The sequence below is a fragment of the Oncorhynchus gorbuscha genome, linkage group LG03 (assembly GCF_021184085.1).
Source record: "Oncorhynchus gorbuscha isolate QuinsamMale2020 ecotype Even-year linkage group LG03, OgorEven_v1.0, whole genome shotgun sequence".
NCBI classification, from domain to species: Eukaryota; Metazoa; Chordata; class Actinopteri; order Salmoniformes; family Salmonidae; genus Oncorhynchus; species Oncorhynchus gorbuscha.
The window spans coordinates 18,004,692-18,076,780 of NC_060175.1; the positions used below are offsets into that span (position 1 = coordinate 18,004,692).

The following is a 72,089-nucleotide window of genomic DNA, read 5'->3' on the forward strand; positions in this document are numbered from 1 at the left end:
AATTATTTGTTACATATTTTTTGCATTGCTGGTTAAGGTCTTGTAAGTAAGCATTTCACTGTTGTATTCAGCATGTGACAAATACATTTTGATTTAAAAAAATAATTTCCTAGCTACTTCCCAAAACACTGTCAAACACCGCCACAAAACAAGGCCTCCTTTATTGATCAGCTATTTTTCTTTTGTTTAGTTAGTGACGACATTCACCTCCCCGTGCTCTACAGTACTCAATTACAACGGCAAACTCTGCCTTCACTTACGTAGTTCAGTGTCCGCCAGCAGGGCAAAATAAGCCCCCCCCCCCCATTGAGGACAATGTCATTATGAGTATTGGCTGGACCAATCGGCGAGAATATATACTTTTATCCTACTTAGCCAGCTGTCAGGTAAATAAAACACTGCCTTTTTAACTGCACATGAGATTTAATAGGTCAGGCTGACAAGCAAGCATCCAGTAACCAACGTCATCCTTTTCCACTGGGGAGAAGGATGGAGCCCAACGCATACCATCACAAATGTAAACAATTTGTTTTTAACCCCACTTTTTTATTTATTACAATTAATTCAATATTCCATATTTTCTTGTGTCGACTATTCCTTTCCCTTTCCATTTAAAACAAGTCAGTATATGACTATTCTTTTTAGAAACTGAAAAGTCCTGAAAAGGGGAGGGGAGGGAGGGTTACGAGTAAGGAAAGTAGGTAGGAGTGACGACCTCCCAGGTGCCTCTACACCAGGTGAGGAGACTTTCATATTTAATGTGAGATTCTTTCATTGACTGGATCTTCTTTTCACTCCCCCGCTCTCGCTTTATTCTATGCTGTCCTCCGCGTCGTCTCCTTGCTCGCTGTCCATTAGCAAAGCGGCGTATTTACTGGCTGAGCTGAATTTCTGAAACAAAAAAAACTCATATCAGGAGAGATCCTAACATTGCTCATTTGGTCCCACATTACAATAAATGTCCTTAGTTATGTATTTTCGTGGTACAGTGCTACTACAGGTAACGGGTCAAACACTTAAATACTATGTCACAATTTGCACCTAAACTGCACATTGTATTATAAAAAATAAATCAGATTTAAGTGAGACGTATTTGCGCCATTACATTCCTGTTTGTGGCCGGCCTGTTAGCTTGCACAATTCATGCCATTCTCCTTTTACCTATCATCAACAAGTTGTTTTCACCCTCAGAACTTTTACTGACTGGATGTTTTTTGTTTGTAGCACCATTCTCAATAAACTAGCCAGAGTAGTGAGCGAAAAGGCTAGAAGACAGGCCATTCCTGACATATAGGCACCGACAATCATACCATGCTCAGTCGATTGTTTTGCCCAGTTCATCCGAACAGTAATCAAATGAGTTGATGCCTGTCTACCTTCTTTATATAGCAAGCCACGGCCAGACTCCACAGTTGTAAAGTTGGCTAATGTCCTTTGGGTGGTAGATCATTCTTGATACACACAGTGAAACTGGAGAGCGTGAAAAAGCCAGCAGTGTTGCAGTTCTTGACACAATCCGGTGCGCCTGTCACCTGCCATACCCTGTTCAAAGGCACTTAAATATTTTCTTGCCCATTCACCCTCTGAATGGCACACGTACACGATCTGTGTCTCAGTAACTAAAAATCCTTCATCTACACTGACTGAAGTAGATTTAAGTGACATTAATAAAAAGGGATCACAGCTTTCACCTGGTCAGTCTCATGGAAAGAGCAGATGTTCATAATGTTTAATACACTCAGACACACACACACACACACACACACATCACCAGTCAAAAGTTGACACCTACTCATTCAAGGTTTCTTTACCATTTCCTACATTGTAGAATGGTGAACACATCAAAACTATGGAATCATGTAGTAACCAAAAAGTGTTAAACAAATCAAAATATTTTATACATGAGATTCTTCAAAGTAGCCACCCTTTGCCTTGATGACAGCTTTGCACACTCTTGGCATTCTCTCAACCAGCTTCATGAGGAATGCTTATCCAACAGTCTTGAAGGACTTCCCACACATGCTGAGCACTCGTTGGCTGCTTTTCCTTCACTCTGCGGTCTAACTCATCCCAAAACATCTCAATTGGGTTGAGGTCGGGTGATTGTGGAGGTTAGGTCATCTGATGCAGCACACTCCTTCTTGGTTAAATAGCCCATACACAGCCTGGAGGTGTGTTGGCTCATTGTCTTGTGGAAAAACAAATGACAGCCCCACTAAGTGCACACCAGGTGGGATGGCATATCGCTGCAGAACACTGTGGTAACCATGCTGGTTAAGTGAGCATTGAATTATGAATAAAATCAGAGTGTCACCAACAAAGCACCCCCACACTTCCTCCTCCATGCTTCACAATCAACCACATGCGGGAATCATCCATTTACCTACTTTGCGTATCAAAAAGATATAGCGGTTTGAACAAAAAAATCTCAAATTCGATCTACTCAGACCATAGGACAGACTTTCACCGGTCTAATTTACATTTCTCTTGTTTCTTGGCCCACGCAAGTCTTCTTATTGGAGTGGGTTCTTTGCTGCAATTCGACCATGAAGGCCTGATTCAGTCTCCTCTGAACAGTTGAGTCCACAATCAGGTGTCTGCTACTTGAACTGCTACTGTGAAGCATTTATTTGGGCTGCAATCGGAGGTGCAGTTACTCATGAGAGCCAGATTCAGAGGGCTTGATGATCTTTGAGATTGTACTTGAAGAAACTTTCCAAGTTCTTGAAGTTAAAAGAAATTTTGGGAAAAAGGACAACTCAGATCCATCATTCATTGAATCAGATGGCATTATCAGTGGGTTTTGTGATGAATAAGCTAACTACTTTATTTTTTTCATTGGCAATATTAGCACATTTTAGGCATGACATGCCAGAAATAAACACTAACACATCCAAGTTTATCTGACCAAATTACGAAAGACAAGCATTATAATTTTGAATTCTGTAAAGTGAATATGGAAGAGGTGAAAAAAGTATTAGTCGCTCTGGATAAGAGCGTCTGCTAAATGACTTAAATGTAAAATGTAAATGTATTGTATCAACATGACAAGCCACCGGGGTCTGACAACTTGGAAAAGTTAGTTTCAGAGTGGGTGGCAAGGAATAAGTTAGTCCTAAATATTTCTAAAACTAAAAGCATTGTATTTGGGACAAACCATTCACTAAACCCTAATTCTTGTAATAAATCACGTGGAAATTGAACAAATTGAGATGACTAAACTGCTTGAAGTAACCCTGGATTGTAAACTGTCATGGTCAAAACATTGAGTTAAGAGTAGCTAAGATAGGGAGAAGTCTGTCTATAATAAAGTGCTGCTCTGCCTTCTTAAACACTATCAACAAGGCAGGTCCTACAGGCCCTAGTTTTGTCGCAGCTGGACTACTGTTAAGTTGTGTGGTCAGTTGCCACAAGAAAGGACTTTGGAAAATTGCAATTGGCTCAGAACAGGGCAGCACGGCTGGTCTTTGATGTAGAGCTAATATGAATAATATGCATGTCAATCTCTCCTGGCTGAAGGTAGAGGAGAGATTGACTTCATCGCTACTTTTATTTATGAGCGGTATTGACATGTTGAATGCACCGAGCTGTCTGTTTGAACTACTGGCGCAAAGCTCAGAAACCCATGCATACCCCACAAGACGTCTCTCCAAGTCCAGAACAAACTATGGGAGGCGTACAGTACTACATAGAGCAATGACTACATGGAACTCTATTCCACATCAAGTAACGGATGAAAGCAGTAAAACAAAAAACACCTTATGGAACAGCAGGGACTGCGAAGCAACAAACATAGGCACAGACACATGCATACACAGACGATAACATATGCACTATACACAGATTTTGTACTGTAGATATGTAGTAAGGACCTGAGGGGGCACAGTCTGTTGTGAAATCTGAATGTATTTTAATGGTGATCCTAAATAAATACAAATACAACTGATTGGCTCAACAACTTTTAACAAGGCACACCTGTTAATTGACATGCAATCCAGGTGACTGCCTCATGAAGCTGGTTGAGTGCGCAAAGCCGTCAAGGCAAAGGGTGGCTATTTTGAAGAATCTCAAATATAAAAGACACTTTTTGCTTACTAAATGATTCCATGTGTTATTTCATAGTTTTATTCACAAATATTCTACAATGTAGAAAATAAAAACCCTAGAATGAGTAGGTGTCAACTTTTGACTGGTACTGTATTTACACATTTTAAGGACAATGTAAAGTCCATTATTCATCTGAAGAGTAGGAATTAGGCTGTGTGAGAAGGTTTCAATCCTAAGCAACCTGCATACATCAAACAATGTGTACAATAGACCATCATAGCTACTGTAGTTGGTCAAAGCTGTGTGATGGAAAACCTTGGTGGAGCATGCATTGTGGTGCTCATGTGAATTTACTTTATTTTCCTGCTTCAGACCAATGCCTACTTCACACTTAACAATTTTTAGTTTCCATTGTTTTTACACCGGAAAGTGATTAGATTTCCACATGCAAAAGGTGTCTTCAGAAATGTAATTTGCTCTTCAAAGTGTAAATTGTCTCAATTTAATGTCCAGAACCCGGTTTCGCAAAAGCATCTTCATGCTAAATTCACCGTTAGGACCTTCGTAGGTACCTTGTTAAATCTCAGAACCGTTTCCCAAAACCATTGTAAATTAGACCACTAATTTACCTCAGAGCACTCGTAGAACAGCTAATTGGTTCGTTCAATCATTTTTTTGCCCTTCCGTGTCACTTCATACATACTCTCCCCGATAAACAAAGATTCAAGATTGTCTCTGACCACCAATATCTTCAGAACGAAATTGACTACAATACCAAGTTGCTAATGTCTTTGCAATTGTTATAAACAAGCAAAGGGTAAAAAGATGCTTCAAATGAAAACCGAGATAACTGCATTAAAGACAACTGCATTAAAGACCAATACAATTGGCTAAATAGCCTATATTATTAAATCATTTTCATGTTCAATCAGTTGAGTTCCATTTTGCTAATTGTAGGCTGTAATTTGCCTCAATTCCATGGTATAGGACTAACATGTGTGCAATGTGACAAATATTTGATTTAGTGCATAGCCTAAGCATTACAATAAAACCCTGACTACACCACTCGCATTGCAAAATACATTTTGAAACCTATATTATTATTGCACCCACTGCTCGTGAGCATCTGCGTTGCCAAGGGCTAAAATAGAATTCAGTTCTATTTGTGACGTAGATCACGCTGCAGGTCCTGCCTCTCCCATATTCTCATTGGTTAAAAGAAGCAGATGCCCACGTGCCATCTCCTCATTGGTTATACCCACGTGGGTGATTGAAAGGAACTGTTGTCGGTCATCGTGGTAATACTATGAAAGTTTAGATGCCACTCACCATAAAGTTCAAAGAATAAAAATCCTTGGAGGAGAGATGACTAGAAACGAGTCGGTTGACCGTTTCATGTGTGGATTAATTGGAGTAGAGGACCTTGTGCATTTCAGGTGAAATAACTCCATGTTTAAATCCCAGGACAAATTAGCTAGCAACAGCAAGCTAGCTAGCTAAATTGCCATAAATGTTAAAATGCGTTTTGACCTGCCCCCAAATTAATGTAATAGGTTCAGTGTTTGTTTTGATATTTTAACCCGCTTGTCGTGATCGTGTTTGGTGTGAGAGGACAAAATACATTTATGCACGATGGCGCATGTGCGCAGCCGTTTTGGCTTTGTGTGAGCCACCTCAATATTTGCAGCCATTGTATCTAATTTTAATGTAAGATTTGAATGGAGAACGCTGATCCGAGAGCAGCACAACCTTCCTTTCAATCCTATCAGTATCGACACATGCTCTAACGACAAACTTATTGAAAGTTCTCCCTACATCGTGTTTTGGGAAAGATGAGTTCTACGAACGTTATATTAACGATGCATCGTAAAAAATAAAATAAAAAACTCAAGTTCCATCGCTATCAGGAAACTGGGCCCTGGCTATTACTTCAGACATGGCTATATGCATTCATGCAAAACATGGGAGTCCATCTTTAAAGAGGGGTGAATATCAACAGCTGCTTTACCTTTAGCACATACCAGTTCCTGTAAGTGACTTAATCATTTGGCTGAGTGCAATTGGAACATTTTGTTTACTTGTTGATGGCTACTTCCAACTAAGGGGACCTACACCAAGGTCTTTTGCCTGTCTTTTTCGGTCCTGCCCGGATGTGTTTTTTTGGGTCTATTTTTGGTGCGGTCCGGCCTCGATTTCCCTAAAAACACACCACTTCGATACAAGAACATTTTTGCAACGGGTTAGGGAGAGCATTTTTGCCAACTCTTTCCCCAACCTTAAATTATCCTAACGTGATGGGTAAGTATAACATTATTTTTTAAAGGGTCTTAGCTGTATCGAAGCAGTGCATTTAGGGAATCTCGTCCACGGATGTTGATTTTAGTACTGGACCAAATCTAAACCAATCATAGACGTCTAATGATGGATTCAGATTTGGTCTGGTCAGCACAGTAGAGGTAATCAAACTTCTCTATGGGGACCCCAGGCCGTTCCATGTAATTGATCTATTCCAGAGCTAGCACTCCTGAGTCAACTAATTCTCAACCTCTTGAATAACTATATCAGAGCTAAAGCAAAATTGTGAAACGTCTGGGGTTCCCCAAGGAGGTTTGAAAACCACTGCAGTAGAGCAAAAAAAAAAAAGTATTAGTATTTCAATAGTATAATAGTAAATATTAATTCAGAACCAAAAAAATACCTGATTTCAACATCCGGAAAATAAGCTTTAACGTCAGGAAAATATATTTGAAACATTGTCTAAAATATATATCTGGGAAAAATGGTCTTAAAAGTAATTTGTACTGGGTTCAGATTTCTGGGGACACACTGAACTGTAACTTGACAAGGTTGATTGGACTCCCGAGTGGCTAGAGGAGTCACCACAGACCCTAGTTCGATTCCAGGCTGTATCACAACTAGCAGTGATTGGGAGTCCCATAGGGCGGCGACACAATTGGCCCAGTGTCGATTGGGTTTGGCCATCATAAATAATTTGTTCTTAAATGACATGCACAGTTAAATAAATTGGTTAATATCTTTTGAATCAAAGTTAGTGCTAAGAAAATAGCATGGAAAGAGCATGTACTGAATGAACAAATCATAAGTTAAGCGCTGGAATTTGTCCTGGATGCTAGAGCAGCAACGTGTCGGTCTCGTGTGTTGATCTAGCTAATTAAATAGCTAGTATGTGTACACTCACAGCAATGCACAGCCAATGGGCTACTTGCATGGGCATTGGCCGGGTTTAGATTCAACATATCTAACAATTTCTTAGCAAGATGATTCGTTTTAAAATCAGCTAGTTTGTGTTGGTATAGGCTTATCTTGGTTGAGGAAATGTAGGCTCGCTAGCAGTGTTTCTGCTGAACCTGAAAATCTGGCTGCACACGTAGGCATCATGCAAGTTTGACTATCATGCTGGAGTAACTAGATGAGCATGCAAATTGAAGTTTGCAGCATGGCGGTTTATCAAAGTTTGGTGTTGACAGTGCACTTTGCTTAGCTAGCTATGCTTTATGGAATGTAGCTACTGAATTTGAAGTCAACATTGGTACAGTCTTGTTATCGGCTTACACTTACTGGCTGTAATAGCAGCAAAGGACATTTGCCATCTTGTTTGTGCTCTGATTTACAGTGCCTTCAGAAAGAATTCAGACCCCTTGACTTTTTTATGTTACAGCCTTATTCTAAAATGGATTTGGAAAAAAATATATATATATATATATATACACACACACACAATACTCCATTACAAAGTGAAAAGATTTAGTAATTTTGCCAAATTAATTTTAAAAACGAAATACCCTTATTTACATTAGTTTTCAGACCTTGCACTATGAGACTCGAAATTGAGATCAGGTGCATCCTGTTACCATTTATCATCCTTGAGATCTTTCCACAACTTATGGTAAATGTGGTAAATTCAATTGATTGGACATGGATTTGGAAAGGCACACACACCGGTCTATAAAAGACCCCACAGTTGACAGAGCATGTCAGAGCAAAAACCAAGCCATGAGTTCGATGGAATTGTCCGTAGAGCACTGAGACAGGATTGTGTTGAGGCACAGATCTGGGGAAGGGTACCAACTAATTTTTGCAGTATTGAAGGTCCAAGAACATAACGGCCTCCATTCTTAAATGGAAGTTTGGAACCACCAATACTCTTCCTAGAGCTGGCCGCTTGGCCAAACTGAGCAAATCAGGGAACAAGGGCCATGGTCAGGGAGGTGACCATGAACCCGATGGTCATTCTGACAGAACTCTAGAGTTCCTCTGTGGAGATGGGAGAACCTTCCAGAAGGACAACCATCTCCGTGGCACTCCACTAAATCAGGTATTTCTGGTAGAGTGGCCAGACGGAAGAAACTCTTCAGTAAAAGGCACGACAGCCCACTTGGAGTTTGCCAAAAGGCACCCAAATACTTTTTCAATGGGTTTTCATGGTTTCTCTCTTTCTTTACGTAGGTGCTATCCTCAGATAATAGCATCGTTTGCTTTTGTCGAAAAGCCTTTTTGAAATCTGACATGTTGGCTGGATTCACAAGTGTACCTTTAATTTGCCATCTTGAATGTGTGATTTAATGAAAGACTTATAGTAATTTATTTGAATTTGGACCTGTGCATTTTCCCTGGCTTTTGGCCAGGTAGGACGCTAGCGTCCCACATATCCCAGAGAGGTTGAACAAGTCATTTTTTTCATTTCACCAATTTGGACTGTTGTGTATGTCCATTACATATAATCCAAATTAAAAATCCATTTAAATTACAGGTTGTAATGCAACAAAATAGGAAAAATGCCAGTGGGGATTAATACTTTTGCAAGGCACTAATAAGCAAGACAAGACAATGCAAGTGCAAGTGCTGTGCAGCAACACTCCCCATCCACCAAACATCGCTCGAGTGGATCTGCAGAGAAGAATGCAAGAAACTCCCAAATACATGTGCAAAGCTTGTAGTGTCATACCCAAGAAGACTCGAGGCTAGAGTCGCTGTCAAGGTGCTTCAACAATGTACTGAGTCAAGGGTCTGAATACTTATGTAAAATTAAACATGAGCAAACATTTCTTAAATAAAGCCTGTTTTTGCTTCATCATTATGGGGTATTCTGTGTAGATTTATGAGGGGGGGGACGACAATGTAATCAATTTTGGAATAACTTAACAAAATGTAGAAAAAGTCAAGGCTTCTGAATACTTCCCAAAGGCACTGAACAAAAATATAAATATATATAACAAAAATATAAAACCAAACATGCAACAATTTAAAATATTTTACTGAGTTAGTTCATAAGGAAATCATTCAATTAAAATAAATGCATTAGGACCTAATCTACAAACATGCCTATCTGTATTCCCACAGGCATGTTGTCCCACTCCTCTTCAATGGCTGTGGGAAGTTTACGGATATTGGTGGAAACTGGAATATGTTGAGCATGTTAATCCATGAGCATCCCAAACATGCTCAATGGGTGACATGCCTGGTGAGTATGCAAGCCATGGAAGAACTGGAACATTTTTAGCTTCCAGGAATTGTGGATCTCGTCACGGTATCTCTGCATTCAAATTGCCATTGTGTTTGTTGTCCTTCGCTTATGCCTGCCCATACCATAACCACCACGGAGCACTCTGTTCACAACGTTGACATCAGCAAACCTACACAACACCATACACATGGTATGATTGTGAGGCCATTTGGACAAACTGCCAAATTCTCTAAAAATGACATTGCAGCAGCTTATGGTAGAGAAATTAACATTCAATTATCTGGCAATAGCTCTGGTGGACATTCCTGCAGTCAGCAAGCCAACTGCATGCTTCCTCAACTTGACATCTGTGGCATTGTTGTGTCAAAACTTTTTAAACACATTTTAGAGCTGCCTTACATTGTAAACTAATTTGTGCACAATGAGATTAATACGCTTTTTGTGCATAAGAAAAACTTTGTTTATGTTTAATTTCAGCCCATGAAACATGGGGCCAACACTTTACATGTTGCGATTAAGATTTTTGTTCAGTGTAATTTAGAGGACTTCAGCCATATGAAAAATCCCCCATAGCAAAATATACCCATCTCGCTAACAACCTTTTGCTTGTAGCTTGCTTCTCATCCAACTGGTGTTAGCTAGCTAGCTAGCTACAGCTGCTACTGTTGCGCAGCAACAGAGTTGTTGGTTCCGGTTTTAGAACTCAGATTGAGCTGAAAAGATGTAAGCATTGTCAGAAATGCTACAAAAGGGTAGCACATAATTGGTTCTTAAATGGACAGAAATGAGCATGAGAGAAATTAGAAGTTGAACATCGGTGAAACAGTTAAGTCAATCCCAAAATTCTCAAATCAAATTGTCACTTTATGGATGCTATAACCTTATTTTAATCCGAAGCCTAGAATTTGAGCTCGGTAGGCACAGAAAATACTCAGTCAATTGCTAATGACCCTGTTAAAGACATCCAGTATGTGGTTCTCGGTAAAGGCTGGAACAGCTCAGGACGAGAGGCAGGGAGTGTGTTGTGTATCTCCAATCAAATTGATTGGCTTAGATATCCATACATTTTATTGTGGGCTATAACTATTTATACAAATATCAGTAAACTTTTCAGTAAGCAGGACCCCATGTTTTTCCCTGATGTGTGAATTTTGCAATAAAAGCCGAAAAGACAGAAGAACAAACAAAGACTGAGGAAAAATCTGCCGACATTGGGGTATACTCTAAAAGGGTGCTACCATGGGAAGTTTCAGTAGAACACTGAAGCCAATGTGACAAGATTATGGGGTAAAGGACTGAAGACAATTTAATTTGGGGGACAGGTTCAGTGAAAGACGAGATTGTTCAGGGGGAGTTTCAGGTTTAGAAAACTGAACGACAGTGTGTGGGAGTTTGAGGAAAATCCAAATCCACTATGGGGTGGGTCAAGAGCACTTGATGTGACACCAGGACTCACGGGAGTTGGGGACTCTTCGTATTTCTTTGGCTCTGGTGCTGGTCTTGAGTCCCGATCTCTTCTGTTATCCTTTCTACAATCAGAATAAACACTAAGTTAAACTTCACTGTCCAGCTAAGTCTTGAGGGTCAGAGCCTGTGAGTGCACTAGCACACCGTTCAACAGTATGACACCAAATCATTCCCAGTCAAATTGATCCAATATAATCCACTCATAACTGTAAATGCAGGAGAAGACTAATAGTATTCACACCCTCACAATCTCTCGTATAACCTCTAAAGGCTGGTTAACAGTTAGTCATCAACAGGAGTGTTTACTCTGGTCCTCAAGTTGGCTACCCCAAACATGACACATTACTGCATTGTCGGAACTAGAAGCACAAGCATTTCACTACACTCGCATTAACATCTGCTAACCATACCCCCCACACAAGCTTGCCTACTCAACTAATGATCAAGCTTAGGTGTGATTGTATGGGGCTTGATTAAAAAAAAGGTGTTATGTTAGGGATAGGAATCGAGGATCACTGCCTAACATCGGTGTGACAAAAAATATGGCTATAAACACAACCTAAACCACTTCCATCCAGTTTAAAGAGGAGCTTTTGCGAAAGAAACAAGAAACACCCACATCTACAAGACACAAATTGTTATTTTTTAAAGACAAAAATCAGCCAGTAGTTTAACCGGGGATATTTCCGTTCATGGAATTAGCTAGCTAAAGAGTTATTTTATTCCCTAAAACTAAATCTGTTCCGTTATTAAATTATATTAAGGTTACCATAACAAGGGGTCTCCAACCTTTTCTAGCATGAGAGCTACTTAAAAAAAAAAAAAACACAAAAACGTCACAAGCTGGCTTTCAAATAGGTACATTCTCCTCTCACCCGTAACTCCTCCCTAGGTCCATAGTGTACAAGAGAAATTAGCACACTAAGTTCTGCCAACATACTTGGTAAAACAATGTTTGTTTTAACCAACTCTAAAGGGGGGCCCAATAAAATCGGATTTTCCCCTAAATTGTTTAATATTCTCAAATTAAGTTTGGTCAAATTCTGGATTTCAATTTTTTGGGGGATTCAAACAATTTGTTGTTCATAGAGAAACAACAAAATTGGATGTTCAGAATACATGTCCATGCTTTAATCACAGATTTTCATTTTATTTTAAATGTAACTCGGATTTTGTATTTTTTTTAAACGTTCAATTCCCCTTTAGGAATGAATGTGCCATCTAATTTGCTGGTCTAGCAATGATTTTGTACTGCTGCTGCTCATGTCATAATGTTTGCAAATAAATAGATACAAATGTACTTACTAACATTTAATTGAGAAAGTTTTGGGGAAAGTATGTGTCAACCCACAAGGCAGTTATCACATCAGAGTGACAGACAAACGTGTGCACCACACAGACGGGGGCAATATTGCTGGAAATTAATTGGCAGATAGTTTTGGCTTGTTGGGAGCTTGGGGTGTCTGACACTTGAGATTTGTTAATGAAAGTTTCCGGTGGAACACATGAAAATTGCATGTACTTTCAAAATTGTTTGGCAAGATACTCATTAGGTGGGCTGCAAGCTACTGTAAGAGACCCCTGTTCTGTAGCAGCATCAATTTTTTTGTCAATATTTACATAAGTCAACACTTCAAACACTTCTAACTTCAGTGTTTGTTACATGATGTTCAAATCCTCCAAATTATCATTTTGTGCTTTTGTAGTGGAGGTAAGCGAGTCCTAATGCTGTGCCAACACGTTCGAGAGAGCCAAGAGTTGAGAAATTACAGCTTGCATCCGTAATATCCTCACTGAGGAGAGTATTGGGCCCTAGTGAAGGCACTTCCACACTTCTAATAACAATAGTGACAATTGCATTGCTTTTAACTTTCTTAATTTCCAACAGTTGATGTACCGACCATAAACCAGCCTTTAGAGGTGCCCTGGCTGCAATTACCCTCCCTGCCTGTTCCACTAATGCAGCTCGTTTTGGGCTGACCTGTCTTCCTCCCTTCGTCGATCTCTGTTGGCCCCTTCTCCTCGGCCCCGCCCTGCTCCAGGCCCCGCAGCCCCCCCTCTCCCCCGTGGGGGGCCCCGGTCCCGACGCACACCGTCCACTTTATTCTCGTCTGGAAGGGAGAGCCCAAACAGTGAGGATGGAGGGAGGGGTTTGGGTGGCTGGAACTCCACTTAAGGCTACACTCCAACAGCATTCCACGCCACCTCTGGCCCAGGTTTGCATTCAAGATCGTAACATTTGCAGTTAAGCAAAACATGTATTGTCAAATGCGAGGTTCACACTTCTAACTTCTGTGATCTTGAATACAATCCAGGCCAAGGGAACCCATTTTCCTTAATGGCCGCAGGGTCTGCTGCTTTTGCTGACTGACCACCTTCACATGTTTAATAAACCATATCCATTAAAAAATGAATAATCTTACCTCATTTCCCAGGAGCTAACCACATATCAATGGCAAAAATCTGTCAAGAGCTTGACAACATCAGGGTCATGTTCAGCAGGCACAAAATAGAACTTTCAAAATATTTTATGGGAAGGCGTGTTGAAGGTTGAACATTAGGTGTTTGGTGCCTACAGAGCACGACCATGGGAAAGAATCAGACACTGCACCCATACAGGATCAAGGGTTCCCCATTTTAACTGTATACCAGGGCTGCCCAGTTTGGTTCCTGCTGCCTCTTCTCTCCTGGGTTTTAATACCAACTGATAATTCAGTAAATTAGAGTTGGATTCCAAAACTTCTAAATTGCTTCTGATGTCCCATCACATAATCAATTTGAAATAATTTTGTGAAGTACTGGTGGGCAAGGTAGTTGGGACCTTCCATATAGCTTTTTGCCAACCCTTCAGACCAGTGCTTTATAGTTGCAATATGGAGTCCTGAGATAGCTAGCCAATGAAACAGGCAAGAGAACCAACAGGAGAGATTATCCAGGACCATAATTGGGCAGTGCTACACTATTTTGATCCATGTTAGTCAAGTTGTGGCCTCATCCCAATCCACCCAATCTCCCCTGCTTTAGCTAAAATCACCAAACCCCGAGAAAGTGGAAACAATCAATCATTTCCTTTTAGAATTGGAATGTGATGTTAGATATCACAATCCAGCAGTCATTCAAGGGCGAGGGGGTAAATAAAGCCCCGAAGTGTCAGTAACACTCACGCTTGACTTCAGAGCAAAATCTCTTAATCTGAGAGTAGGACCGAAAGGCCTAGTTGGTCCACTCTGGGATTAGATTAGGACAAAGTCTCCATTACACCTTATTTAGAATTAACCACTAACAAAAACACACAAGCACAAGTTCTTTGCAGTCCGAGTGCCTTACCCCTTCCAGATCCTCTTTCATCTGCAGAACTTGAGCTGAAAGAGACCGGACATTCAGACCTTTAGCTAACTCCAAGACAGGCTTTTGGTAATGATGTGACAAATTGGCCACACCGTTATCCACAGATGCTATACAATATACAAGACGTATAAGAACGTGTTCTGACCTCAGTTTGGGACATGCCGCGTCACTGGGGGAGACAGGGGTGGACCCTGCGCTCACCGCAGGGCGCTTGGCCCAGGCATTCTCCTTGGGTGGTGGTGCGGGCATCACCTTGAGGGGCTCCTTGGAGGAAGATGTGGAAGAGTTGGCGGAAGTAGGGCGAGCTCCGGGAGAGGGAGGGTCGTCCTCCTTACCACTGAATACTTCGTTCTCAACCGATCGCTCGCTCTCTCTGCGCCGCGAGACTGGACAAAAGAGGGTGAGATTTCAGTATTAAAACTGACTGTTTGGGTTGTCTCGGGCGTAGAAGAGGCTACCTCTGCTCCTCTCCTTTAACTTGTATTGAAAACAAATTGGCTAAAACGGAATACACGTTACATTCACCCATGCCGTCTATTTAGTTCGGTGCAGAATGAAGAGGAAAGGCACACACACAGTAACAGTCAGAAGTACTCATTCAAGGGTTTCTCTTTATTTTTTACTATTTTCTACATTGTAGAATAATATTGAAGACATCAAAACTATGAACACATGGAATCACAAAATAACCAAAAACATGTTAAAATCAAAATATATTTCATATGAGATTCTTCAAAGTAGCCACACTTTACCATTCTCAAGGTGCTCGACCAGTCGGCGAAAGCCAACACCATCCAAATCAAATCAAATCGAATTTATTTATATAGCCCTTCGTACATCAGCTGATATCTCAAAGTGCTGTACAGAAACCCAGCCTAAAACCCCAAACAGCAAACAATGCAGGTGTAAAAGCACGGTGGCTAGGAAAAACTCCCTAGAAAGGCCAAAACCTAGGAAGAAACCACGACAGAGAATGGCTGATTTTCATTGCCCTTGACATCCATTATCTTGCCGTTAATGAATTGAGCTTTTGAGTAGAGTTCTCGCTGAAATTCTTACTCTTTCAAATGACTGCTCGACTTGAACTCGTTCAGTTGTTGGAGGTGCGTTTAGTTGCTTTCTGCTTTTTTTCTAAGTAGTCGCTGAACGTCTGGGGATGATGCACTTTCAAATGAGTTATTACGTTTGTGGCATTGGACTTTCGCCCCTCAGGAAATAATAGCAACACAAATATGGCCTTTTTGTTATCTTCCTTTGAAACTTCAAAATAGATCCACACAGCAGACATTGTGGGCTGGGTTAGGAATGCTGTGTTGCATGTGTAGCGCTGTATTTTTTGTGGCAGCAATACATAATCTACCTACGTTATATTGATATGCACATCAGCTTTGACATCGGTTTAACACATTGGTGTTAAACTAGACATCGGGCCGATACCGATGTTGGCATTTATAGCTAATATATTTACAGAGATATCATGCACCCCTAATCTCAAAATCAACTGTTCAGAGGAGACTGTGAATCAGGTGTTCATGGTCGAATTGCTGCAAAGAAACCACTACTGAAGGATACTAATAAGAAGAGACTTGCTTGGGCCAAGAAACATAAGCAATGTACGTATGAGCAATTAGACCAGTGAAAATCTGTCCTTTGGTATGAAGAGTCCACCTGAGATTTTTGGTTCCAACCGCAATACCTTTGTGAGACGCAGAGAAGGTGATCGTTGCATGTGTGGTTCCCGCCGTGAAGCATGGAGGTGGTGGAGTGATGGTACTTTGTTGGTGACACTGATTTCTTTAGAATTCAAGGCACCATTAACCAGCATTGCTACCACATTCTGCAGCGATACACCATCCCATCTGGTTTGCACTTAGTGGGACAATCATTTGTTTTTCAACAGGACACTGACCCAACACACCTCCAGACTGTGTAAGGGCTATTTGACCAAGAAAGAGAGTGATGGAGTGCTGCATCTGATTACCTGGCATACACAATCACCAGACCTCAACTCAATTGAGTTGGTTTGGGATGAGTTGGACCGCAGAGTGAAGGAAAAGCAGCCAACAAGTGCTCACCATATGTGGGAACTCCAAGCATTCCAGGTGACTAACTCATGAAGCTGCTTGAGAGAATGCCAAGAATGTGCTAAGCTGTCGTCAAGACAAAGGGTAGCTACTTTGAAGAATCTCAAAAGTAAATATTGATTTGTTTAACACTTTTTGGGTTACTACATGATTCCATGTGTGTTATTTCATAGTTTTGATGTCACTATTATTCTGCAATGTAGAAAATAGTAAAAATAAAGAAAAACACTTGAATGTGTTGGTACCCTAAAATTTTGACTGGTACTGTATATAAACACACATATTTAAGCAAACAGATCACACCATAGATACACATTCCTTTAAATACTGCTGAAAAGGAGTGGCTGTTGCAAGGAACCACTAATTTGATAGCTGACAGAAAACATATCTACAGTGAAAATACAATGGATAATGTGGTCACATTTAAAAGTTGATCATGTATGCGTGCTCACACCACAAGCAAAGAGACTACAAAGAGAACTGGATAAAACTCAGAAGATTAATATGGTTGATCACCTCTTCCTCCAGATGTACTTCCAGTCTGTGATGACTCACTTCCTGTGCGGGAGCGTGTTGCAGGTCGCTCAGAAAGTGGCTCCTCACTCCTCCAACTTGGGTCCCTACGCACGAGAAGAGAGATTGGGTAAATATATTACACAAAAAATGTAAAAACGCAACATACAGCAATTTCAAATATTTTACTAAGTTACAGTTCAAATAAGGAAATCAGACAATTGAAATAAGTTAATTAGGCTCTAATCTATGGATTTCACATGACTGGACAGCGGCGCAGCCTCGGGTGGGCATAGGCCCACCCCCAGGAGAGCCGAGCCCAACCCCTGGAGAGCTGAGCTCACAACAAGATTTTTCCCCACAAAAGGGCTTTATTACAGACAGAAATACTCCTCAGTTTCATCAGCTGTTTGGGTGGCTGGTCTCAGACGACACCACAGGTAAAAAAAAAAGCCAGATGTGGAGGTCCTGGGCTGGCATGGTTACACGTGGCATGCTGTTATGAGGCCGGTTGAACGCACTGCCAAATTCTCTAAAATGGAGGCGGCTTATGGTAAAGAAATTAACATTTAATTCTCTGGCAACTGTTCAGGTGGACATTCCTGCAGTCAGCATGTCAATTGCACGCTCCCTCAACTTGTGTCATTGAGTAGTGACAAAACAGCACAATTTAGAGTGGCCTTTTATTGTCCACAGCCCAAGGTGCACCTGTGTAATGATCAGGCTGTTTTATCAGCTTCTTGATGTGCCACACCTGTCAGGTGGATGGATTATCTTGGCAAAGAAGAAATGCTCACTAACAGGGATGTAAACAAATTTGTGCACAATTTGAGAGAACATTTCAGCTCTGGCACTTTCCAGCTACACCCTCAACCCCTCACCTGTCTCTGTCACGGGGTTTTCTATCAAAGCCCCTGGACTTGTCCTCTTCCAGCTGCCTCTGGAGTTTCTCCTCCACCTCCCGCTCCTTGGCTGCAGTGTCCACGGGCTTGGCTGCTCCGAAGATGGAGGCACGGCCGGAGCTGGGGGCAGTCGCTGGAGCAGCTGGGGCAGCTCCCCCACCACCGCTGCGGGCCTGCTCCTCCTCCTTGGGCGTGCTGCGTGGCTTCAGGACCAGCTTGGGTCTCTGGGTGGGACCACCTGGGTGTGGAGGGAAGGATGTAACAGTGGATATGGGCTATAAGGATGACATATTTTGCATTAATTTAATCTTTATTACCTTGAATACATCATCACCTTGAATACATCATCACCAAGGGAGACCTGTTCATATTATATAATACAACACTACTCAGTAATTAAAAGGGGGACCTAGGCAGGGGACCTGAGGGGAGGATGGTGTCAGCAGGGGAAAGAGGATGGACATGTGGTTGATATACAGAATATAATGGAATAAGCAAAATAATATTGAATGTAATTTGAGGGTCAATTACCCTCACCACCTCTCTCCTCGCGCCTCTCATATCGGTCCTCTCGGTCCCCGCCGTAGCGATCCCGATCCCCGTAGCGGCCACCACCACCCCCGTCATCATCACGGCGGTAGCCACTGCCAAAGGCACGTCGCCCGCCATCATCCCGGTCCCTGCGGGAGCCAAAGGCTGTGGTGGAGTAGAGGGAGAACAAGGGCCAAGAATTTACAAGCTGTTCACAGAACAAAAAAAATACAGCTGCCACACTTGAGAAACGAATAGATTTGAGCACCAGCAACCAGTCAAATCAATGTAACTGCAGGACCTAAACTTTGCTACTCAGCATGGTGTGTCGGTTTGAGAGAAAGTATAAATGCGGAACTATTTATACTAGTGGAAATGACAGACTGTCACGACGGCAGGGGAGCTGTAAGTCGCAAAGTGAGAACACCCTTCAGATAGGAAATCCTCATGATTTACCAGCTGCGATTTTTTATAGCATACATCAAGACATTCCGATTTTCAAAAACGCACTGTCGGGAAGTGCCATTAGTCAGTTTTCCTGTGAGAATTAGTCCTAAGCAAGGCAAAGAGCAAAAAAGAGCATATGGATTGACATTCATAATCATTCAGGAGGATTGATGGACTGATGACAATCTGACAGAGGAGGATCTGGATAACAAAGTGAAGCTTATTCTAGAGTGTCGATGATATGCTTTGAGTTTTGAGCAGTGGTTTCACCTCCGCTCTCACCTCCCCGGTCGTCATAGCGGTCTCTGCCGCCGAAGCCGCGGTCTCTGCCGCCGTCCCGGTCGCCGCCAAATCCGCGGTCCCGCTCGCCGCCAAATCCACGGTCCCGATCGCCGCCAAATCCGCGGTCATTGTCCCGTCTCGGCCCGTCGCGGTCTCCATAGCGGTCGCGTGACCCTGAGGGGGACAGAAAGAAAATTGCCTGCCTGTTGAGATCTAAGCAATGCTAAGAAAAAGTTACAGAACGTACGCAGTTCTTGCCATAAGGTTGAAGATAAGAACTTGAACTGTATGGACAGTCTAAAACATGACCATGCATGCTTAACATTTCAGATAGTGTAGCACGTAGCCTTGAGACAAAGGACATTAAGAGGTCCGCCCTAGCCTCATTTGCGACACTGTGCCTTTTCTCTCCTTCCTTGGTGTACCCGTGCTTACATGCTTGCAAGAGCCAAGCCGTGAGGCTCCACCCTCCCAATTTTAGCAGGGTGCTTTAAAAAGGGATGTGTGCATGCTGAGTCCACTTTGAGCTGAGGGAGTGACTCTCACCGAAAGCGGATTCCTCTCTCTTTGGGGGTCCGTCATCAGCGTCAGCAGTGGGCCGGGCCCTCCAGTCGTCACTGTCTGTCTTGTCGGGGCCCCCCATGTCTCCCATACGGCCCATCCTGTCCCGTCCTCCCATCTGGCCATTATCTCTCCCCTCTGGCCATAGGAGGTTAGGTATAAAATGAGAAGATAAAGAATGAAAAGCCAACACTGTAAATGCCCCCAGGTGCTTTATTTCTGCACCACATTAGAAAACTATATTTTGTTGCTCTTGCACTTCAGTGTTTTTTGCCCCGGCATTACATTTTATGAGAAATGTGGGATGTACATCAACTGTTCTCCTGACACGTGACTGGTTTCCTGGAAGCAGAATAAGCCTAGTCCTGGACTAAAAGCACTTGTAATATTCTCCATTAGCTTTATAGCCCAGGACTAGGCTTAATTTGTGCCCAGGAAACCACCCCATAATATCTAATACTGGATTTAAACTCCTGTAGATGTACTCCAGAGACCCTGCAACATCTCCACAAACTACAGAGATCCCAGAGCATGCTTTAAATTGTAACTTTACGTACGAGGCAATGAAGTCTTGCTACGAGGAACCTTTGGAGTAAAAATCCAGCCTAACATCAGACAAAATAGATGCTCCTACAGTTATTTGTTACTACCGTTTGTGCCTAAAAATCTATAATGCTTACAAAGCCCAGGTCAAATGATAGAACATTTGGCCATTCTGTTCCCATTTGGCCATTCTGTTCCCATAGTACAGTAGAAAGCTAGAATCATGGGTTGTTCATAACTCATGGAAAACAAAGGAAAACGCAGTACACTGCTGCTCATGCGCCCAGGTGATATTTATAGCATTTGGACCCTTAGGTCTTCATCAGGCATCCATACCTAAGGGTCGAAACGTTGTAAATAAATATCACCTGGGCGCATGAGCAGCAGTGTGCTGCATTTCCCTTTCTGTTTTGCATGAGTCTGCCTACTACTCCAGCAACTGGGTAAAGTACCTGGATGTGCCCATGTTCTTCAGATTGTGGATATAACTCACCCTTGTCGTTGGACTGATCCGCAATATCCACCCGGATCCTGCGATTTCCCAGGTTCTGTTAGGACAGAGGGGCAGGGAACAATCACGTCATTACCAATAATGTGGCCTAAATTAACAAACTCATCTTTCCATACCTGCATGTTCCAGTGTGATAGCTGGAAACTATTTACCTGTCATTTACATTAAAATGCAATATATTTGTCTTAAACAATCCCTTTGACCATTCCTGCTGCTATTCCTTGCGCCCTTTCCTTACCTCCTCATTGAGAGTCAGCGCCCTCAGGAGGGAGTCCACATCATCAAACTCGGCGTAGCCAAAGCCCTTCAGCCTCTCTGGGTTACTGGGCTCCCGTGGCAAGCGCACAGCACTGATCTGAGAACAGAGGGGAGACAGAGCAGTGAGAGGTAGCTGATGGAGAACTTTGATTGTATGAAGTCAAAATTAGACTGATGAGTGATCGCTGATGCGGACAGTCTCAGAACAGATGAGAAATATTGCAATGATATAACAAGAATGAGTTACTGTATCATGAGATTAATAAAAATGTACTTGAGGGCAATAGGATAGCTACAAACTCCTTTGCATACATTGGCAGGTCTCCTCCCACATTAAACTTCTCTCCTTAACGTACAGTACTTACATTTCAACATTTATACGAGTCAACTCCTTTAGCAAAATCTATATTTCTGATGCCTCCCATGTTAACATTGAAGATAGTTCAGTATATGGCACGTGTTTGTGTAAACAGTTACATTTCAGGCAAGTCACACACACACATACATACATTTTAAACTTCATATTCATATCCTGCACATCTATATCAATATGAAAATGTACTGTTTCTATTTTTTGTTGTAAAAAAAGATAAGATGCATATCGTGTGATTTAAAGCAATTATGATTAGGCATTGCCAGCATTGTGGAAACTCCATGACTGTTGGAAAATCATTCCATGTGAAGCTGGTTGAGAGAATGCCAAGAGTGTGCAAAGCGGCAAGGCAAAGGGTGGCTACTTTGAAGAATCTCAGATATATTTTATTTTGACTGGTACTGTATATATAATAAGTTAGTTATTTTATTACACTCATATAGCAGTTAATACAAACAGAAAACAATGAGCATACAAACATACAGTAGTGTAAAGTACTTGAGTAAAAACACAAAATACTTGTCATACATTAAAGTATCTGTACTTTACTATTCACTTTTGACAACATTTACTTCACAGCATTCCTCATAAAAATGATACTTCATACGCAAAAATAATCCCAACACCCAAAAGTACAAAACGCTTAGGACAGAAAAATTGTCAGATTCACGCACTTATCAATGGAACACCCCTACTGCCTCTGATCTGGCAGACTCACAAAACACGTTTCATTTGTCAAATATGTCTGATTGTTGAGCGTGCCCCTGACTATCTGTATAAAAAAATATATATTACAAAAAAATGGTGCTGCCAGGTTTGTAAAGTTTATAAAGAATTTGAAAGAAAATGATTTACACTTTTGATACTTAAGTATATTTTAGCAATTACATTTACTTTTGTTAAGTATATTTAAAACCAAATACTTTTACTCAAGTAGGATTTTACTGGGTGACTTTCACTTTCGTCAATAAGGTACTTTTCCCACCACTGACGAACATGGATAAAAATAAAATAGAAAGAGTAAAACAAATGAACTAATAATGTCCTGCGATTTTAAAGTGACTCTATCAATGAGCAGAAATATGGGATTGGTGACCTCGTGTACCATTCAGTTCTAGACTTTCATAGTCAGTTTGTTTTGGCTGCGGACGTTACTGCCCGTCAGTGAGGAGGTGGCCAGTCTCTGGATTTTGATTTTAAGAGGCTGACAGCAGTCAGTGCAGAGTTGTATGTCTGCCGTGAAACCGAGGTAGAGACAGGTAAAACTGGAGTGTCCTCCTGGGATGGTGCGACATGCTCTCTTCTGAATATGCTCCAGGTCATCAGACTGGGCTGGGTCAGTGAGCTGTGCCAAGCAGGAGGGGCATATGGAGCGGGTGTACATGTTCACCAGGTCTTCCTGTGGCACATGGAACCGTTTAAGACAGCGAAGGAGAAAAAGTGATATGTTGCTCTTCGTTAGTTTAGTAGCAACCTGCTCGCCCACTATAAGTCCTGCTATAAAATTACCCCTAAAAGGTTAACATATTTTAGCAGGTGCTCTTATCCAGAGCAACTTACAGGAGCAATTAGGGTTAAGTGTCTTTGAAGGGAACAGAGCTAGTCAGCTCTGGGATTCGAACCAGAAACCTTTCGGTTACTGGCCCAACGCTCTTAAGTGCTAGGCTACCTATTGTACTGTCTCACGCAGATCCTGGCCCTCAATCCAGAGGTGGCATGGGACAGGTGGATTTATTGTTAAGGTTACTGATAGGACCTTGCACTTGGTAGGGTTCAGAGGCATTCTGCTTGCATGAACCCACGTGTCAAATTTGCCAAAAGAGTGTTCAACTCAATATTAAGGTGTTATTAATGTTTTGCACACTCAGAGTATATTTACAGGCTAGACAGGTTGATAGGTTCCAGCTAAGCCGCATCCTATAGATAAAGGCAATGATTAACCTCAGGTGGGTTGAATGTCCTTCAGTTTGACAGGAATTAGGAATGGTAATGGTTGACCGTTAAAAAACGGTTCGCAGCCGAAAATACATTTGACCGGTCATGCTTATGGTTCTATAGGTACATTTGAATAATTTTGTGGAATTAAATATTTTGTTAATTGTTAAGCATCTTATCACACGCAGTCAGCATTCATAGGCTATTCTGCTCCTCAAACTAGGATATTGCCTGTCAGACAGCATGAGCTTTTGTAAGCCCAGCACAACGAATAACAATTCTAAATGCAATCGTGTGTTAACTGTTTTATAGCCACAAATAACTTGTAATTACAGCAATCAACTCGTAATATCAGCATTTGAGTGCATAGGCTGCATCAACGGTCACACACCACTTTGCAATGTGAGCTTGAAGGAGTATAACTGTTTGAAACCCAAACGTTTAACTTTAAATAATGAGGCATGTATTACTTTGCTTCAAAGTAGCCTAGCCAAAATACAACCATAGAAAGTGGCGGCAATTATTTTATGAAGATACAGAATGTCTCTTCTGTTCGATTGGTTTTCGTATCAACTTTCTTTCATTGTCAATAAGCCAAAGGCACAATGCTCATATTAGCAACCCATCCTAGTCATTACAATAAGATCCACTTCTCTAAGTTTCTAACTGAGATTTGTCTATCACATCTCTAACTGATCGCTTTAAGTGTGCTATTTAGAACAGTGATTTCCCACGTATTGAACTTTGGCAAATGTTAAAAAATTACTTTTTATTGGCTGCTTCATTACAGGAGTTGCATGTTCAATAATAAACTATAGCCTTTTGACTAAGACGACAGGTTTGCTATTGTTGCATGTTTCCAGCTCTTAATGAAAAATGTCCGTTCTTTGTATACATGCAGTATTTGTATGTATACATACAGTATTTTCTGTCACTCACCTCATTTTACTGTTTGGGGGAGAAAAAAAAAAGTTTGTTGACCGGTTAGTGAGGGGTCGGTTTGTTGGCAGCAAAATTGACCAAAATGTGCAACCCTAACAGGAATACAAACAACTGGTGTATAAACAGCTGACCACAAGCATCACAGTCATTCAGTTTCTCATAACTCCTTCAAAACAGGAAACTTTTCTGCAGCTATCATTGGGGGAGAAATCAAATTAGAATCCTGATAACACTTACTAGATCTGTCATATAAATCACAATGACGGCAAAGAAACACAGATCACACTATTTCTAGGCACAATTTAGCATCAAGTGTCCTTCCCCTTAATGTTGCTAAGTCAGTTATTGTCAAACTGCACAGCGACCGTCTGTGAAAGTGTTGTTTTTGGCATCATTTGACCGTGTCTGCTACAAGAGAACAGCAACGGCTTCGATTGGTGCCAAGAGGCTCACTGTTGGCAGGTTCAATAGGTGTAGAATTCTGAAGATAACGAGGCTGGTCAGCAAAAACTACGTTTGGTAAAGAGTCTAATAGATTTGTTTTTGGTGCAAACCCTTATAATAGTAAATGTTTTACAGTTCCCCTTTCCTATATACTGACAGTAACTGTCAATCAGTACAGATCTACACTGTGTTGAACATGTAGATCTGTCTGTCTATAAAGATCTGCATTTTTGGGCTCCCGAGTGGCACAGCGGTCTAAGGCATTGCATCTCAATTCGGGCTGGGCGATGTGGTGAAAATATTATATCATGGTATTTAAAAAAATTGGGATGGTATTTCACTGTTTGAATAATAGAAGTTCCATATTTGCTTTATGAGTAGTGAATGATCCCAGGGTGGGAACACACACATTCTAAGTGATTTCAATGAGTCTTTCATTATCATTGTTTTATACTGTTCAATTCAACCAAAACAAATTTCGGCATATCTATAATTTCTGCATTTCCGGCACTCAATTGAGTCGGTGGAAAAAGTACAAAATTGTCATACTTCCGTAAATGTAAGACACGCTAACAGAAAATTCCTCAAGTCATCCCACTAAAACTTCTTGGGTAAAAGTCTAAAAGTATTTGGTTTTAATATCCTTGTGTCAAAAGTAAATGTAATTGATAAAGTGTATTTGAGTAACGAAAGTGAAAGCATAAATCATTTCAAATTCCTTATATGCACACATGACTGTAAGTCGCTTTGGATAAAAGCGTCTGCTAAATGGCATATATATTATTATTATATTATATTAAGCAAATCAGATGGCACCATATTTATTTTTTAACAGATAGCCAGGGGCACACTCCAACACTCAGACCTAATTTACAAACAAAGCATATGTGTTTAGCGAGTCTCTTAACAAGTGCGTGAATTGGACAACTTTCCTGTCTGCTAAGCATTCAAAATGTAACAAGTACTTTTAGGTGTCAAGAAAAATGTATGGAGTAGAAAGTACAGTACTTTATTTAGGAATTTAGTGAAGTAAAAGTTGTCAAAAATATTTTAAAAAATAGTAAAGTAAAGTACAGATACCAATAAAAAAAAACGACTCAAGTAGTACTTTCAAGTATTTTTACTTAAGTACTTTACACTAGTGCTCAATTGAGAATTTCCACACTGCCATGTAGGGCTGCACGATATGGGCAAATTATCAAGGACTTATTTTTAACCAAAAGTTGCAATTGCGATTTGACTTGCGAATTAGAGCAAAACGGTTGGAATCATGGAAATAGAATGACTGTTCTATGGTTAGAATATAATAGTGCGCACTTTGAATACAGTGTTTGAGATGACCACAAATTAAAATGCCAGGGAGAGCTTTTGTGACAGGCTAGGAACTAAAATGTTGACAAGTGTTTCCTAGGAGACCCTATAAGTGTTTGGCTACATTGCGTGTTCTCTTAGCTACTCCATGTAGCTAACATATTATTGCTTTTCATATTCCTCTGATTTAGAAGACACTGTTGCACAAACATGCTGATTTAGGTCTACACCATCACTGGTATTATCAGGCTGTATTAGCTAGGTACGTTTGCTCTTACCCTGTGCATTTATTAGCTAGCTAGATAGCTATTAGCAGCTAACGTTTAGTGTCTCAAGAATTAGGGCAACTTGCGAAGACGACAAACTAGCGGTTTGCTGATGTAAGAAACAAACTAATAGTGTCATTATAGAACACTAGTGGATTTATATTAAGAAACAAAGTGAAAACATTGTCGTTGTCAACATTGTTGCATGTGCTGCATTGACCATGCAGACTGAATGCAAGTGGCGTGGTTGAGGAACATAAATTGCGCTCCTTGAGTGACAGGGGGCTTGGATAGATTGTGGAAAGTGACATGGAGAGAAAGAGCGGAGAGAGAGAGATGACTCAAATAGTAAAGTGAACTATAAAAAAGTGACATTACACATAGCGTATCACATTTAACAAACCAAACATTAAAATGCCGGTATAGAAGGTAAAGTAAAAACCCAAACTGGTCTCTGCATCAATACCAGTATATCATGAAATATGTTATACATCCCTGCCCTAAACTCAATGAAAGAGGCATCGCTACAGTTCCTGTTTCGAATCCGGGCTGTATCACATCCGGCCTTGACTGGGAGTCCCATATGGCAGAGCACAATTGGCCCAGCATTGTCCAGATTTGGCTAGGGTAGGTCGTCATAGTAAATAAGAATGTTCATATCTGACTTGCCTAGTTAAATAAATAAGATATATATAAATAATAATACACAAGTCAAAAAGTGTGTGGTATCCTTCCTACACCAGAGTCATGTTGAGTCGGCACAACGTAGACTTGTCCAGGTAGGAGAGCAAAGCATTTTTTCAATACTTTGTATCTACTGAAAACACAGATTTTGTTAACGCAGATGCCGTTCTGACAGGATCTAGTACATACCGCTAGGCCCCGGAAGAAGTCCATGATAGATTCCTCGGAGACGTCGTAGGGCAGGTTGCCCAGGAAGGCGGTGTAGGGGGGGCTGCGGGGGAGGCGCGACCGGTCCACGTTGGGCTCGCGGGCTGACCGTGGCGCCGTGGGCAGGATGTTGCGATCTATGGCCGGGGCCCGGTAACTGTCCTCCCCTGAGTGCCAGGAGGTGGACACTGAGAGAAAGAGTGGGAGGAGTAAGGAAGAGGAATATGTTTTTCCATGGACAGGTGCAATGTTACCAAAAACAGATAGAAATGTACTGTGGAACAACAAGACATGATTCCCAATGCTACATTTCACTGATCTGCATAATAAGCATTCCACCCTAGTAAATGTGAAACCCTGGTAAGTTTGCATCTTTGGATGAGCCCCCATAGGAGATCTCATCAAGTGTCTCTCACCATCTCCCTCCACGTCATCCGTCTCGTCGGCCCAGCTGGTGGACTTGGCGTAGCTGGGTTGCGGTGGTGGAGCATTGCCTCCACTCCCATTGTCCTCTGCCAGGAAGTCAGTGAGGGTCAGGGTCTTCCCCTTCTTATTCCCCTTCTTCTTAGCTGGAGGGAGAGAGGGAGATCAGTGGGCTGCATGAAACATTGAAGGAAAATGTAATATACAGAGATGAACTGTCCAAAAACGACCACTAGTCCCTAGTTTCCAATCTAAGGGGTCTGGATTAGCATGGTTGCCAGTCTCTTACGTAAGAGATAGAGGGTACATTTGGAAGACATTTTTACTGATGTAATTACGAAGTCATATCCCACTACAAGCGGTCCATTTAACTTGATTTGTAACTACTAGACTCGAGGTAGTGGTTTGCGAGAGATGGATTTATTCATTCCGCCCGCAATTTTATTACCGCACTCCGCTGGATTTCTGTTCTACTCCCATGCACAACAGGTCCAAACCTAACCAGTCCTTCAATGTTATTTTAGGCGTATGTGACACAGCTCACTTGCAAGGTATGGTCCAATTTTAGCGCCCTACAGGCAATATCAAAATCCACAAAAATAACCCAAATTGCCAGAGATTGTCACGTGTCCCATTATTAGGCTTTCGGTATTACTAGCCGATAATCAAACAGGCTAGACGTAGTTTGAAGAGACGTGCACTTTCTCTTGAGATATGTTGTAGGATTGAGACTATTTTCAGACAGAGACGAATATGGGAGATAAATATTTATTTCTAGGCAATGTAGTAAACTATAGCCTAATAATATTTAGGAAGTACATTTCCTTGTAAAGATAATGGCCCTGTGCTTTGCCGCCCATGCATAGGCTATAGCCTACTAGGGTTGGGCGGTATGCAGATTTTCATGACGTCTCTACCATAGTATAGTGGGGGATAAAATAAAATGTTTGGACGTACAAAACAATTTAGGCAACAGGGATCTTGATCCAGAAGGGGATAGAATGTCTCTGCTGTAACCAAGAAGCTTGATATCTAGCCACTTTAGGTAGCAAACCAAATGCATAGCTGGAGCTCTGAGCTTGGTATAATTTGACATCTTAGATTTCTTATAATTATACTTAGTTTATAAGCAGTTGAGTAGCACACAACACCCCTTTGAATTAAAAAAAAAACAGTATTGAAAAATCACACTGTCTGTCCCCAGTATACGATATAAACAGTATCACCCAAGCCTAGTCTTGAATTGAGACCACACAAGCACCAGATCTTCACATATGAATACTGAACTTGAAGTAGCAAGAATATTGAGAGGACAGTAACACTTTCTCTTTAGCATATAGGATATAGCCCACCTTTTAGAAGGACGATTTGCAGGCAGAGACAAATAAATGGGAAAACAATATATATAGAAAATATACAGTCAATACTCGCTCACCATTTTTAGCCTAAGCGCACATTGTGTCTTTTCAATTATCTATTTGTTTGATTGCACCTCGACTCAAGTCTTGAGCGCCCTCCACTTATTACCATTATTATTTATTTACAGACACCGTAGTAAACTATTGTCTAGTCATTATTTAATAAAAATTCCTTGGAAAGATAACTACCACGTGATTCTCTGCCAATGCATAGGCAGCCTACTCTAATTGAGACCACATATACAGGCGCACTTGATCTTGCACACCTAATTAGGAGGCAGGCTACTGAACTTAAAGCAGCAAAATCTGACTATGTGAATAATTAAACAAATAGGTGTTCTTAATACAGTAGGCAGGCTAATGCATACAAAGCAGAAAGACAGCTGTTTTCAAGTCATCTGCGAGACAAATATTTTCATCCCAAAATAGTCAGACAGACTGCCCGCTCCTAACTGCAGCATGAAAAATGCTGATTGGCTGTTATGATCTCTATTGGGACCAGCAGGTCCTGTTGGCATTCCGCAGGAGTGCAGCCCTCTACCTCCAGGCAGTCCTGCATTGCGTTGGAAACCAATGAGAGTGTCTATACCGAGCTAGTGGAAATGCCTGAAACTATGTTGCACCATTTTCACAAACTGCCATTGACATTCTCTGACGAAGGCAAAACAAGCGCATTGGTTTCGAGAAGGCCTCAATCCGCCCTTTATGCCAACAGCTGCATGTGAACAAATAGCAATTTTTCACTGTTGTGGAGTGCTCCCGTCCAGCATCGTGTCAGATAAAGGAGCAGTGACGTGCAGACCATGATAATGAAACAGTGTGTCTGTCTAATAGGTCTTCATAGTGTGTGTGGGGCCAAAGCCAGCAAGATGAGCCTTGGCCCCACTGACCCATTCTAAACTGCAGGATGACATTTATTGAGATTAATCTTGCACTGGAGGCAGAGCTGAGAGACTTCCACTAGATTGGCCAGCTGCAAAGTGAAAGCTGGCTACATATTGTAAAAAAAAATAATGAAAACAAAAATGTGCTTTTTTTGTCTTAATTTAAAGTGAAGGCATAAGGTTAGAGGTGTGGTTAAGGCCAGCTAGTGATTGCCCTGCAGAACTGCCTCCAGTACTTGAGTCATCCCCATGAACGCCAACCTGCTAAAACAGGGAGTGGTCTCTGCCACTATATACTGCCACTATATAGAAATGCTCTAAAACAAAATTGGGCATCACTGATAAGTGCTTTTACAGTTTCTTATTTTCAGCAACAGAGTTTGGTTGTTTATTCAAGGGCAACAACACCAGGTGTGTGACAGACATTAAATGAGTTATTGTGACTAAATTGGTTGACTACTGGTTTCAATGAGACCCAGCTCTTCTGATTGGAGCAGGTTTGGTCGGTTTGTTTTGGTTTGAAGCGGACTGGGGGAAAACAAAGGGCTGGCGGCTTCATTGTGAAAATCCCAGCTGTCAGGGCATTCTTTTCACACACTACAGAGCATCACACACACAGCCTGTTTACAATTGGTATCTTGTCAGTGGGTCACACAGTTTTACAATGAATGGTAATGGTACTCGTGCAGTGAGTGACAACAATACCAATAATACACACTGTAGAACAAGCTACAATATTTAATTATCCTAGCAAACAGCGTGTAAGTTAGGCCTAGGTGCAAAGTAGTGCCTTCCACGTGGTGAATCATTATGAATTACGTGAAACCAAACTGGGGAAATAGCCAGTGAGTCATTCTTGCCAATGTAGCCATATTGCCAAAACTAGCTAACATTAACCAAATAATTTCGAAAGAACTGGATGGTTCCAAGCTAACTAACGTTAGCGGCCAATACAGCTTTAGCTACCACTGGTATGTTAGTAAGCTAACGAGCTAGCTAGTTGCTTAGCTAGCCATTGTCATTACATCCACTGGCTTCGTCAGCAAAGGACTGCTTACCAGGAATACTTTAAGGCCTATGCTAGTGGCATGTGGCTGACATCATTAAATACGCCAGCCTGCTAACATCTGAGGGGAGGCCAGCGATAGGACGCGTCCAGCAACTGTCCTGCTTCACCCATCGGTTACAAAATTCCGCACGTGGGAAATTCCTTGAGAACCCCATGCCACTGAACCAGACCCTCCTACAAGAAATGCGCTTGCTTGTCTTAGCGCCACAGTAAATCGTCGACTACCGAGACACAATGTGTCAGTTGGTTATGAATAACACTACAACCTACTAAAATGTCTGATTACAATCCAAAGGCACAGCCTAAAGTCAACGAAATACGCGTAAAATATCACTCAAAGAAAAACACCGGAAAGAAATAATAAAATTCTGAGTAAATAGCTTCCTCGCGAAGCTAACGACGTTAGCTAGTTAGATCCCTTCGCCGGCAGCGGCGTCTTTATCCCTGAGAAACAGTAATTTGATGAAATTATACACATAGGACACCGACACAGATTGACACGACAAGGTGTAGACACTCGTCAAATTATATTTGCTAAATTGTGTCGAGCTAATACCCTCTGAAATCTCCCAACCGACCTAGCTCGTTCACCCACATAAACCTCACCTGGCGCCGCCATGTTGGAGAGCGAGTTCGTACCAGATTCCCGGATGAAGGCGTCAGAGGTTTATAATCGAGAACGCGCATCTGGTCGCGAGCCTCAAATCCCTCCAGCCTTGCCCTCGCTGTCTACTATTTTCTATTAGTAATATTATATTATGGTGTTTAGCTAGAGACCAATTTCAGGCATTTCAAATAGATTTAAATATATTTTGTATAAAAAAAATAGTAGAAGAAAGTAGTATGTATAGTCGTAAAACTGATGTGGTCACAATTTCATATATAGCTAGTTAAAGCATTATGTGATATGTCAAGTATGACTGTATTTACAAATATGAAGTGGATAATGTCTTGGTGTTGCAGTTGAATAAAATATAATATAAATATAACAGCAGTTTTGACTGTGTGTGTGTGTGTGTGTGTGTGTGTGTGTGTGTGTGTGTGTGTGTGTGTGTGTGTGTGTGTGTGTGTGTGTGTGTGTGTGTGTGTGTGTGTGTGTGTGTGTGTGTGTGTGTGTGTGTGTGTGTGTGTGTGTGTGTGTGTGTGTGTGTGTGTGTTTTTCCTACATTATCCGGACCCCAAAAGTTCTAACATTTAAGACTTTTTTCAAGTCCTGAATTTGTTCAAATGCTATTTTAAGTTTCAGGGGTTTGATTTAAGGTTTTGGTGTTAAGGTTAATGATATGGCTAGGGTTAAGGTTAGGGTTAAGGTTAGGGTTTTGGGGGTTAAGGTTAGAGTTAGGGGTTTGGGAAAATAGCATTTTTAATGGTCAAACATTTTTACCCTCCAAAAAGTCATGACATTTCACGAAAACATACAATGTCAACTTTGGAATTGTACAGTAACAGCTTATTTAACCAGGGGAAAAAAACATACAACATGTTATCAAGAGCTGATCTGGCCTACAGGAAACAGTTACACTCCTCCTGAACATAGTTTTAGGCCAGAGTTTTAAACTCACTAAGGGGCACTAGTACATCTAGGTGAAGTTCCATGCCACATTTTGCAGACTGTTCCATGCCTCTTGTGCACAATAGGAAAAGGCAGTCTTGCCTGTCTCCGTAACTGCCCTGAGGCTTTACCAACAACCTAGTAGACCGTGTCTGGTAACTGCTTCTGGTGAACAAGAGCAGGCTACAGAGGAAGAGAGGTCGTTTACTCAGAAGGACTTTGTAGATGAACACATAACAATGTAACTGTCTGTGCATGTAAAGCAAGGTCCAGCTCACCATTTGATACAAGGTGTAATGGTGGGTGAGCGACTTAGCCTCAACATCAGCATATACCTCAATGTCAACAAATAGCTGTCTGCCTTTCATTACCTTACCTAAAGCAATCAAAGAATATTACTTTATTGTGGCTTATAAGTATGTTATAACACACCAAAACAAATATTAGGATGCAGTAATAATGATGTGCTGCTCATTGACAAAAAGGTTAGAAATGCATCACATTGACGGTCATTATAATGCTGTATGATCCTTGAGGAAAAAGTGACCAGCAATTATGAAGCGCTACATATGTTGCTGTACATTACAAGTGATTATGACTATAATGCATCAGCAGAATTTTATTTATTTATATAATTGAACCTTTATTTAACTAGGCATGTCAGTTAAGAATCAATTCTTGTTTACAATGATGGCCTACACCCGCCAAACCCTAACTTGGACGACGGTGGGACAATTGTGCACTACCCTATGGGACTCCCAATCATGGCCTGTGATACAGCCTGGAATTGAAACCAGTGAAGCCTCTAGCACTGAGTGAAGCCTCTAGCACTGAGATGCAGTGCTTTAGACCGCGGCGCCACTCAGGGGCGAGTTGAGTTTATGAGTTTATATGAGTCTTTATGTTTCTATAACTAAACTTATACTTAATTATTACTATATCATAGTGCATTATGGGTATATGTATAATGCTGTATAAGGCATTATGTATATGGGTTTCATAGAAAGTCTTACCCAAATAAGGTTCAGGGAAGGTAGACAGCTAGGGTTAGCTGTTCAACAGTCTGATTGCCTGGTGGTAGACCTGATGCTCCATTACCATTTGCCAGATGGAATGGAGTGAATAGTCCGTGGCTCTGGTGACGGAGTCCTTGACGATCTTCCAGTCCTTCCTCAGAAACCGTCTGGTGTAAATGTCCTGGAGGGCGGGGAGCTTGCTCCCAGTGTTGTTTTGGTTCGTTCCTAGTTCCCACCACCCTCTGTAGAGCCTTGTGGTCGCAGTTGTTATACCAGGCGGTGATGCAGCCAGACAAGGTAGTCTCTATGGTGCATATATAGAAGTTCTTGAGGATCTGAGGGGCCATGCTAAATGTATTTAGTTGCCTGAGGTTGAAGAGGGGCTGTCGCATTTTCTTCACCACGGTGATGATGTGTTGGGTCCATATCAGGTCCTCTATGATTTGCACGCTGAGGAACTTGAAGCTTTTGACTCTCTCTATTGCAGCCCCATCAATTTTAATCATGTCAGCATGATGTAACTGTCATGCAGGTGAAAGAGGACCCAAAAGCGACTTGGCGAAAACAGAGTCTTTAATCCAGTAAAGTAAATACAAACAAAAAACACAACTTTCACTCGAAATGACGAGGACAAACTGGAGACTCGATCTTGAACAGCAGGTGAACAGCAGGTTGCCTCGGGAAGGCACTTGAACCAGACAGACTCAGACACCTGCTCACCACGCAGCATCTGAGGAAAACACGACACGACAGGGCGATACACAAACACAGCACGGTGAATTCTAGACAAGGAACCGACAGGACAGGAACGGAACACAAAGGAAGAAATAGGGACTCTAATCAGGGGAAAGGATCGGGAACAGGTGTGGGAAGACTAAATGATTGATTAGGGGAATAGGAACAGCTGGGAGCAGGAACGGAACGATAGAGAGAAGAGAGAGCGAGAGAGTGAGAGAGGGAGGGGGAGAGAGAGGGATAGAAAGAGGGAAAGAACCTAATAAGACCAGCAGAGGGAAACGAATAGAATGGGAAGCACAGGGACAAGACAAGATAATAAATGACAAAACATGACAGTAACAGCAGTATACAGCATTTTTTGTTTGTTTTTCTTCCTCTCCCCAGTCCACTTAAAGTTTTCTTCTTCATTTCCTATGGGCTTCACCCAAGTAGTGGCTGGAATACAACTGTATTAAGCCCCTTACAACACTACCCTGCAAAAAAGCAATGTTGTCCCAAACATTTCACTGGCCTCAAAACAGAGGAAGTAAGTACTGGTCAAGAGAACACCTAACACCCATATAACTGTCAGCGTATACGCTACTGGTGTTGGAGTCAGGTTCAGGAGAGCAGAGAGTTGTGATCAGGCGGACACTTTATTCGACAGAAGCAAACAACAGACGGATGCAACAAACCTCCAGCCAAAGGCAAAAGTGCAAAGTGCGACAAAGTCACAAATAAGCAAAAATGTTTAACAATAAAACATACTCCGGGTTGCAACATAGTACCCGAGGGAAAAACCAGCTAGGTGCATCAATACAAAACACGTAACAAAACAATCCCACACAAAGACATGGGGGGAACAGAGGAATAATTATTGTCCACCATAATTTGCAAATAAATTCATTAAAAATCCTACAATGTGATTTTCTGGATATTTTTTTCTCATTTTGTCTGTCATAGATGAAGTGTACCTGTGATGAAAATTACAGGCCTCTCTCATCTTTTTAAGTGGGAGAACTTGCACAATTGGTGGCTGACTAAATACTTTTTTGCCCCACTGTATATATATGCAGTTGATTAGGGAATATAAACCAGGTGTGCGGGGAACAAGACAAAACAAATTAAACAATGAAAAATGGAGTGGCGATGGCAAGAAGGCCGGTGTTTTTTTGGCGCAGTGTGGCCTGCTGGAAGTGAACATAAGCGGCTTCCCATGTCTCCTATGCACGCCGGAACCAGTCGTCCACCGCAGGAGCGTCGGTCTGACTCTGATGCCATGGCGCCAGAACCGGCTGGTACCCCAATATGCACTGAAAGGGGGAGAAGTTAGTGGAGGAGTGGCGGAGAGAGTTCTGCGCCATCTCAGCCCAGGGCACGAATGCCGCCCACTCCCCCGGCCGGTCCTGGCAATAAGACAGCAGAAACCTGCCCACATCCTGGTTCACTCTCTCCACCTGCCCATTACTCTCGGGGTGAAAACCTGAGGTGAGGCTGATCGAGACCCCCAGACGTTCCATGAACGCTCTCCAGACTCTCGAAGTGAACTGGGGACCTCGATCAGACACTATATCCTCAGACACCCCGTAGTGCCGGAAGACGTGTGTAAACAAGGCCTCCGCAGTCTGTAGGGCCGTAGGGAGACCGGGCAGAGGGAGGAGACGGCAGGACTTAGAGAAACGATCCACAACAACCAGGATCATGGTATTTCCTCGTGAGGGAAGAAAATCTGTTAGAAAATCCACCGACAGGTGTGACCAAGGCCGTTGTGGAACGGGTAAGGGATGTAGCAGGTGTCTAGGAGCAGGTGTCTAGGAGCTTTACACTGGGCACACACCGAGCAGGAGGAAACGTAAACCCTCACGTCCTTTGCCAAGGTAGGCCACCAGCACTTCACACTTAGACAGCGCACCACCCGGCCGATCACCGGATGACCAGAGGAGGGTGACGTGTGGGCCCAATAGATCAACTGGTCACGGACAGTAGACGGAACGTACAGATGCCCGACGGGACACTGGAGGGGAGCGGACTCTGTACGCAATGCCTGCTCAATGTCCGGGTCCAGCTCCCACACGACCAACGCTACCAGGCAGGAGGCCTGGTGTATGGGAGTCTGATCCATGGGCCGCTCCTCTGTGTCATACAGCCGGGACAGTGCGTCTGCCTTAACATTTTGGGAACCTGGTCTGTAGGACAGGGTAAACACAAAACGGTTATAAAACATGGCCCACCTTGCCTGATGAGGATTCTGTCTCCTCGCTGCCCGGATGTACTCCAGGTTGCGGTGGTCAGTTCAGATGACGAAAGGGTGTCTAGCCCCCTCAAACCAATGTCTCCACGGTCCCCCACATCATAGTTCCGCTCTGCCGAGCTGAGCTTCTTCGAGAAGAAGGCACAGGGGCAGAGCTTCGGTGGCATGCCCGAGCACTGAGAGAGCACGGCTCCTATCCCAGCCTCGGACGCGTCCACCTCCACTATGAACGCCAGCCAAGGTATGGAATGGGTGAGCACGGGAGCCGAGGTAAACCGAGACCTTAGGTGCCCAAAAGTCCTGTCCGCCTCAGCCGACCACTGTAAATGTACAGGACCCCTCCTTCAGCAGTGAGGTAATTGGAGCAGCCACCTGGCCAAAACCCCAGATCAATCTCCGGTAGTATTTGGCAAACCCTAAAAACCACTGCACCTCCTTTACCGTGGTGGGAGTCGGCCAATTACGCACGGCTGAAATGCGGTCACTCTCCATCTCCACCCCTGATGTGGAAATGTGATACCCTCGGAAGGAGATGGCCTGCTGGAAGAACAGGCATTTCTCAGCCTTGACGTACAGGTCATGCTCCCAACAGTCGTCCAAGTACCCTGCTCACCAAGGACACATGCTTGGCGCATGTAGCGGAGTATATCAGAATGTCATTACATTTACATTTACATTTAAGTCATTTAGCAGACGCTCTTACACCCTGCACATGCAGGTCCCTGAAAATCTTGTCTACAAAGGATTGGAAGACGCATGGAGCATTCATCAACCCATACGGCATGACGAGGTACTCATAATGTCCTGAGGTGGTACTGAACGCCGTCTTCCACTCGTCCCCCTCCCGGATACGCACCAGGTTGTAAGCGCTCCTGAGACCCAGTTTAGTGAAGAAGCGCGCCCCATGCATTGACTCAATCGCCGTGGCGATGAGAGGTAGCGGGTAACTGTACCTCACCGTGATTTGATTGAGACCTAGATAGTCAATGCACGAGTGCAGGCCTCCCTACTTCTTCTTCACGAAAAAGAAACTCGAGGAGGCGGGTGAAATGGAGGGCCGAATGTACCCCTGACGCAGGGATTCAGAGACATATGTCTCCATAGCCGCCGTCTCCGCTTGCGACAGGGGATACACGTGACTCCTGGGAAGTTCAGCGTCTACCAGGAGATTTATCGCACAATCCCCCCGTCGATGGGGTGGTAATTGAGTCGCCTTCTTTTTGGAGAAGGTGAGAGCCAAATCGGCATATTCTGGGGGGATGCGCACGGTGGAGACCTGGTCCGGAGTTTTCACCGTTGTTGCACCAACGGAAACCCCTACACACCTCCCGGAGCACTCTCACGACCACCCCATTAGAGCCCTCTGTTGCCATGAAATGGTGGGGTCATGACTAGCCAACCAGGGAAGGCCTAGTACCACGAGAAACGCAGGAGAGTCAATGAGGGAGAGACTGATTCTCTCCTCGTGACTCCCCTGCGTCACCATGGCCAGGGAGATGGTGGCTTCCCTAATTAACCCGGACCCTAATGGTCGACTATCCAGAGTGTGTACAGGGAAAGGTCTAACCACAGGAACACCTAAATTAAGGGTGAATGCTCTGTCGATAAAATTCCCAGTCACGCCTGAATTGACGAGCGCCTTATGCTGGGAATGCGGGGAAAACTCAGGAAAACAAACATGCACAAACAGGTGGTCAACAGAGGGCTCTGGATGAGAGTGGTGCAGACTCACCTTGGGGTGGCGCCAGAGAGCCCTGCCTGCTGCCTTGACCCCAGAGGGACCAGCCCGGCACCGACCACAGATGGTGCATGTGAAAGCCCCTCCTCCAGCCTCCCTAAGCGCAGCTCATGGGCACTGGAGCGGGGGTGCTGGAAGACGGAACCGACAGAGCCCTCTCTGAACATCCGCGGGTGACCAGCAGGTTATCCAACCGGATGGACAGATCCAGTATTTGGTCAAAGGTGATGGTGGCATCCCTGCAGACCAATTCCCGCCAGACGTCCTCGCGCAGGCTGCATTGGTAGTGGTTGATAAGGGTCCTGTCATTCCATCCTGCTCCGGTTGCCAAGGTCTGGAATTCTAGAGCGAACTCCTGGGCGCTCCTTGTCCCCTGCCTCAGATGGAAAAGCCGCTCCCCCGCGGGTGAACTCTTCGAAGTGGTCCAACGCCATATCTCCTTCTCACCACATGGCGTTTGCCCACTCCAGAGCTATCCCTGAGAGGTAGAGACGAGGGCGGACACCCTCTCTCTTCCCAAGGGAGCTGGGTGAACGGTGGCCAGGTATAGGTCCAGCTGTAATAGGAACCCCTGGCACTGTGCTGCCGTCCCATCATACTCCCTAGGAAGAGAGAGACGCATCCCACTGGCACCGGATACAGGGGGGACGGGTAGAGGTACCCCGGGTTGTGCTGGTCGAGGCGCTGTAGAGACTCCCTGTCTTTCCCAGCGGTCCATGGTCTGGACAACGCAATCCATCGTGGCGCCGAGATGTTGCAGCATCGTCGAGTGTTCTAGGACGCGTTCCTCGACTCGTCTAACCGGTGTGGGATTCTGTCAGCATATGCGCTACTGGTGTTGAAGTCCAGTGCAGGAGAGCAGAGAGTTGTGATCAAGCACACACTTTATTTGGCAGAAGCAAACAAAAGACAGATGCAACAGTGTCCAACAAATCTCCAGCCAAAGGCAAAAGTGCTAAGCGCGACAAAGTCACAAATAATCAAAACATGTTTAACAATTAAACACACTCCGGGTTTCAACATATGTCATCGGAATATCATAATTCCTATATGTGTACATTAATTAAATCACTCAGTCTATTTATAAGAATTTGTAAGATTCTTATATGCATAAAATAGACAGAGACCAGTCTTCTCAAAATTAGATAATAGTATTTATTCTCGGAGATCACTGCCATGGAACCATGAACAACAGTTTATATACAAAATATGACGTCATAGGTTATAAAATGTCCTTCCTCCTATCGACCAGGACAAAGCAGATTCAAAAGTTTATTCCAATCTCCTAGCGCACACACACTGTATCAAGATTAACTTCTGGAGTCTCACCTTCATCCATCACTATTTAGAAGACAGCTCCATATAATGGAAAACCTAGGGAGACACTCGCTGCCTTATCTAAACATCCCAGATGTTTGAGTCGGTTCAACCATAGGTTAACGATCCTTTTTGCTTAATTAAAAACCCACAACCTATTCCTCTCTAACCGAGCTGGAATGGTGTTTATTATGTTTAATTACCCCCTGTTTCATGCTACACAATCTCTTCCTTATGAATTAACATTATTAATCAGATATTGTAAAACAGGATAGAGTTCAATGAATTATAGCTCTATTTAAATGTAGATATTGTTTAGTCATTATTCATAAAATTCCAAACAACATAGTACCCGGGGGAAAAACCAGCTAGGTGTGTCAATACAAAACACGTAACAAAACAATCCCACCCAAAGATATGGGGGGAACAGAGGAATATATATATATATATATATATATATGCAGTTGATTAGGGAATGTAAAACATGTGAGCGGGGAACAAGACAAAACAAATGGAATAATGAAAAATGGAGCGGCGATGGCTAGAAGGTCGGTGACGTCGACTGCCGAACACCGCCCGAACAAGGAGGGGAGCCGACTTCAGCAGAAGTCATGACAAGAACTATATACACATGCCCAGTCTACCTATATGGGCAAAGACGCAACTCCTACTAAACCTTATCTCACTGTGATTAGTAAAGTCAATTTGTATTTTATTTAAATGAATAAATCTGAACATCTCTAATTCATATCCTGATAAGAGCTTGGCAGCCCTAAAGTGGCTCCCGAGTGGTGCAGTGTTCTAAGTCACTGCATCTCAGTGCTAGAGGTGTCACTCTAGACACCCTGGTTCAAATCTAGGCTGTATCACAACTGGCTGTGATTGTGTTTGGCCAGGGTCATTGTAAATAAGATTTTTTCCTAACTGACTTGCTTAGCTAAATAAAGGTTAAATGTTTGGATGTCTCTGGGCCTCCTCTGCCGGGCTGAACGGTGGGGCAAGGTCATGGTTGACCCCAATGAATCAGTGTCCACTTCATCATTGGATGATTGAGTCTCTGAGTCTTCAGCTCCTTCCAGACCTCTATGCTGGAGTAGTTCTTTTCTCCACAGACCTCTACTCGATGCTTGAACTGGCTCCTCAAATGGTAGGGAATTACATGACATGAGCATATTGCGATGCAGAACCCAGACCCTGCCTGTACCCCTCTCGGGTTTGACCTCATAGACAGGGCTGTCATCACCTTTCCTGGTTACGACTTGGCCTGGTAGGCTTCTGCCATGTGTTCTTAGCATAATCCTGGTATGATTTCTCCTGTTACTTTATCTTTTACCCAAATACAAGGTCAACAGGTAGCAGTGGAGCCCTTCCAAATAGCAGGAAATATGGTGAGAACCCAGTAGTATCACCGGTGATATAATTACATGCATGAATTACCTTGTTTAGATAATCACCCCAGTTTGCATTTTTCTCTTAATTTAGTGTGCACAACACTGACAATAGTGTATGGTTAAATCTCTCCCCTGGATTCCCCTGTGGAGGATATGGAGAGACTCTGGAATTGGCTATTCCCGTTCAGTTCCGCAAGGCTCTGAATAACTGATTTTCAAACTCTCTTCCCTGATCGTAATGGATTTTTGACACAAAGCCACATTTTGGGAAAAAGTCTTCAAAAAGCTTTTTTTGCTGCAGTTCTCCCTGATTAATTTTTGGTGGGTCGGCTTGTGCAAACTGTTAAAGGTTATCTAAAATAATTAAATGGACTCGTAGCCCCCTCTGCTTTTCTTCGAATTCACATAGTCAATTAAAATCATCTCAAGCCCTTGCATGTTGCATTTGTTCCCTAGTTATTACACTGGGTTTATTTTATTTGATACACTTACACAATTTAGTGATTAAGTGTTCAATGGCATGTTGCATGCGTGTCCAATTAAAGTGTTTGTGTGCTAAGTTCATGTAGTGGTCTGGGTGTAGCTGGTGCAGAGGAGTCAGGCGCAGGACAGCAGAGATGAGTAACACAAGTAACTTTACTCAAATATCCCGATAATATGTCTTAATACCGAGCCCACAATAACGGACCGAACATACATAAAACAATCACACACAAAAACCATGGGGAAAACAGAGGGTTAAATAATGAACATGTAATTGGGGAATTGAAACCAGGTTTGTAAAACAAAGACAAAACAAATGGAAAATGAAAAGTGGATCGGTGATGGCTAGAAGGCCGGTGACGTTGACTGCCGAAAGCCACCCGAACAAAGAGAGGGACCGACTTTGGTGGAAGTCGTGATAGTTCAACACTCTTTCTGTTCCTTAATGGATCATTTCAGTGTGTAAGTAAATGTAAATTAGTGTTCTGTACTGACTTGGTACCACAATTTGTGTCCTTTTTGCTGTTTTCCTTTGTAATAAACCCTCTGGTGAGACATGAAGTCTGTTCTACTCTTGCAGTAACTGTTTGATTTTGCATGACTCTTGCTGACATTCTGTTGGTTTAGGCTTTAGCCCTTTGCCTTTTCAGTTCCAAGATTATTGATACAGCTGCATCCTTTAACTGAACCTACATGAGATCGTGTGGAGACAGTCAGTCTGTAATTGTTCCCCCTTACCTTGACAGCTCATCTTGCACTGATGGCCTTAGCGTGACCACGGATATCCAAGTTACTCAGTCATGCTATTGTGCCTGAACATTATTGTGTGTTGCTTTTGCCGTCTCAGGGGAGTGTTTCTATGTGCATTCTTCCATGTAATGTTCAGCAAGCAAAGGAGAACGTGACAGAAAATCTGAGTCAGTGTTTACCTTTCCAGGACGATACTTCAGTGTGAGATTGAAGTCAGACAGCTCCGCCACCCATCGATGACCAGTGGTATTCAGTTTCACTGTAGTTAGTACTTACAGTACCAGTCAAAAGTTTGGACACACCTACTCATTCCAGGGATTTATTTTATTTATTATTTACTACATTGTAGAATAATAGTGAAAATATCAGAACTATGAAATAGAAACACATGGAATCATGTTGTAACCAAAAAAGTGTTAAACAAATCAAAATATATTTAATATTTGAGATTCTTCAAAGTAGCCACCCTTTGCCTTGATGACAGCTTGGCACACTCTTGGCATTCTTTCAACCAGCTTCATGAGGTAGTCACCTGGAATGCATTTTAAATTAACAGGTGTGCCTTGTAAAAGGTAATTTGTGGAATTTCTTTCCTTCTTAATGTGTTTGAGCCAATCATTTGTTTTATGAGAAGGTAGGGGTGGTATACAGAAGATAGCTCTATTTGGTAAAAGACCAAGTCCATATTATGGCAAGAAGAGCTCACATGAAGTAAAGATGGACTGTCATTTCTCTTTGCTTAAGACATGAAGGTCAGTCAATACGGAGGATTGCAGTCGCAAAAAAGGGCAGTCGCAAAAAACATCAAGTGCTATGATGAAACTGGCTCTCACGAGGACCACCACAGGAAAGGAAGATCCAGTTACCTCTGCTGCAGAGGATAACTTCATTCAAGTTCACTGCACATCAGATTGCAGCTTAAATAAATGCTTCACAGAGCTCAAGCAACCGACACATTTTAACATCAACTGTTCAGAGGAGACCTTCATGGTCAAATTGCTACAAAGACACCACTACTAAAGAACACCAATAATAAGAAGAGACTTGCTTTGGCCAAGAAACACGACCGGTGGTAATCTGTCCTTTGGTCTGATGAGTCCACATTTAGATTTTTGGTTCCAACCGCCGTGTCTCTGTGAGACGCAGAGTAGGTGAACGGATTACCCACCATGAAGCATGGAGGAGAAGGTGTGATGGTATGGGGGTGCTTTGCTGGTGACACTGTTGGTGATTTATTTAGAATTCAAGGCACACTGAACCAGCATGGCTACCACAGCATTCTGCAGTGATACATCATCCCATCTGATTTGCGCTTAGTGCGACTATCATTTGTTTTTCAACAGGACAATGTCCCAAAACACACCTACAGACTGTGTAAGGGCTACTTGACCAAGAAGGAGAGTGATGGAATGCTGCATCAGATGACCTGGCCTCCGCAATCACCAGACCTCAACCCAATTGAGATGGTTTGGGATGAGTTGGACCGCACAGTAAAGGAAAAGCAGTCAACAAGTGCTCAGCATATGTCAAATCAAATCAAATTTTATTTGTCACATACACATGGTTAGCAGATGTTAATGCGAGTGTAGCGAAATGCTTGTGCTTCTAGTTCCGACAATGCAGTGATAACCAACAAGTAATCTAACTAACAATTCCAAAACTACTGTCTTATACACAGTGTAAGGGGATAAGGAACATGTACATAAGGATATATGAATGAGTGATGGTACAGAGCAGCATACAGTAGATGGTATCGAGTACAGTATATACATATGAGATGAGTGTGTAGACAAAGTAAACAAAGTGGCATAGTTAAAGTGGCTAGTGATACATGTGTTACATAAGGATGCAGTCGATGATGTAGAGTACAGTATATACATATGCATATGAGATGAATAATGTAGGGTAAGTAACATTATATAAGGTAGCATTGTTTAAAGTGGCTAGTGATATATTTACATCATTTCCCATCAATTCCCATTATTAAAATGGCTGGAGTTGGGTCAGTGTCAATGACAGTGTGTTGGCAGCAGCCACTCAGTGTTAGTGGTGGCTGTTTAACAGTCTGATGGCCTTGAGATAGAAGCTGTTTTTCAGTCTCTCGGTCCCAGCTTTGATGCACCTGTACTGACCTCGCCTTCTGGATGATAGCGGGGTGAACAGGCAGTGGTTCGGGTGGTTGATGTCCTTGATGATCTTTATGGCCTTCCTGTAACAACGGGTGGTGTAGGTGTCCTGGAGGGCAGGTAGTTTGCCCCCGGTGATGCGTTGTGCAGTCCTCACTACCCTCTGGAGAGCCTTACGGTTGAGGGCGGAGCAGTTGCCGTACCAGGCGGTGATACAGCCCGCCAGGATGCTCTCGATTGGGAACTCCTTCAAGACTGTTGGAAGAGCATTCCTCATGAAGATGGTTGAGAGATCGCCAAGACTGTGCAAAGCTGTCATCAATGCAAAAGGTGGCTACTTTGAAGAATCTAAAATTTGTTTAACACTTTTTTGGTTACTACATGATTCCATATGTCTTCAATATTATTCTAAAAGGTAGAAAATTGTAAAAAAATAAAGGAAAACCCTTGAATGAGTAGGTGTGTGCAAACTTTTGACTGGTAGTGTATGTCAAGGGGTTACTATCCCAGGCGTTTGCCCCTGATCCTACATCCTACTGCCCAATGGCTATCACTGATGACCAGTCTGTTGATCAGTCTGATGACCAGTCTGTTGATCAGTCTGTTGACCAGTCTCATAACAACTGTAGCATTTTCTTCTCTCTCTTTTGGTTGTACATGGTTTTCTGTTGGAGCGATTCCTAACTGAACTGTAACCCTGGCCCTGCACTGACTGTACTAATGATGTTACCTGTCTTTGATTGCTCGCATAAATTTTACTCAGGAGGAAATTGTATTTATTTTATTTTCAGACTGTGGTCTGGGGGTTCTGCCTGGTCACATTCCTCTCCACTATCCTATTTATCCTCACTCTGTACTGCGTTCACTCCTGTGGTAGTGAACTTACCTGAAACCATGGCCTTTTATATTTGTTTGCTTTCATTGCCCTGGGCAATTAGCATTTTCTCAAGCAAAGCAAAACTCCACTCAATATATAATTTGTTAATCTAGTAACAATGGCCTGTTGGCATTGGCTCTTGACTAACTCTGTGCCATATTTTTATTTTCCTAGGCAAGTCAGTTAAGAACAAATTCTTATTTTCAACGACAGCCTAGGAACAGTGGGTTTAACGGCCTGTTCAGGGGCCGACATATTTGTATATTTATGTATATTTGTATATTTGTACCTCGTCAGCTTGGGGGTTTGAACTTGCAACCTTCCAGTTACTAGTCCAACGCTCTAACCACTAGGCTACGCTGCCACCCCGTTTCAGTCCTGATAGGGCACGAGGCTGTCTCAGGTCGAAGACTAGGAAGTCCAAGGCAGACTCTTGTGTTGTCTTAATCAACTTGTGATACAGTTCAGTGGCATCCTTCTCTGCATAATGTGTCCTCAAGATTTGCCTTAGGTTGTCATGTCTGTTTTCCCCTCCAGATGACTGGGCTCACAGCTCTGATTACTGCTTCTATGATTTCAAATTCACTGTATCCTTTTCTCAGTCCATTTTCAATCTGATGTTCTAGGCTGTAGAGCTGAGATGATCTTTCTGATTCTGATCTCCTATAAGTCTTTATGACTGGGCATACTCACTCCACTCTCGCTGTGGTGTGTGCCTTTCTGGAGCTGGGGTCACCTCTCTGCTGGGCTGAGGAGCCCCTCCCCCCTCTTTTCATCCTGCAGCAGCTTCTGTCCCTCCACTGGGTTCGTTGTTCACTTGCATCGTTGGCGTCGACTGGCTGGGACTTGTAAGGCAGACTTTTCGCATCATCCTCCGAGTCTGATATTACTTTGATTTCGTTTTTCACTTGAAGCAGAAAAGACATTCCCTCATCCTCTGATTCTATTAAATCCTCCTTCTCACAGTAATCTTCAATCAGTTTGCGCCGCAACGCGCGACGGCTCTTTCCTTTTAATTCAGATTAATCTACACTTCCTATTCCACAATTTACACACAGGTGTCATACATTGTCCCCAGTTAAGGTCCAGAAACTCTGTTCAATTTCACCCAACAACGTTTCCCACTTTCGACTCATATTGTCCTCCTCACGTGGCAACAACGACAATGCAGGCAATGGCAAGATAGCTAAAATTCGTTCAGTGGTTAGCCAGCTTTGGTTAGCTATCTAGCAACTCTCACAATGTCTCTCATTGTCCATTCAAGGAATATGGGCCGGTGCTCACATGAAAATAAATCTCAGCTGTGCCTCCAAATTTCTTACCTTTATCTATGAGCTTATAATGTAAATTTCAAAGCGAAAGGTACTGTTTACTTGAATTTTAACCATGTCAGTACGATGTAACAGCTCCCCCAGTCCACTTAAATTGTTCTTCATTTTCCATGGGCTTCGCCCAAGTACCCCATAGTGGCTGGAATACAACTGTAATAAGCCCCTCCTTACATCTTCAGTCAATGAACATCATTTTCACAACTTCCTGTCCAGGTGGGATAAACCTGTGTGCAGTGCAATGGCGATTGCGTTGTCCGTTGATCTTTTGGTGCGATATGCAAATTGTAGTGGGTCCAGGGTGTCAGGTAAGGTGGAGCTGATGTCGTCCTTTACCAGCCTCTCGAAGCACTTCATGATGACAGAAGTGAGTGCCACAGGGCGATAGTCATATAGGCAGGTTACCTTTGTTTGCCAGGGTACAGGAACAATGGTGGAAGCATGTGAGGATTACAGACTAGGACAGGGAGAGGTTGAATCTGTCCTTAAACCAGCTGGTCTAGTTTTGAGAGTATTCACATGTTTAAAAGTCTTGCTCACGTCGGCCACAGAGATAGAGCACACACAGTCATCTTGAGCAGCGGAGGATCAATGTTATTCACCTGGAAGCAAGCATAAAAAGTGTTTTTACTTGTCTGGGAGATAGGCATCGGTGCTCGCCATGCAGCTGGTTTTCCCTTTATAATCCGTGATTGTTTGCAGCCCTTGCCAAAAACAGATCAATATTCTGAAGAAGTGCATTCTTTCACTTTTACTTCTTCAAAACTATTTGACTGCAGTAATGTGGTAGGCTATTTGAGAGACAGCTTGCAGATACTGTATATTGATGACATAACGTGCTGGCCTTCACAATAAGGAGCTACGCATAAACTATGTATTGCACTATGGTCTTTCTTATTTATTGAATAGCAATAATGTAGCGTAACTAAGTTCAATAAGAGCACAATAATGAATTTCTTCCTAAAAGCATTCTTCTCTATAGCCTATTCACAATAAGTTATAATCAATTATTGTATTGTGTGTGCTGTGATTAATTAAGGACTTTATGAATGTTTAATTGCTAATTGTTTACCTCACATGTTGGTTTAAATGTTGACTATAGTGTTATACACATGATAAATATTCATCAATTTCTTCTCTCATTATTAAGCCACACCATCCTTGGTTTTAGGATGATACGCTTTTGCAATATCCTATAAGCTTTTGTTCATGGGTTTGGGGATGTGTGCCTCTTTCTGTACATTGAGGTAATTTCAGGACAATATTTCTGTCCGTTTAATCATTTTTGTCTTCTTCTGTTACTAACCCTACACTATGTCATGCATCATGTGTGATGATGGCTTTGAGGTTTTTGTAACTTTTCTTGTATTTATTATATTGCTACACAAGGGGTGTTTGTGAGTTTGGGACTTTTTGATTGCCCGTGCTTCGTACTATAAAAAATCAATCATATTTTAAAAAGGGAATTACAGTTTTCTATCCATCACATAAAGAAAATACATTTTAAGCTTTCCTAAAATCTTGCAATGGGCCCGGTTCAATGGGCTCGGTTCAATGGGCTCGGTTCAATAGGCTCAGTTCAATAGGCTCAGTTTAATGAGTTGGCAGCTAGCCTAGTGGTTAGAGTGTTGGACTAGTAACTGAAAGGTTGCAAGATCAAATCCCTGAGCTGGGAGATATGCATGTGACAAGGTAAAAATCTGTTGTTCTTCCCCTGAACAAGGCAGTTAACCCAGTGTTCCTAGGCTGTCATTGAAAATAAGAATGTGTTCTTAACTGACTTGCCGAGTTAAATAAAGGTCAAATTTAAAAATGGGCTCGGTGCAGTGGTTAGGTATAAATATGAGAAACAACATGTTAAATGATAAACCATTGCATCAAGGTTTTATTTTTATGACATGGGTTGATGTGTTTGACTCCTCTGTGTCTGTGGGTATCTCTCTCCATGAAGTTGACAGTTGGTCATCACTTTTGTCCCGCCTCATACCCTTAGGGTTTCAGGTCATCCATAGCGTCTTGGAGCCTGGAATAGAAAAAAATAGGTATTAAAAAACAGGACATTCATTCATTAACAGGACAAACAATCATGCTATACCTGGTTTATACTGTAGATGGCGTCAAATTACCTAATCCACTCACATTAGTAAGATGGCAGATATGATATGACAGATATGGCAGCTCTGCTTCAAGCTCCAAAGTATTATATTTCACTCATACAAGGCCTACTTGCTGCAGATGTGTCCAAAATCATTTTGTGTTTCTGCCATTTGACTTTGTAACAACTTCCAAGTATTTGACTCATGGTAAATGTCACCCCAACTTCACCATCTCATTATATCCTGTTTCAACTCCCTAGATTTGATTTGATCCATGCACCATGGCGTATTGTGGTAGTTGAGCTTGAAGCATAGCTGTGATTGAATCAATAATTTGACCCTCAACTATTTGTTCTTATTCTTGCGTGATAACTGATTAAAAATAAAACAATTATTTCATCTCAATCAGCTCAACACTTCTCAGAGCTAAGAGTGCATCTCAATAGTGTAAAGTTGCTTCCTCTCATTCTCGCCTTCTTTCCTTCACTGATGTCAACAAACTGGATTGCGAAAAGTCTGCCTAACATCCACCTATCGATGTGTCTGTAAATCAGTGCACATGAAGGAAACAAATCTAGGCGAGAGGAAGCAGGTTTAGACTATTAAGATGCACCCCAATAGTCAGTCAATGGCCTAATCCTAAATCAACATTCAGGCCCTATGTCACATGCACTTGTGGAATAACCAACATAACCAATATGATGAAACTTCCACCTGGCCTATCAAGGTGGAAGGTGGAGCTATGAACATAATGCTTATACCTATCTAATTGGTCTATGGGTTGATTTAGGATTGGACCAATCTCCCTCATCTTCTCGTCCACTCACTTGAAGTCCCCTCCGTCGAGCAGGCTCCTGTAGGTGGCGATCTCGGCCTCCAGCTTCATCTTCATGTTGAGCAGCGCCTCATACTCCTGGCCCTGATGCTGGATGTTGCCCCGCAGGTTGGTCAGCTCGCCCTCCAGACGGATGAGGATGGCATTGTACTTCTCCACCTCCATGTTGGAACGCATCTCCACGTTATGCAAGGTGTCCTCTAAGGAGGATTTCTGTTTGAAATAACAGGATAATTTTGGGAATGTTGTTGAATGACATTGGGATTATTAGAATGTTGGAATTAGGAGATATGGAGGGAATGGCTAAGGTATGGTGAGCGGCGCAATAGGAGGACAGGCTCATTGTATTGACTGGAACGGAATACACGGAATGTGTTTTCCATTTGTTGGATGTGTTTGATACCATTCCATGAATTCCATTCCAGCCCTTACAATGAGCACATCCACCCATAGCGCCTCCCACCAGCCTCCTCTGTTGTACATAGAGGACATACTGGGGTTACTATCAGTTCCATTTCTGCTCTGGAGAATACAGGAATTTAACTGAAATATGTTATCATCATATTGAATGAATATCTTACTAAGCTTTGTTGGGACGCCAGCTCAATCTCGAGGGTCTGTAGCTGTCTATGTAGGTCACTCATCTCAACCTGGGCCCCCTGCAGGGCCTCTGTGTTCTGTGATACCTGCACCTGCACGTCTGAGATCTATACCACAGCACAAAGGGAGAGAGATGGGAGGGAGGGAGAAAGGGAGAGAAGCTGAGTCAACTTGAGAGGTGAATTCATGTTTTGTAGTTCAGGCTTTCGTTGTGTGACTAGACTACCCAGATATGATACTGGTTTGTGCAACAAAACAAGTTTTTATTGGAAAGCTACACTTTTTTGCAAATACACATTTTTATATTGGTCTGTGGGTGTGAGGTAGTCCATTTCAATTCGAATTGCGGATCAAAAACAGAGTATCATAGGCTTTATTTTTATTAACTTATTATATTTTATTAAACCTTTATTTAAATAGGCAAGTAATTTAAGAACAAATTCTTATTTATTCTTACCCCAGCCAAACCTGTACTTTATGTGGTGTGTAATGTTAGTATGTATGAAGTTATGATAAGAACATATCCATCCTTCTTTCCTTCTGAACACTGTAAAGATAGGATGGGCAAACCTGGTTTTCGTGCCACACTTTGAGGTCCTCTGCGTTCTTCAGAGCCATCTTCTCGTACTTGGCCCTCATCTCGTCCATGACCAGTGACATGTCCTGACCCTTGGGGGCGTCCACGTCCACCTGCACCCCCGACTGAGTGATCTGGTTCCTCATCTCCATCACTTCCTGTTGGAGAGAGGGAAGAAGGGAAGGGGGGAGAGAGAGAGACAGACATGAGAAATAGTAAGGCATTCCAAAATTAACCAACTGTGAAAAGTTCATAGCTAGCGATGAGGTTAGTCTGAGTTTGTTATGACGTTATCATCATTCTTCCTGGATTATATCATTCTTAAATCTAGTCTGGAAATGTTCTATTTCATGCAAATATTCAATTGTTTGACATGGACATTCAATCTCAATCAGGGGAGAACAACTACCACGTCTCATTAAAGCCATGAAGTTAAATAGCCGACCAAGGTACTGCAGGCTGTTGTTTTCGGAAAGCAGAATCCCCCATTATAGTGAATGGGAAAATGGCAATCTTCGTTGGCAATATTTGTGTGAATTTTTTTTTTCAGAAGACGGTCATGATACCAATATTTGCTTCTATCACACCAAATGTATGTCCTTGAACCAACTATTTTAAAATCGCACACAGAAGAAGTTATAAGGATATTCAAATTGCTTCCGGCAGCCTGCAGTACCTCAGTATGCCATCAATTTGAGATAATCAATGAGAGGGGGCAGCACTGAGCTAGCCTGCAATGTCGCTACCTGCAGTAGCTCAAATTGAGCATGTTAAGTCTTGAGAATCCCCCCCATGAGACACTTCCAATAATAATATTAGTCTTCAACCTATTCAAATACAATACAAATATAAATTTTAAAATTATAATTTGATGTGGATATTCAATATTAATACTATAGCTCACATTGTCATGGTTCTTCCTGAGGAAGATGAGCTCCTCCTTCACAGCCTCGATCTCACTCTCCGCGTTCATCCTGCCCATGTTGGTGTCATCGATGACCTTCTTCAGCCCGGCAATGTCTGCCTCCACTGACTGGCGAATGCCATTCTCAGATTCAAACCTGTGGGCATAGGGAGACTGTCACTACACTCCTTGTTGACATGAAATAGTTGGAAATTGTGACCTTGGTTCTTTATCTGAGAAAAGCATTGTTCTGAGATATTAAGCAACAAAGTTTTCACATCCCAGATCTCTGAACTGTTTTTTAGTGAAGTCTTCTTTAATAACCCTCACCTTAAAGGTACCTAAAGTGCGGAGTATAAAAATCCTTAGACATTTCTAAATATTTTTTTACCTTCATTTTTTATTTTCTATCTGACATTTCTGAATTTGATATTTTCCGTTAAAAAAAGTGTAACTATTTGAATACATAAATTATAGAATAAAACAAAGATAGCATGGGTGAAATTGCCACTGGGATGGGAGAACAGGGCCAAGATACCAATAGCGATGGAACTTAGACTTACGTGTGTTTTAATGATGCACCTTTCTTACAATGGCCAAAGATGTAACATGCGTTTCCCAAAACACCACACAGAGACAATGGCTGCTAAGTGAGTCGTTGGAGCATGTGTCGATACTGGTAGGATCAAAAGAAAGGGAGCACTGCGCTCGGATCAGCTTTCTCCATTCAAATCTTACCGTAAATCTTACCGGCTGGAGATAAAATGTACAACGATGTAATGAGACTGACACTTTTTACATCCTGCAGGTTTCTCCGATCAAGTAACCTAACCTAAACTGCACCCAATCAAATAAAAATGCGCTGTCATGTTAACAAACAACACATCCTAAAAACAGGATAGGTAATAGTAATATGGACAATATGGAATTGACAATCACAACTTTTGTCTTGGTGTTTCACCTCATTGTCATGATCAGTGGTTTCAAGTTTGAATCCGTACATTTTTGATAAGCTGATCATAGCGAAAAATTAAATAGTTCTGCATTTCCTACTGTGTAAACACATTACAAACAGGCTTACGATAACTCCTGATAAAGTTGGGTAGCAGATATTCAGAGCTTAAATAGCCAAATGAATTAGTCACAGGAAACAGGACTAATAAAGCCAATGCAACGGCCTGTTTTACAAATGGTAGGCCTACCACATGAATGGGCATTCATACAACTCCATTGCTGGCCGACATGGTAGGCTACACCCCAGTAAGCACGGTCAGTCGTAGTCTTTTTTTGGTGTTTTACAAATGGTAGGCTTACCGCATAGAAGGGCATTTATACAATTAAATTTCAGGCAACACTACAGGCACCTCAGTATGCATGGAACGACGCTGACGCTTTTTGAACGTTTTGCTTTGGTGCAGTCCAGCCCGGCCTTGATTTCTACATCCGCGGAAATTCAATAGATTGGACATGATTTGGAAAGGCACACACCTGTCTATATAAGGCCCCACAGCTGACAGTGCATGTGAGGGCAAAAACCAAGCCATGAGGTCGATGGAATTGTCCGTAGAGCTCCGAGACAGGATTGTGTTGAGGCACAAATCTGGGGAAGGATACTAAACATTTCTGCAGCATTGAAGGTCCCCATAAACACAGTGGCCTCCATAATTCTTAAATAGAAGGATGGAACCACCAAGACTCTTCCTAGAGCTGGCCACACAGCCAAACTGAGCAATCAGTGGAGAAGGGCCTTGGTCAGGGAGGTGACCAACAACCTGATGGTCACTCTGACAGAGCTCCAGAGTTCATCTGTGGAGATGGGAGAACCTTCCAGAAGAACAACCATCTCTGCTGCACTCCACCAATCAGGCCTTTATGGTAGAGTGGCCAGACGGAAGCCATTGTGCGGCTTTGGGACAGGTCTCTGAATGTCCTTGAGTGGCCCAGCCAGATCCCAGACTTGAACCCGATCGAACATCTCTGGAGAGACCTGAAAATAGCTGTGCAGCAACGCTCCCCATCCAACCTGACAGAGCTTGAGAGGATCTGCAGAGAAGAATGGGAGAAACACCTCAAATGCAGGTGTGCCAAGCTTGGAGTGTCATACCGAAGAAGTCGTCTACTTTTCGTCCGTCCCCCCAATATCGAAACTACAATTTCGCCATTGCAAGACAGTCAGAACATATAAGATTCCAAGAGCACAAGATGAGATGTTACTACCCTTTGTGCAAGCACTTCCAAGAGTTAATGAACAGCGAGCGTGGTGAAATTTGGGGAGCGCATCGTCAGTAGTGTACCTTTGGTTCCTAGGGTGTTTCGGCCTTTCACACTATACACCCTCCCCAAAGGCGACCAGCGACAGGGTGATCAATCCTACGCTTGCGTCCCATTCCCAATTAGTCATAGGAGTTGCCTTGTTGTTGATAGCCAACATCCCATGGGACTATGCATGGAAGGGGCGTCCTCCTCCCTGAGCCAAGCATTGTTGACCGCATACCTCCTGGCCCTCTCACTTCGGGGCCCAGCTGGGGTCTTTCCTCTTCATCCAGAAGCACTGACTGCTGCCTTCTGCCGCCTCCGATACAGCTTTGATTGCCGAACGCTGGCTCTGGCCCTTAATTCCCAGGTCTCTAAGCAGTCTGGTTGTAGATGTTGCCACAAAACCTCTGCAGCCCACCTCCACTGGTCGGACTTCTGTGTTCCAGCCATGATGCCGTGCTTCGGCAGCTAGATCGGTATAGTGCAGATGTTTTCGCTCATAAGCCTCATCTACTAAGTCCTCCCAGGGTACTGTGAGGTCAATGATGAAGACCTTCTTGAGCGAACGGGACCAGAGCACCATGTCAGGTCTTAGGGTGGTGGTTGCGATCTCTGGAGGAAACACAAGTTGCCGGCCAATGTCAGCTAACATTTTCCAGTCGCGGGCCAAGCGCAGCTGGTCTCGCTCTAATGGTGTAGAGCCGCTCTTCGGTGGTTTAGTCCCTTCAGGGACAAAGTTCATCCGTAAGGGGTGTGATGCTGCTGGGGGTGGTAGGGAGTTGGTGGCAGCTCGCTTGTCCTCCAGGGCGGACGCAAGGTTTTTAAGGACTTAGTTGTGACACCAAGTGTAGCATCCTTGGGTGAGGCTTGTTTTACACCCTGTGAGAATGTGCCTGAGGTTGGCTGGCATGGAACAGAGGGCACAGTCCGGATCTTCACCATACTATTGGTGAATATTAATTGGTGTTGGAAGTACGTCATATGTTGCTCTGATGGAAAAGCTCAACCGCCTCGCTTCCATGGCCCACAGATCCTTCCAGCTGATCTTCCTCTTCTCCACACTGTCCCATCGAGTCCACTGTCCTTGTTTGGAAAGAGAGACTGCCTTGGCCCACCTTCCATGGCCCACAGATCCTTCCAGCTGATCTTCCTCTTCTCCACACTGTCCCATCGAGTCCACTGTCCCTGTTTGGAAAGAGAGACTGCCTTGGCCCACCTTGCAGCCTCCTCCTGATGGTGTATTTCCTGCACTACCATCTTCCGCCGCTCTGGTCCAGTGGCCTTACTCCAAGCAGCACGGCTAGTTAGCCCAAGGCCTCCTCTCCCTTGCTGAACATGACCCACAATGTCAGCATCTCTGAGGGCTGCTGTTGCCTCCTGGACTGCTTTTCCTGGCCTCCCTTTGCGCCCAGTTGCCAAGGTCGGCGCGTTGTTGCTCACCACTGGGTCTCGAGATTCATTCAGTGTCATCTGGGGCCTGGTTTTTGAACACTTGAATTCCTCTGTTAGACTGGTGAGGGGCAGGTTGAGGACACCATCTCCATAGAGGCCTATGGTGGTACGGCATCGTGGAACTCCGAGCCACTTCTTTAAGTAGCCTGTGACTGCTCTTTCCATCTTCTCCACTGTTGAGATTGGAACCTCATACACTGCTAAGGGCCACAACACCCGGGGTAGGAGACCAAACCGCAGACACCAGGCCTTTAACTTTCCAGGTAGCTGGGTGTTGTCGATGGACTGTAGGCTACTACTGATATCTTTGTGCAGCTGTTGCACCTGGTCTTTGTCCTTCAGGCTTGCATCATACCACCTTCCAAGGCTTTTTACCAGCTGCTCAGACACTGTTGGGATTTGGTCATCTCCGATGAAGAATTTCAGGTCAGAGACTACTCCCTTCACAATCGAGGTGCTGCGTGACTTGGATGGTTTAATCTTCATACGGGCCCAGCTAATGTTCTCCTCGAGTTTTCTGAGCAGTCTCCTGGTGCATGGGACAGTGGTGGTCAATGTTGTAATGTCGACCATGTAGGCTCTGAGTGGAGTGAGGCGGAAACCAGAGTCGACTCGCTGTCCACCAGCAACCCATTTTGAGGATCTGATGATAACCTCCATTGCCATTATGAATGCCAACAGAGAAATTGTACATCCTGCCATTATACCTACATTCAGGCACTGCCATGAGGTGGTGAACTCTGAGGTGGTGAAGCAGAACTGCAGATCCTGGAAGTACGACTTCACCAGGGTTGTGATGGTGTCCGGTATGTGGAAAAATCTGAAGGCAGACCACAGGAGTTCATGGGGCACAGAGCCAAATGCATTGGCGAGGTCGAGGAAGACTACATGGAGGTCCCTTTTCTCCACCTTGGCCATTTGGATCTGGTGCCAGATCATGCTGGAATGTTCCAAGCAGCCAGAGAAACCTGATATTCCTGCCTTCTGTACAGATGTATCGACGTACGCATTCCTTTGCAGGTACTCGGCCATCCTCTGGGCAATGACCCTAAAGAAGATTTTACCCTCGACATAAGGTAAGGAGATTGGGCGGAATTGGCTGATGTTCACTGCATCCTTCTCCTTAGGGATCAGGACCCCGCCTGCCCTACGCCACACTTTGGGTATTACCTTCTTTTGCCAAGCTGTTCTCATAAGTCTCCAGAGGAACCTCGGGACGTCTGGTGCGTTCTTATACACTTTGTACGGGACTCCATTTGGCCCCGGGGCTGATGCTGTTCTTGCCCGTCGAACTGTGTTTTCCACCTCTTTCCATGTCGGAGAGCAGGTCTCAATATGATGTTCCGGGGGTTCAATGGGTGGGAAATCTGATGGGATGGCCAGATGTTCATGTCACTTTGAGTCAAAGTTTGTTGTTCTCAGGTGCTCCTCTAGGTCTTTCTTTGTTGTTTTTGAGCTCCACTTTTTTCCTTTGTGAAGAGACTTTTAAGGAACTTGAAGGGATCTTTATAGAATCGAGTTCTCGTTTGTTCTTTCTTCCTTCTGCGTTTCCGTAGGTTCTCTGCTCTACGGAGGGATGCCAACCGGGTTTTGATGTCAGCCTGAAGTGCCTCTATGCCCTCCTTTTCCACTTCCGAGGCCTTCTTCCACTGTTTCTTATGATCATTTATGTAACTATCTGATTTTTGACAAAAATGCCAGATTGAACCTTGAACCAAGTTCTCGAAATGATGGGGTGAAGGCACAAAATGGCTGCCGTGTTTCAGTTCACTATGAAAGGGAAAATGGATATCTAGTCAGTTGCTCAACCAAAATGTGTTGACTCAGACACTAATCTGAAGTCAATTTTGATTCTCTCCCTCCTTTTTATTATCATTAGAATTTGGGGAGGGAGGCCTCTTGAGTGGTGCAGTGGTCTAAGGCACTGCATCGCAGTGCTAGCTGTGCCACTAGAGATTCTGGATTCGAGTCCAGGCTCTGTTGTAGACGGCCGCGACCGGGAGACCAATGGGGTGGCGCACAATAGGCCCAGCGTCATCCGGTTTAGGGGAAGGTTTGGCTTGTAGGAATGTCCTTGTCCTATTGCGCACTAGTGACTCCTGTGGTGGGATGGGCGCAGTGCATGCTGACACAGTTGCCAGGTGTATGGTGTTTCCTCCAACACATTGTTATGGCTGGCTTCCGCGTTAAGTGGGCATTGGGTCAAGAAGCAGTGCGGCTTGGTTTGGTTGTGTTTCGGAGGATTCGTAGCTCTCGACCTTCGCCTCTCCAGAGTCTGTACGGGAGTTGCAGTGCTGAGACAAGACTGTAAATACCAATTGGATACCACGAAATTGGGGAGAAAAGGGGGTAAAATATAAAAGTAGAATTTTGGGAGGGAAGATTTATAAGCACATCAGACATTTACATGAAGATGCCAATATGACAGATTCATTATGAGAGATTAGATAAGACTGCATACCGGTACATATGGGTCTGGGATATCTCAAACTCTTGAGAGTTCTTCCTTGAACTGAATGGCGGATACACGACCTAATTGTGTATAGTGAGTTTAAACCAATTTAATTTGTGAGAAGCACAAGTACAGTATGAAATTAAACAGATCAGTTGATTTTTTTTGACAGAGCGACGATCTACAAAATCGCAAATGAACCCTTGTATTGTATACAAAGTTGTGGCTCAACCAGTGTACAGAAAGATGTAATTTACAGTGGGAAACTCACTTTACTTTGAAGTCATCTGCAGCTAAGCGGGCATTATCGATTTGGAGCACAAGGCTAGCATTGTCCGCTGTCGCATCAAAGACCTATTGGAGAAAAAGATTGTTAATACTAATGAATACATGACAATAACAGACTAAATCTTTTGGAGGACAATTTTGCAGATGATGTGAGCATTATGATGCTTTTACTTAACATAACTTTTGAATCCATGTCAGTTGTAGAGGAAAGCTCTAGGCCTGTATGTTTCCCCCCACTTACTTCTTAATTCTAACTATAATTGTGTGTGTCATAGACAGATGAGCTGGCAATAAAAAACAAGAACTAAAACAGATCACGGGATCTGCTGCTCATCACCACCATTTTAAATCTAAGACTCTCAGGGGAGTGATATTGAAACTGCAGGTTGAGTGAATCACAAATGAATCTATAGTTACTGTCACATGTCTCTAAGAAAAAAGAGGAACCACAAACGGAAGAACAGGAAAATTAGTTCTCTCTCTAGGGCTGAATCTGTTCTCAATTTTCATTGTTAAAAGACAAAGGCGGGGCTTCCTGTCCCCCACAAAACCATAAAGAGAGCCCCCCCCAAAAAAAGTTCTGTGTGTTCCTACCATGGCATTCTGGTGTGAATCACACAAAAAAGGAACCTCTTGTCCCTTTATGTGTCCGGCAAGTGGAACAAGGCTAACATTCATCATAAGAGTGCCATCATAAACTATGGAGGGCCTCTGAATACTTTTTGACAAAAGTCTGTTTTTGCCAGGAATTCAAGAGATCTTGTTGGAATTCTTAGAGATCTTTGACTGTGCTGTGAGTAGTTTACAGAGACTTTGACTGTTCTGTGTGGAGCTATAATGGTTATACAACCAGCACACCCACCATGTGTTTCAAATCTCACAGGGGATTCTTTTTGTGTGTTGTCACACCACATCTGGTTCACATTGCTGGTCCCTCCCACACCACACTACGCCCCAGAGTAACCAAGGAGAGTGACCTGGCAAGTTGGAAACAATCTTGGAACATTGTTTATGGGTTTTGGTCAGTTTTTTGATGATGATTCACTGCTTCCACCAAAGGATTCATTTGAGGAACTATTTGACCAGTTTGAGGAGTGAGGGAACTAGGGAAGGAGGGGGAAGGAAAGGGGATATCTGCCCCATCCGGCCCCACCCTCTATTCAGTTGTTAGGACATTTTATAAGGCAGTTGTTACAAAGCAGGGTTCATCACAGAAATGTTGAAGTGAAGACAGAAAGAGTGAGAAGCAAAGTATAAATGGGTGAATAAATAATTTTCACTATGCTTAAATTAATTATTGGTGGGACATCTCTCATACCATATGGGTTTTAGTTCACAGAAAAGTTGCAACAGTGGTGACATTACATGGATATTTTGATTTATAGGTTAATCAAATAAGGATTATCTATGAACACACGTATCTAAAGCAACAAATGACAAAACAAATTCCTCACCGTAAGCCTTTTTCTACACACATTATCAACAACCCTCTCTCTCTGTCACTCTCTCTCTTTGTCTCTATCACTCTTGTAATGATACTGTATTATTATTTGTTTGAATGTGATACTACTCATCAAGACACCCCATATTGCTCTTTCTCTTTCTCATTCACACCCCTACCTTCTTGCGCAGGTCGTCCAGTATAGGGCTGTACTTGCTGTAGTCGCGGGCGTCTGGTCCTCCCTTCTCCAGGGCCTCTCGAATCTTCATCTCCAGCTGTCCGTTGGCCTGTTCCAGGTTCCTCACCGTCTCCAGGTAGTTGGCCAGACGGTCGTTCAGGTTCTGCATGGCCCCCTTCTCGTTTCCCATGACGTGACCACCGCCACCACCTGCCGCCGTCGTCTTGATCAGACCACCCATGCCCAAACCCATAGCGGCGCCCATGCCACCACCCATGCCCATACCACCGCCGCTCACCTTAAAGGAGGATGTGGAGTAGGAGGAGGAGCTGGCCGGGGCACCACTGCGGAGGCCCCCGTAGGCTGTGGAGGAAATGCGGGTGCCCTGGCCTCCGGCCCCGCCATAGGTGCTGGCGGCCCGGTAGGAGGACACGGGCGCGGAGCGGTGGAAAGAGGTGTGGCTGCTGGACGGTCTGTAACTCATGACTGCTGATGGAGGAGTTAAAAGGAATGGAGAAGAGAGAGAGAGCGAGAGGAGACTGAGCTGAGATACAGAGAGAGTGACTCGGGTAGAATGAACTGGAGAACTAAAACTCCCCCTAGACCCTGCCTACATCCACACCCCCATCCTCTCTTTCCTACTCTCCTCCCTCTTCTCTCATGCTTTCATTCGCCCGGTTCCTTATTTCCCCTGTTTTTTTGCATGCATCTAATGAGAAGCATACAGTACCAGTTAAAAGTTTGGACACACCTACACATTTAAGTTTTTTGTTGTTGTTTAAAAAAATCTGTTTTCTACATTGTAGAATAATAGTGAATTCATCACAACTATGAAATAACACATTTGGAATCATGTAGTAACCAAATGTATTGACATTTTTTTATTTTAGGTTCTTCAAAGTAGCCACCCTTATCCTTGATGACAGCTTTGTATTCTCTCAACTAAGTTCATAAGGTAGTCACCTGGAATGCTTGTCCAACAGTCTTGAAGGAGTTCCCACATATGCTGAGCACTTGTTGGCTACTTTTCCTTCACTCTGTGGTCTAACTCATCCCAAAACCATCTCAATTGGGTTGAGTTCGGGGGATTGTGGAGGCCAGGTCATCTGATGCAGCACTCCATCACTCTCCTTCTTGGTCAAATAGCCTTTACACAGCCTGAAAGTGTGTTTGGGTCATTGTCCTGTTGAAATAAGTCCCAATAAGTGCACACTAGGTGGGATGGCGTATCACTGCAGAATGCTGTGGTAGCCATGCTGGTTCTGTGTGCCTTGAATTCTAAATAAATCATTGACAGTGTCACAAGCAAAGCACCCCCACACCATCACACCTCCTCCATGCTTCACGGTGGGAACAACGCATGTGGAGATAATCCGTTCAACTGCTCTGCGTCACACAAAGACATGGTGGTTGGATACAAAAATCTCAAATTTGGACTCATCAGACCAAAGGGCATATTTCCACCGGTCTAATGTCCATTGCTCCTGTTTCTTGGCCCAAGCAAGTCTCTTCTTGTTCTTGGTGTCCTTTAGTAGTGGTTTCCTTGCAGCAATTCAACCATGAAGGCCCTAGATTCATGCAGTCTCCTCTGAACAGTTGATTTTGAGATGTGTCTGTTACTTGAACTCTGTGAGGTGAAATCTGAGGTACAGTTCATTGCTGATTTCAGAGGCTGGTAACTCTGATGAACTTATCCTCTGCAACAAAGGTAACTATGGGTCCTCATGAGAGCCAGTTTCATCATCGCGCTTGATGGTTTTTGCAACTGTATTGAAGAAACTTTCAAAGTTCTTGAACTGATTAGCTCAAACGCATTAAAAAGGAAAGAAATTCCACAAATGAACTTTTAACAAGACACACCTGTTAACTGAACTGCCTTCCAGGTGACTACCTCATGAAGCTGGTTGAGAGAATGCCAAGAGTGTGCAAAGCTGCCATCAAGGCAAAGAGTGGCTACTTTGAAGAATCTCAAATATAAAATATATTTTAATTTGGTTTACACTTTTTTGGTTATAACATGATTCCATATGTGTTATTTCATAGTTTTGATGTCTTCACTATTATTTAACAATGTAGAAAATAGTAAAAACAATGAAGAACCCTGGAATGAATGAGTGTGTCCAAACCTTTGACTGGTACCGTATATTTAAAATGTACTTCCTACTACTGTGACAGTCCAGCTTACAACTTCATGACATTGTAAAAAATAGGGAAAATGTTTTAATTGGAAAAAAGAAACAAACACATATAATTAAGAAAATAATGAAAGACTGGAGTGAATGAAGAAGAAAATTATTTAAGAGTTTTTAATCTGAGAATGCATTGGCATTCCTCTGGTTTTGCCCATAAAGCATATTTGTAATGGTTGCTGCATAGTTTATACATACATGGTCAGCCAAACCCCAAAATAGCTGGATATGGGCATACTTCTCAGCAGGGCTAAACAAAACTAATTTAATATGTTAGCTAACTTTGGCCAACTTTCACAAACTATTCCCCTGCACCTCTTGTTTGGAATGGCTAACTTTACCACACCAATCCTCTTTGGACCGACCTATGATGAATTTGTGAGAAAACCAGTGATAACAATAGTTATCCCATTATCATTTACACTGAGTATACCAAACATTAGGAACACCTTGCTAATATTATGTGGCACCCCCCCATTTTTGCCCTCAGTACAGCCTCAATTCATTGGACCATACAAGGTGTCGAAAGTGTTCCACAGGGATGCTGGCCCATGTTGACTCCAATGCTTCCCACAGGTGTATCAAGTTGGCTGGATGTCCTTTGGGTGGGGGACCATTCTTGATACACACAGAAACTGTTGAGCATGAAATACCCAGCAGCTTTGCAGTTCTTGAAACAAACCAGTATGCCTGGCACCTACTACCATACCCCGTTAAAAGGAACTTACATATATTGTCTTGCCCATTCACCCTCTGAATGGCACACATACACAATTCATGTCTCAATTGTCTCAAGGCTTAAAAATCCTTCTTTAACTTTTTATGGCTGCAGGGGCAGTATTGAGTAGCTTGGATGAAAAGGTGCCCATTGTAAACGGCCAGCTCCTCAGTCTCAGTTGCTAATATATGCATATTATTATAAGTATTGGATAGAAAACACTCTAAAGTTTCCAAAACGGTCAAAATACTGTCTGTGAGTATAACAGAACTGATATTGCAGGCGAAACCCAGAAGAAAATCAAAACAGGAAGTGGCTTCTATTTTGAAAACTCCATGTTTCATAGCCTCCCTTTGCTGGATTTAAGGGGATATGAACCAGATTCCTTTCCTATTGCTTCCTCATGGTGTCAACAGTCTTCAGACATAGTTTCAGGCTTTTATTTTGAAAAATGAGCCAGAACGATAACATCGCGTCAAGTGGTCACATGAGTTTTGCTCACGCAACAGAATTTGGATGGGTATTGCTTTTCCCTCTCTTACTGTGAAAGACATTTGCGGTTGATATATTATTGATTATATATTTTAAAAACAACCTGAGGATTGATTATAAAAAAACGTTTGACATGTTTCTGTGGACATTATGGAAACTATTTGGAATTTTCGTCTGCATTGTCGTGACCGCTCTTTCCTGTGGATTTCTGAACATAACGCGACAAACAAACAGAGGTATTTTGGATCTAAAAATAATCTTTATGGAAGAAAAGGAACATTTGTTGTGTAACTGAGAGACTCGTGAGTGAAAACATCCGAAGAGCATCAACGGTAAACGATTAATTTGATTGCTTTTCTGATTTTCGTGACTGAGCTACCGGATGCTAAGTGTACTTAATGTTTTATCGTGCGATCGATAAACTTACACAAATGCTTGGATTGCTTTCGCTGTAAAGTATAATTTCAAAATCTGACACGACAGGTGGATTAACAAAAGGCTAAGCTGTGTTTTCCTATATTGCACTTGTGATTTCATGAATATAAATATTTATAGTAATATTGTATGTAGCGCTATGCTATTCAACGGTTGTTGATGACACTTATCCCGATATCGGGATTGCAGCCATAAAAAGTTTTAACCAGTCTCCCCCCCCCTTCATCTATACTGATTGAAGTGGATTTAACAAGTGACAATACGGGATCATAAACTTCACCTGAATTCACCTGGTCAATCTATGTCATGGAAAGAGCAGGTGTCCTTCATGTTTTCAATACTCAGTGTAGTATAACCATGTATTGAAAGACCCCATAGCCCACACTGTGTTAGAGCGTTGGACTAGTAACCGGAAGGTTGCGAGTTCAAACCCCCGAGCTGACAAGGTACAAATCTGTCGTTCTGCCCCTGAACAGGCAGTTAACCCACTGTTCCCAGGCCGTCATTGAAAATAAGAATATGTTCTTAACTGACTTGCCTGGTTAAATAAAGGTAAAATAAATAAATAAATATTAAACAGGAAACACCCAAACTTCAAACACACTTAGAAGATGTTTGCTATGCAGACGACACACAATTAATCTTCTCCTTTCCCCCCTTCTGATGACCAGGTGGCGAATCGCATCTCTGCATGTCTGGCAAACATATCAGTGTGGATGACGGATCACCACCTCAAGCTGAACCTCGGCAAGACGGAGCTGCTCTTCCTCCCGGGGAAGGACTGCCCGTTCCATGATCTCGCCATCACGGTTGACAACTCCATTGTGTCATCCTCCCAGAGCGCTAAGAACCTTGGCGTGATCCTGGATCAACACCCTGTGATCCTGGACAACACCCTATCCGCAGAGTACGACCCTGCCTCACACAGGAAGCGGCGCAGGTCCTAATCCAGGCACTTGTCATCTCCCGTCTGGATTACTGCAACTCGCTGTTGGCTGGGCTCCCTGCCTGTGCCATTAAACCCCTACAACTCATCCAGAACGCCGCAGCCCGTCTGGTGTTCAACCTTCCCAAGTTCTCTCACGTCACCCCGCTCCTCCGCTCTCTCCACTGGCTTCCAGTTGAAGCTCGCATCCGCTACAAGACCATGGTGCTTGTCTACGGAGCTGTGAGGGGAACGGCACCTCAGTACCTCCAGGCTCTGATCAGGCCCTACACCCAAACAAGGGCACTGCGTTCATCCACCTCTGGCCTGCTCGCCTCCCTACCACTGAGGAAGTACAGTTCCCGCTCAGCCCAGTCAAAACTGTTCGCTGCTCTGGCCCCCCGATGGTGGAACAAACTCCCTCACGACGCCAGGACAGCGGAGTCAATCACCACCTTCCGGAGACACCTGAAACCCCACCTCTTTAAGGAATACCTAGGATAGGATAAAGTAATCCTTCTCACCCCCCCCCTTTAAGATTTAGATGCACTATTGTAAAGTGACTGTTCCACTGGATGTCATAAGGTGAATGCACCAATTTGTAAGTCGCTCTGGATAAGAGCGTCTGCTAAATGACTTAAATGTAAATGTAAATGTAAAGGTTAATCAAATTAGGTGTGCACAAAGACTTTGGTATGCTGATACCACAGTGTATATGTCTCTCAGTCTTCAGGGATAGGATTGGGGGAGGGAAGGGGTGCTCTTCAGTCACCTTTGAGAGATAGAACACTGGGCACTATTTTCACAAAATTCTTCATTTAATATCTTCAAGTTGATACCTTTGATACATTTGAGTAGATATCTCAAGATAGCTGTGACACCTTGAATGGTATCTTTTAGTCGAGTTTGTATCTCATTGATCTCATTGTGTTGAATGTGTCACCCGAAAGGTAATTAAGTCACACAGACAGATAGAGCCATTGAATTTTTAATCCAGTACACAAAAAACCCATCAATATCCATTGTTCTTAAGAAAACACACTAGAATAGGACTGTGAGTGTCAGAAATAACATATACAGTAATTAATTAATTACATAATATATGAATAAGAACCCAGTATGTAACATTTTACTCAGACTCTTGCCACTTTTAGTCTCACAATAAACAAGCAACTTCCTAGCCTCAAATTATGTTCACAAGGAATTTTATGGCTCCTCAGGCCCTGCAATAAACTAGCATCCTGTCCAGGGAGTGTACTTGTATGTCAAGCTGCTTCACGCTACAGAAATATGGGCCATTCTGGCTTGAACAAGGTTACTTACTTAAACATTTAAAAAAAACTTACAACAGATACACTGTATCTTAGACATTATTACATGAAGGGCTGGTTGTGTGTGGAAATGTAACAGAACATTCCAAAATAAAACCTCTGCCCTTAAGTAGATGGACTCAAATTTAATAGGTGGTGGTGTTTATAGCAGTGGAAAATAGTAGGTTCCCAACCACTTTCTCTGACGAGACTACTGTATGCCCTGGCTAGGGCGGATTCACAAAATGGACCCCAGGGAACAAAATAACAAAACACACAGTACCCAGGGGACGTTGGCTAAAGCTCATACATTTCCATTGTTTTCTTTATACTGTCACTCTACCTCACCTTCATGGTTGATCAAGTTTCAAAGCTTCCCCTCTACATCAGAACAACTCTCATATAATACAGTACTTATGTTTGGGAGTATCAGATATCAAGGAGTTCATACCTCAGTGATTTAGAATGGGTTTAATGGCTGAGGAAGAGAAACTTCTCCATTGAATCAGAATGACTCATCTTACTATTTCTGTGCCATTTCGAAAACGTTTAAAATTAGAGTCTACTTCTAAATCAAAGCTTGTCAGATATTTCAACTCATTTCATTGTGCAAATCAAATGCACTTCTGAAGTGCTACCTGGAAATTATATACAGGCCATGTCTAGCTTTAAATTCAATGGAGCATGCATTTAACTGATGAGAAGACTGAAGTCAGAAACTCCCCAAAATAAACAACAACTGAAATGGCTGCAAAAAAGGAAAACACAAGAGTTTGGTGATGCCAATGGGTTGCAGGTTCGATGCAATTATTATGGCATGCAATATGCCAATGGGTTGCAGGTTCGATGCAATTATTATGGCATGCGATATATAACCAAATACTTCATTCTTATTTACTTCTTATTTACTTCACATGCTCAATATATAAAAACTGTGGTTTTTGTGCAGTTGCCATTTTTTGAACGGGCAAATAAACAGAATGGTTTTGGATACTGCAAACCTACTGTTACTTCCTACACAACAGATGGCGACATTTGTGGACTCAACATTTGATATATTCTTGAAGTCCGAAAAAATCGGACCAACTTTGATTTCAGAGGGCACTATCACTTTAAACTGCTGCATGTGCAGTAGCTCTGGAGACCCTCAGGCCAGCGAGGCCATGGGGGGAGAGGGAAAGAGGGATAAAAAGAGAAGAGAAAATGGAGACTGACTCATAGCAATAACAACAGGAATGTGGGAAACTCAACAGGAGCTCATGTGCTTCATGGGTTCTGGACAACCGTCAAAGAATGAAAGCGCCCAGCTTGATCGTTCTTGGATGAACTTGAACTTGTTTATTCTTGTTTTTTTTACTCACTTCCACTCTGTTACCCCGGAGCTCGGGAATGCTTACCCAGCTAAAGGAATTATACTGCTACAATGTTAGGTAACACTTTATTTGGGTAGTCCATCTGTAGATGCTCTACAGACTATCTACAGACTCTCAATAATATTTCAACTTTCTACTAATCCAAACCCTAGCTCAAACCCTACCTTAACCGCAACCTTAGCAAACAGTTACTTATCAACAGATAGTTTGTTGATAGTATGGCATTTACTGATGGAAAATCCGGTCTATACAAATAAAGTGTGACCCAATGTTATGGCAACGGTACTTACTCAATCCCATGACCACGAGTTGTGCCATATCTGAGAGAAGGACAGTGGAAAATGGAAGGGTGGATATTGATCTCTTTAAATTAATTAGAGGTATTAGATAAAGACCCAGACACACCCGAGACCCTGAATATTGTTGGATGCATTGGTTACACCCTGAGACCCTGAACATTGCTGGATGCATTGGTTACACCCTGAGGTCCTGAATATTTTTCGATGCCTTGGTTACACCCTGAGGTCCTGAATATTGTTGGATGCCTTGGTTACACCCTGAGACCCTGAATATTGTTGGATGCATTGGTTACACCCTGAGACCCTGAACATTGCTGGATGCATTGGTTACACCCTGAGGTCCTGAATATTGTTGGATGCCTTGGTTACACCCTGAGGTCCTGAATATTGTTGGATGCCTTGGTTACATCCTGAGGTCCTGAATATTGTTGGATGCCTTGGTTACACCCTGAGGTCCTGAACATTGCTTGATACATTGGTTACACCCTGAGGTCCTGAATATTGCTGGATGCCTTGGTTACACCTTGAGACCCTGAATATTGATGGATGCCTTGATTACACCCTGAGACGCTGAATATTGTTGGATGCCTTGGTTACACCCTGAGGTCCTGAATATTGATGAATGCCTTGATTACACCCGGAGTCTCAACAATATTCAGGTTCTTGGGGTGTAACCAAGGCATCCAACAATATTCAGTATTCAGAGTTTGACTGTTCTTCAAGGTAGGTAGAAAAGTATACAGAGTTTTATCAGTAAAATCAAATCAAATGTATTTATATAGCCCTTCGTACATCAGCTGATATCTCAAAGTGCTGTACAGAAACCCAGCCTAAAACCCCAAACAGCAAGCAATGCAGGTGTAGAAGCACGGTGGCTAGGAAAAACTCCCTAGCAAGGAGTCATCATGTCAGGTAGTCCTGGGGCACGGTCCTAGGGCTCAGGTCCTCCGAGAGAGAGAAAGAAAGAGAGAATTAGAGAGAGCATATGTGGGGTGGCCAGTCCTCTTCTGTTTGTCCCGGGTGGAGATTATAACAGAAGATGGCCAAGATGTTCAAATGTTCATAAATGACCAGCATGGTCAAATAATAGTAAGGCAGAACAGTTGAAACTGGAGCAGCAGCATGGCTAGGTGGACTGGGGACAGCAAGGAGTCATCATGTCAGGTAGTCCTGGAGCATGGTCCTAGGGCCCAGGTCCTCCGAGAGAGAGAAAGAAAGAAGGAGAGAATTAGAGAATGCACACTTAAATTCACACAGGACACCAAATAGGACAGGAGAAGTACTCCAGATATAACAAACTGACCCTAGCCCCCCGACACAAACTACTGCAGCATAAATACTGGAGGCTGAGACAGGATTCAGAGTTTAACCAGTGTTCTGAGTTTGACCTTACTTTAAAATAAGTAGTAAAGTATTCGCAGTGTGACCGTAGTTTAAAATGAGTACAAAAGTATTTGGAGTGTGACCATAGTTTAAGGATAGCGTAGCCGGCCGACAGAAAAGTATCGTGAAATTGTATGTGTGTATAATGGGTTACTAGAGATTTGATGATGTAACAAAAACAAACAAACATGAGAAAACAATAAAAGATATATACAGTTGAAGTCGGAAGTTTACATACACTTAGGTTGGCGTCACTAAAACTCATTTGTCAACCACTCCACAAATTTCTTGTTAACAAACTATAGTTTTGGCATGACAGAAGTAATTTTTCCATTAATTGTTTACTGACAGATTATTTCACTTAACACTGTAACGCTCAATGAGTGAATGGGTGTGGAGTCAGGCGCAGAGAGCAAAGGATTTGGGAAAAACACACTATAATGTCCAAAAATACACAGGAACAAAAATAGTATACCCAACACAGGAGTAACTATAAAACAAAATAGTACCCTGATGTGAAATACTAGGACAGCGAGAAAACCCAACAAAAACACTAACACCTCTCAGACATACAGGAGAACAAGCCCGCACAAACAGAAGCGGGCTAAACCAACTTAAATAACCCCACCCTAACAACCAAACAATAAACAGGTGAAACCAATTAGACAAAACCAAACGAACACGGAACAAAGGATTGGTGGCAGCTAGTAGACCGGCGACGACGACCGCAGAGCGCCACCCGAACAAGAAGGGAAGCCACCTCCGGTAATATTCGTGACAAACACTCACTGTATCACAATTCCAGTGGGTCAGAAGTTTACATACACTAAGTTGACTGTGCCTTTAAACAGCTTGGAAAATTCCAGAAAATTATGTCATGGCTTTAGAAGCTTCTCATAGGCTAATTGACATCATTTGAGTCAATTGGAGGTGTACCTGTGGATGTATTTCAAGGCCTACCTTCAAACTCAGTGCCTCTTTGCTTGACATCATGGGAAAATCAAAAGAAATCAGTCAAGACCTCAGAAAAAAATTGTAGACCTCCACAAGTCTGGTTCATCCTTGGGAGCAATTTCCAAACGCCTGAAGTTACCACATTCATCTGTACAAACAATAGCACGCAAGTATAAACACCATGGGACCACGCAGCCGGCATACCGCTCAGGAAGGAGACGCGTTCTGTCTCAACGTACTTTGGTGCGAAAAGTGCAAATCAATCCCAGAACAACAGCAAAGGACCTTGTGAAGATGCTGGAGGAAACAGGTACAAAAGTATCTATATCCACAGTAAAATGAGTCCTATATCGACATAACCTGAAAGGCCGCTCAGCAAGGAAGAAGCCACTGCTCCAGAACCGCCATAAAAAAAAGCCAGACTTCGGTTTGCAACTGCACATGGGGACAAAGATCGTACTTTTTGGAGAAATGTCCTCTGGTCTGATGAAACAAAAATAGAACTGTTTGGCCATAATAACCATTGTTATGTTTGGAGGAAAAGGGGGAGGCTTGCAAGCTGAAGAACATCATCCCAACCATGAAGCACAGGGGTGGCAGCATCATGTTGTGGGGGTGCTTTGCTGCAGGAGGGACTGATGCACTTCACAGAATAGATGGCACCATGAGGATGGAAAAGGATGCAGATATATTGAAGCAACATCAGTCAGGAAGTTAAAGCTTGGCCGCAAATGGGTCTTCCAAATGGACAATGACCCCAAGCATACTTCCAAAGTTGTGGCAAAATGGCTTAAGGACAACAAAGTCAAGGTATTGGAGTGGCCATCATAAAGCCCTGACCTCAAACCTATAGAACATTTTGGTCAGAACTGAAGGCCAATAAACCTGACTCAGTTACACCAGATCTGTCAGGAGAAATGGGCCACAATTCACCAAATTCAACTTATTGTGGGAAGCTTGTGGAAGTCTACCTGAAACGTTTCACCCAAGTTAAACAATTTAAAGGCAATGCTACCAAATACTAATTGAGTGTATGTAAACTTCTGACCCACTGGGAATGCGATGAAAGAAATAAAAGCTGAAATAAATAATTCTCTCTACTATTATTCTGACATTTCACATTCTTAATATAAAGTGGTGATTCTACCTGACCTAAAACAGGTCATTTTTACTAGGATTAAATGTCAGGAATTGTGAAAAACTGAATGTAACTGTACTTGGCTAAGGTGTATGTAAACTTCAACTGTATATATACAACTTCACCTAGATCTACCTAAGTGGTGCAAGAAGTATTCTGAGAAATATTCAGTTGTCCCTTTATGGATCATTTGGTAACGATAACGTTAAAGCTCTGCATGCCTGTCTAAAGGGTCTGGAAAATAACGTGTCAGACAAAGATAGGCACATTTGACATGCTTTTAAAACGGCTGCCAACAAAAAATATAATCGCCATGTTAATCAGAGCGTTCGTCAAGAATAAAAGGAACACCACCCCGTGATATATGTTGAAACAAACCTCATGCCCTGTTCAATAGGACCAATAAATGTTGAACGTGATTTTCTGTATTCGCCCTCTCAACCGTTTTAACTTGATAGGCAGCGAGTTGTTAGCTAAGCTTAAGGATACAATTTATTGTATTCCGATGGAGTTTTCATTGATATCCCCAACAATGAAGTTCTGAACCAATTTGTGAGTAGGCAAAATTTAACCACTCCCCGAAGTGGGAAACTGCGTCTGTCTCTCACTCTATTCTGTCTCAAATGCCAGAAACCTTATGGACAGAGCACTCCAATGACAGTGGACTGATAGGCAGTGCTTGCCCAGTTTATAATAACTGTTGATCCGAGAAAGAAACTTTAGTCTCGAGAGCTACCTTAAAAAAGAAGCTTCCTCCAAAGTGAATCTCTCCCCTTCTGAATTGGCTGATTTAGTTTATAATTTCGGCACATTATTACTCTCAAAATAAACATTTCATGAGTGTGAAACAGAAAATGAATATCCAACAGAAGTTGGTAATAAATATATAGAGTAACATTGTTAGGGTAGATAAAAATCCAATCAATGCCTTCCAGTGGTATCCCGGTGAAAATCATTTATCATCTTTGTTTTTAAACTTTATAATAGGGGTAAAAGCAGAACACTGTTTGAGAGGGATTCTTGTGTATTTGTAACGGCTTTCTTCTGTGGACGAAGGATCAGACCAAAGCGCAGCGTGGTTAGTGTTAAACATGTTTAATAAAGACAATAAACCTGAACACTACAAAAACAAAACAGTCGTATTTATTTTTGTACCTTTATTTTACTAGGCAAGTCAGTTAAGAACAAATTCTTATTTTCAATGACAGCCTAGGAACAGTTAAGTGCCTGGTCAGGGGCAGAACGACAGATTTTGTACCTCATCAGCTCGGGGATTTGAACTTGCAACCTATCTAGTGCATAGACACAAAGAC

General features: G+C 42.8%; 2 protein-coding genes and 2 non-coding genes across 9 annotated transcripts; all 4 read right to left on the reverse strand.

Annotated features, from left to right (window-relative positions):
* Positions 1–525: 525 nt before the first annotated feature.
* LOC124027176 (eukaryotic translation initiation factor 4B-like) lies at positions 526–31,644 on the reverse strand. 5 transcript variants are annotated; one of them, XM_046339656.1, is made up of 15 exons: positions 31,542–31,644; positions 27,558–27,710; positions 27,124–27,329; positions 20,960–21,076; positions 20,704–20,758; positions 19,653–19,805; positions 19,107–19,280; positions 18,378–18,542; positions 17,826–18,084; positions 16,948–17,051; positions 14,493–14,733; positions 14,327–14,361; positions 12,981–13,110; positions 10,989–11,061; positions 526–891 (listed from the first exon to the last, which is right to left on the reverse strand). In XM_046339656.1, exons 1-15 carry the CDS (start codon positions 31,552–31,554, stop codon positions 811–813), a joined length of 1,959 nt encoding a protein of 652 aa, XP_046195612.1. In that variant the 5' UTR covers positions 31,555–31,644; the 3' UTR covers positions 526–810. The 5 variants fall into 5 exon arrangements, with proteins under 5 accessions (XP_046195612.1, XP_046195604.1, XP_046195624.1 ...); XM_046339648.1 differs by having other exon boundaries at positions 19,095–19,280; XM_046339668.1 differs by lacking the exon at positions 12,981–13,110 and having other exon boundaries at positions 19,095–19,280.
* LOC124032490 lies at positions 19,438–19,610 on the reverse strand. Its single transcript, XR_006838302.1, has one exon. It is a non-coding gene; the product is annotated as a small nucleolar RNA SNORA81 (small nucleolar RNA).
* On the reverse strand, positions 24,540–24,674 carry LOC124032479. The gene has a single exon (XR_006838291.1). It is a non-coding gene; the product is annotated as a small nucleolar RNA SNORA16B/SNORA16A family (small nucleolar RNA).
* A 16,694-nt stretch (positions 31,645–48,338) lies between the features above and the next one.
* LOC124027214 (keratin, type I cytoskeletal 18-like) lies at positions 48,339–60,150 on the reverse strand. 2 transcript variants are annotated; one of them, XR_006837379.1, is made up of 7 exons: positions 59,562–60,150; positions 57,925–58,007; positions 51,494–51,650; positions 50,583–50,747; positions 49,994–50,119; positions 49,339–49,625; positions 48,339–48,504 (listed from the first exon to the last, which is right to left on the reverse strand). XR_006837379.1 is itself a non-coding variant. In XM_046339680.1 (7 exons), the coding sequence occupies exons 1-7, from the start codon at positions 60,042–60,044 to the stop codon at positions 48,471–48,473; spliced, it is 1,269 nt and encodes a 422-aa protein (XP_046195636.1). In that variant the 5' UTR covers positions 60,045–60,150; the 3' UTR covers positions 48,339–48,470. The 2 variants fall into 2 exon arrangements, 1 of the variants encoding a protein (XP_046195636.1); XM_046339680.1 differs by having other exon boundaries at positions 49,405–49,625.
* Positions 60,151–72,089: the final 11,939 nt, after the last annotated feature.

Excerpts from the sequence above, each read along its gene's own strand:
- LOC124027176 (XM_046339648.1), bottom strand. Across the intron at positions 14,362-14,492 it reads GCGGCATGTCCCAAACTGAG|CTCAAGTTCTGCAGATGAAA; the intron begins GTCAGAACACGT and ends GGTCTCTTTCAG. Across the intron at positions 13,111-14,326 it reads TGAAAGAGGATCTGGAAGGG|ACGAGAATAAAGTGGACGGT; the intron begins GTAAGGCACTCG and ends TCTCCCTTCCAG.
- LOC124027214 (XM_046339680.1), bottom strand. The coding sequence starts at position 60,044 with ATGAGTTACAGACCGTCCAGCAGCCACACCTCTTTCCACCGCTCCGCG. Across the intron at positions 50,748-51,493 it reads TCAGGAAGAACCATGACAAT|GAAGTGATGGAGATGAGGAA; the intron begins GTGAGCTATAGT and ends TCTCTCCAACAG. Across the intron at positions 48,505-49,404 it reads CTCGACGGAGGGGACTTCAA|GCTCCAAGACGCTATGGATG; the intron begins GTGAGTGGACGA and ends TTTCTATTCCAG.